Genomic DNA, 72,089 nt, shown 5'->3' on the forward strand with positions numbered 1-72,089 from the left:
GCCGAAGAGGCACATCTTGGCAGAAATAGAGTTTGGTGTCACCTGAGTTTGGTGTGAAGAGCACAGTCAGACAATGCCTCTAGATATTAGCTGACTATCCTGGGGGACTTAGGAAGGTTCAGTAAAAGGTCAGCATCTCTAGAAAGAATCTGAGAAAAAAAAAAAAGATGCTCCTGGAAGGTCCTCATTCACCAGGGGTCAGCTCGGGGATTCTCACTGGAGTCCATCAGTAAGAGGTGCCTCAATTGAGAAGTTCTTCTCTTAAGATTTAAGTCAGATCCTCTAAATATTTTACAGTTGCTTCACTGACAACCTGGCAGGCAAATATTCATTGAGAATAAACTGGGAAACAGGAAGATATTGTCAGTAAATCAGTCACACAATCCATGACCAGCTGATCAGAGGCACTTGAGTGCTGTTTGTAGTTATAGACTTGATTTCTCTACCTCGGGGGTCATAAGAGGGGCTCTTTGAGTTCCTAATCCAATAAATTGGTTCATTGGTTTCTCTACAGAAACTTTTTCTCCAGGCCTCCTCAGCTCATAGGAATACACTTTGTTTTGTGGAGTGAGAAAAATGGAGAAACAATCTATTTTACTCCAGAATCCAATTACCTGCAGTAACAGCCAGAATCACTGCATAGATTACCCTGGCTTCCTCCTCAGGTGGCCCAGCCACACCTCCCTGCACTGGACTTGACATCACTTATTTAATTCCTGTTGCGGTGTAGTCATACCCTCCAGATATAAAGGAAAGGGTTGTGTCTTCTCATTCTCCACTCTGCCCCTGAAACCAGCTTTGGACCAATATGTAACAAATACTCAGTTGCTTTTGATATATTAGGAAGACATAAATGGTGATTGAATGAGTGGATGAATGATCCAAAATTTATTCAGAGCTGGAACCTGGATGCAGAGTCCTTGGAATGCTCAACATAGAGGACAATCTTTTTGTGCCTTTAAGAACTAAGACCATCATCTCAGATCCTTTTTGTTTCTCTAATAAAATATTTCTTTTTGCAATTGGTCTTGGGCCCCAGGGTGTTAACAATTTTCACACATGAAAGAATTTTAAGCTTTTTTCCAAATTTTAATCTCATGGCCACCTAACACAAATTGCTTACAAGCACCAGAAATTCAGGAATTCAGTGCCCCTCATTTGCTGTAACTGACACATTTTGCATTTGCCCAAGTCCTCACTTGCCCTCAGAGGAGAAAGAAAGATTTAATTGTCAAGGCAGAGCACATGGCTCTGCTGCCATAATCTGCTTCTGTCCCTTTTCCTTTTTCCTAAATCACTTATTGAAATTTGCTTTATTAGTTATTGGCTCAGTTGCTCATTTAATTCACCTTCACCTGGAAAAACTGGACCCAGCTCTTCACCCAGAGGCCTGAGTAGTCAATTTATCACTGGCTTGCTTCTTCTCCTTACATGTTATTTATGCTCCAACCCCAGTCTCCAGCATGTCCTGAAAAAGAGTGCCTCATAGAAATGCACCTCAGCTGGGCAATAGAAGTCTGTGCAGCTGGAAGAAAAGGTTTCTTTTCAGCCAGGCAGTCAGTTGGTGGTCAGGGAAGAACCAGACGAAGTGCAGGGGTGTCTCTGACTTCCATTCCTATGTATTTCCATAACCAAACACTGATACTAAGATAACATCTGAGGAAGTCTGTATTTCCCCCAGACATATACCTGGAGGCCATACATTCACTGAGCATTCAGATTCTTACATATTTTTTTGTGATACAATGACCTGTAGATCCTTCAGGTCTACAGTCATGAAGACAAGATTGGGTCATTTTTACTACCTAATGAATTATTTAACAAAAGCTAAATGCTTTTCCACTTACTGAAAACTTCCCTTGGCAGTAGAAATGGACAAAGTTGGTAACCCTGCCTTCACCAACACACATAAATTTTTTTTGTAAGTAGTATGATGCTTTATTATTTCAAAGAATCAGGTTACTGAGAAGTGCTGATTATGACTGAAGAAAATTTTGTAGAAATCAAAGGTATGACACAGGGCCACGCTTTCCTCTTACATGCAGAGTAAAATTAACCCCACCCAACATCACAAACAACAAACTTGACATTGAGAGATTTGATTTTCATTTTATTTAATAGTAGTGGTGCTGAGAATCTTGTTTTGTGACTATTGGCCATTGTATATTTTCTCTGGTGAAAATTCGACTCAAGTGCTCTATCCCTTTATAAATCAGATTATTCATTTTGTCCTTGTGTAGAGTTGTAGACCTTTTGTATACTCTAGACATTAACCTTTGATTTTCCATAGGATTCGCAAAATATTTTCTCCATTTGATAGGTCATTTTTCAATCTGCTCTGCTTTTTGATGAAGACAATTTTTCATTTTGACAAAATCCAGATTGCCTAATTTTTGCCTGTATTCTTAATGTCATATTCATAAAATCATTGCCAACTTAGTGTTATAATGCTTCTCTTTATACTTTTTCTATGCACTTTAAACTTTTAGCTCTAACCTCTATAATTTAACCTAATCTCACCTAATTTTTGTATATAGTAGAAGCTGACAATCCACATCAATTGTTTGCATGTGGATATTCTTTTTCAACATCATTGTTCAACAGTTTATCTTTTCTCCATTGAACAGTGGAGGCCTTTTCATTGACACAATTTGATCCTGCCTTTGATGAACAGAAGTTTTTGTGCCAGTGTCACACTGGTTTGATTCCCTTAGATCTGCAGTAAGTTTTGAGCTTAGGAATCATGAGACCTCCTATTGCGTTTTTTGTTAAACACCATTTCAGCAATTTGGGTTTCATTGAATTTCCTTATGAAATGTAGGATGGATTTTTTAATTTCTGCCAGGAAGACCTTGAGGATTTGATAGTGATTGTGTCAAATAGGTAGATGGTTTGGGGTCTTCCAATAAATTAATATGCATATTTTTCCATTTATTTGTGTCTAATTTCTTTGAAAGATGTTTGGTGGTTTTCAGTATATACAATTACTCTTTTGTGTTTTAATCTATTCATGGTATAAAAATGGAATATTTTTCTTAATTTTTTTGAAATACTTTATTGTTGCAAGAAACAAAAGGGTCTTGTCCCTTAAGTGTCCCAAGAGTTAAGAAAAAAATTGGTTTTTTTTCTATTTTTGTTTTCCTTTTAAAAATTGTTTATTTTTTAAAATTTATTTAATTATTTTTCAAGTACAGTTTTCTGTCTGTTACTCCCATCCTATCCCACCCCCCGTGCCCCCCCCTCCCTCCCATTTCCACCCTTCTCAGTTGTTGTCCATGTATTCTTTATATGTGCTCCTCTAAATCCCGCCCCTATTTCCCCTGAAATTCCCTCCCCTCTTCCCTCTGGTCACTGTCAGCCTGTTCTCTATTTCAGTGTCTTTGGTTATATTTTGCTTGCTTGTTTGTTTCATTGTTTAGCTTCCTGTTAAAGGTGAGATCATATAGTATTTGTCCTTCAACACCTGGCTTATTTCACTCAGCATAATGCTTTCCAGTTCCATCCATGTTGTTGCAAAAGGTAGGAGCTCCTTCTTTTTTTCTGCGGCATAGAATTCCATTGTGTATATGTACAATAGTTTTTTGATCCATTCATTCACTGACAGGCACCTAGGTTGCTTCCAACTCTTGGCTATCGTAAATTGTGCTGCTATGAACACTGGGGTGCATATATTCTTTGGGATTGGTGTTTTGGGGTTCTTAGGATACAATCCTAGCAGTAGAATTGCTGGGTCAAAAGGCAGGTCCAATTTTAGTTTTCTGAGAAAATTTCATACTGTTTTCCATAATGGTTGTACCAGTCTGCAATCCCACCAACAGTGGACCAGAGTCCCCTTTTCCCCACACCCTCTCTAACATTTATTGTTTATTGCTTTGTTTATGATAGCCATTCTCACCGGTGTAAAGTGGTATCTCATTGTGGTTTTAATTTGCATCTCTCTGATAGCAAGCGATATCGAGCATTTTTTCAAGTGTCTCTGGATCCTCTGTATGTCCTCCATGGAGAAGTGTCTGTTCAAGTCCTTTCCCCGTTTTTTAATTGGGTTAGTTGTCTTCTTAGAGTGAAGTCGAGTGAAGTCATGTGAGTTCTTTGTATATTTTGGAGATTAAACCTTTGTCTGAGGTATCATTGGCAAATATGTTTTCCCATACAGTTGGTTGTCTTTTTATTTTAATGCTGTTTTCTTTAGCCGCGCAGAAGCTTTTGATTTTGATGAGATCCCATTTGTTTATTTTTTCCTTTATATTTCTAGCTCTAGGAGACATATCAGTAAAAATGTTGCTGCGTAAAATATCTGATATTTTCCTGCCAATGTTCTCCTCTAGGACTTTAATGGTGTCACAGCTTATATTTAAGTCTTTTATCCACCTTGAATTTATTTTGGTGTATGGTGTAAGTTGGTGCTCAAGTTTCATTTTTTTGCAGGTAGCTGTCCAGTTCTCCCAACACCATTTGTTGAAGAGGCTATCTTTACCCTATTTTATGTTACTGCCCCCTTTGTCGAATATTAATTGACTATAGAGAGTTGGAAAATTTTAAGTGTTTATTTTATCTCCTGCAACTTTGCCTTATTTATTAGTTCTAATTATGTGTGTATACTTGTGTGTGTCAGAAACTTTACAGTTTTCTATATATAAGATTATATTATCTTTTCAAAAAGAATGCTTATTTTCTTTTCACCAATTTGAATACAACGTGTTTCACCTTCTTGCAAAAATGTTGTGGTCAAAACTTCCAGTACTCTGTTTATATGTAATTATAGCATTTATTTTTTGTTCACAAATTACTAAATTTCATTGTGTCTCCATGGAATATTGTGTTAACTCTGGGATTTTATGTATGGCTTTTATTATAGTGCATAGGTTTCTTTTATCCCTACAGTCAATGATTTTTGTTAAAACCATACCCATTTCCCTATAGGGATGAATTTCATCATGACATTGAATCAGTAGGCCAGGAAATAAAATCTTGTTCAGACTTAAAAGTGCTTGACACAGAAATCCTTCAGGTCTACAGTCATGAAGACAGGATTGGGTCATTTTTACTACCTAATGAATTATTTAACAAAAGCTAAATGCTTTTCCACTTACTGCAAACTTCCCTTGGCAGTAGAGATGGACAAAGGTGGTAAGCCTGCCTTCACCAACACACATACATTTTTTTATGTAGTATGATGCTTTTTGAAGTCAGAATGTTCTGGAAAAAGATCAAGAAAAGCTCATGAGAAAACAATTGTACGTGATGATGAGGTTATAAGACACATGGGCTGGGAAGGGGATCTGTGTGCTGCTACAACACAGACGTGTGCAAGAACAGTTAAGGAATCACCCGAAGGTTATATGGGGTCAGAGTGGAGCTTCAGCTCCCTCCTTACATATTGTCACCTGAATATACACAACTGTTCTTCTGCAAATGTCAGAGCCTTAGTCTGATGACCTTTATATAGCTCACTGTGGACTGTGGGTGGCTGAGATCTCTGAGGAAGCAGCATGGCTCCACGCCCCAAGCCCATTCTCAATGAATCACATTCTCTGTTTCTTCACAGGGCATGTGAGAAAGCCCACCCTCCAAGCCAGCAACACCACAGTCACAAAAAATAAAGATGCTGTGGTCTTGACCTGCTGCTCAAATGGGCTCACTATCCAGTGGTTGTTCAATGGCACAGAATTGCAGCCCACAGAGCAAATGAAGCCTTCCAAGGACCACTGAAGACTCACCATAGACCAAGCCAAGGGGCAAAATGCTGGGGATTACCAGTTTGAAACCTCCAACTCCATTAGTTCTGTTGCAACTGTGGCCCTTGAGCTGAATGTGAAATTTGAGTGACTGTCCTTCCCCCCTCTATGCTGTTATATACTAAATGAAAGGTTTTCTTTTCTTTTTTATTGTTTTAAAGATTTTGTTTATTTATTTTTAAAGGGGAAGGTAAGGAGAAAAGAAGAGAAATATCAATGTGTGGTTGCCTCTTGTGTGTCCCCTGCTATGAACTGGCCTGCAACCCAGGCATGTGCCCAGACTGGAAATTGAACCTCGATCCTTTGGTTCATAGTAATATGTCTTTGTGGGAAAAAAGATCCTTAAAATATAACAAGTGTGTTTGATACTGAAACCAAATATTTGAGTTGGTGAATTGGAAAACCAACTCAAATTGGTTGAATATTGTGGCCTTGAGTTGGGGAATTAGTTACGCAGGGTGTGCTCTTCTATGCCAGAGGTTAAAAAAAAAAAGCATTGGAAAGTGCCAGAGAAGAGGGTTGTGGAGGGGGCAGCTGTGTAGGAATATGGAGAAGAGAGAATGCATTCCTAAACACAGGTAACCATAGAAACATGCTCCAGCTTATTCTCAAGGGCATAGTAGCCCAACGTGCAGGGCTTGATTGCCCCAGGGAAATGAGACATGGGATGCAGGGAAAGGGATAAGAGGTGATCCAAGGGTTGGAAAAGAACTAGCAGCCACTGAGAGATGAAATTTCTAGAAAGGCAGGAAGGAGAGGACATGTGGTCTTTGCAGTCTGGCTGATTGCTGGGAAGGAGGTAGGAAATGATATTAAAGACTAAAGAAGTGAGGAGAACAGAGGCAGATCAAAGAAGGGCAATGTGGTAAGAAAGGTGGGCAAGCTGATGTGTGGGTGTGCACCGGCTTCAGTCCAGGGATGTCAGTTTTCATAGTGTAAGCTAACGTTGAGAACTTTAGTTGAGAACTTTAGCTGAGAACATTGAGAGTGTCTGTATTAGACCAGGGCCATATTGTTGGTTCTCTTCTCCCAAGGCAGATCTGGGTCAGACAGATTGTGCTTTGCCCAGAAGCTCCATGGAAATGCAAAATGTGGCTTCCTCAGTACCCCAAGTCTTGTTATCCTCAGTCTGCAACAGGTAGTCAGTGCCCACGTAATCTCAATGAGTGGGGGCAGAGGACCAGCTTGCCAGTGGTTGTTGGGGTCTCTCTTGGAAGCGGGTAAAGGCAGGGTGTCTTTGGTACTTGCTGTGGTGTTATGTTTTTTATACAAATTGCATCAAATATGTATATGATTGGAAGTCTTTCTATCTGTAATCATAAATGCTTTTCTACTTATTTGTTCTTAATTTTTAATTGAGTTCCAGATAATTTAGTAGTTTCAGTGCATATATCTTCCACATACTTGGATCATTTTTCTCTAAGAATTGCATTCTTGCTGGTGCTGTTTGAAATGAAAATGTTTCTTAAGTCTATTTGGGGTTTGATCATTATTGTTACAAAGAAATGGGAATGATGCTGACTATTGATTTTGTCATTTCCAACTTGACTGAATTTATTAGTTTTCACAGTATTTTGTGTGTGTGGTGGGCAGACTCTCTAGCCTTTTTTACTTAAGGGGTTAAGTCATCTGTTGAAGATATTAATTTTCTTCTTTTCTTCCAATTTGAATACCAAATATGTCATCTTCTTGACAAGTTGTTCTATCCAGGAATTCCAGTACTACATTGAATAGGTGGGAAAAAAGTTACTCTTACCTTGTACTATATTTTATTAACATTTTGTTTTCTCTCCATGGAATATTGTGTTAACTATGTGTGGCCTTTACAGACTCAAGTAGTTTCCTTCTATTCCTGCAGTCCCTGTCTTTTGTTAAGACCATAAAAATGTCTCTCTAGGGAGTTATTTCAGCATGTTATTCAACTCACAGACCAGAAAGTAAGCCTTCTTCAAGCTGTTAAAATATTTACACAAAACACCTTCAAATATGAGGTCACAACAACCAGGTTGGGCTATCTTTATAGAATAATGAAATATTTAAAACCAGGTAAATGTCTTCCCACTAACTATAAAATTCCTCTGGCCCCAGAGTTGTACAGGGGATATAAGCCTACCTTCCCCAACATACACAAACACTTATATAAAGAGTGGGTCATGATTTTATGAAGTGAAATAAGTTGTAAGATTAAGAAAGTTCATGAAAGAGGAAATTTTCACCTAATGATTAGGTTATAGGACACAGGAGCTGAGAAGGGGTCCTCTGTGCTGATAGCACTGAGATGCTCATGAGAATATTTCAGGGTTCACTCTGGGTTAATCTGGGGTCAGGGAAGATGTCCATTCCTGTCTTTACACATTGTCACCTCAACAAAGGCAATTATTTTTCTGCAGAGGTCAAGACCATCCTCAGGTGACCTTTACAAACTTAAATATGGACAGTGACTGGCTGATATTTCTGGAGGTAAATAGTGGCCCCAGGTCACAAGCCCACTCTCTCTTTGTCACCTCCTCTGTTTCCCACAGATCTTGTAAGAGTGCTAACTTCCCAGTCAACAGCACCAGTCACACAGCATAAGGACACTGTAGTGTTGGCTGCTATACAAGTGTGGCCTCCACTCAGTGGTTGCACAACAGGGAGAGCCTGAAGCTGTTTTAGAAGATGAAACTCTCCTGTGGCTACAGAAGGTTCACCATGGACTTTGTCAGGACAAAGAATGTAGGAATGATCGGTCTGATGACATAAAAACCATAGTTTCTTTGAAAGTAAGACCCCCAATATGGGTGTAAAATACAAGTGACCATTTTATCCTCACCTGTTACTAAACTCTGAATCAATCTTTATCATTTTTCACATAGATATGCTGTGAAAGTGGAAAATTGCGAGAGGAATTGCATTGAGTCATCAATGCTCAATAATAAAAGTTGACATTGTCATTGTTGTTGACTTAAGGTTGCCTGTTATACCAGATCCCAGCATTGCTTGGTCTCAGGTGCACCATCTCTACAATGAAGTTGACAAACTGCTTCTCAAGTACAGGCAATTGTCATGTGCTTACCAGTGGAAGGAAGTGATAGATTTGTGAAAATTCAATGTCTGTCCTTTTTCCAGAGATCATGTGGAGGACACCTGGACACTGTTGTGGACAACAAAAAACAGCTGAAAGACACCTATGTGGTCAGTAACTCTAATCTCTTTGTCTTGTTTGACTTCTTCCAAAAATTTGCATGTCTTCTTGTATGTCTTAGTTTCATGGAAGTAGGCTTATTTGCATAAGTTTAGCATGACTCTGTCAGTTTTATTAATATAATGTAATTAGAAATATTGGTAATACAAACATGGTTTTGGATCAAATGTCCTTGTTCAGACTGGTGCCCACAGAATTAGAAATAATCGTAGTCTTTTTTTTTTTAAGATTTTATTTATTTATTTATTTTTAGAGGGGAAGGAGAGAGGGAGAGAAACATCAATGTATGGTTGCCTTTTGTGCGTCCCCTGCTGGTAGTTAGCCTGCAAGGAACTGGCCTGCAACCCAGGCATGTGCCCTGACTGGGAATCGAACCGCGATTGTCTGGTTCACAGGCCTGTGCTCAATCCACTGAGCTACGCCAGCAGGGCAGAAATAATCAATCTTTATGAAGCTAAGTTTGACCTGACGGTTATTTTTGTGTTTCTTGGTGAAGAAGGAATCGCCAAAATCTAGAAAGACTGTTGGCAAAGTGTGAAGGTGAAGCCTACTAACTTCAAGAGGCTGTTAAAACTTCCACCTTAGCTTTTTTTTTTTAAGTGCATCACAGCAGACCGTGTGGTGAATGACAGTTTCTGTTCACTTCAGTAACTAAACAGGGCAATACAAATTACAACAGCCATGTCATAGGATATAGAATGCCCTTGTTTGGTTGATATGATATTTGAGTAAAAAAATGAAAGGCAACTGCAGAGAAAGATAAAAGCACAGCCTCCTGGGAGTTGCAATCCTGGCTCAGTTCAAGGACTCCCAGCAAGTTTGCACCTGTGCCTATGTTGCTAGGAACCAACAACTCTTTTATCCCACATTTTTTATTGTTGTTCTAGTACAGTTTCTCCATCCCCCTGCATGTCTCCCCCGAAGTCAAGCCATCCTCACTTCCCACCCTGATCCTACCTGTCCCTTTGGTTTTGTCTGTGTATCCTTTATACTTGTTCCTGAAAACTCTTCCCAGTTTTCCCTCTATTATTGCAGGAACTGATGGAGATGCAAACTGAGTGTTCACTGAAGAAGATTTAGTTTTGATTTCTTCCACTGCGAAGAGGGCATTTTTGTTATGACATAGAGGACTTAAAATTTCCAGAATCAGAAACCTTTAGATAAGCTCTTTCTGAGTAGAGCCTTCTGACGTCTGTTTTTCAGATAATTCTTTTAGAAATGTGATTTCAATTTTTGATTGAAAAATCAAATCAAAAGAATCAAATCTGATTCTTTATCTGGGTTTTAGAAACATATACAAGTCTTTCTGAACACTTTTTGCCAGTGTTAAGCAGCAAAGAATATCTGTCTCAAATACCTGGACCCATTATTTTAAATTTTCATTTTCCTGATGTATCCCTGCCCCATGTCTGAGGAAGAGCAGAAACCTACCTTGGTTGGAGGCCTTTTCATGCAAAAAGTAAGGACCTCTGGTCAGGATTGTATTCAAAGTTTTGTTTTTCTTTTGTGTAAAGTCAATTAGCAAACAAAGATGTCCATGGATCCATCTGCTTTAAAATGTCTCCAGCCTTTCAATCAGGGGTCTTGAGTTCTGTCTCATTGCCCTAATGCATGGTCTTTAATAAAGTATTATTTTTATTTTTAAACCTGTTTGATGAATCTTTTACTTTAATATAACTTCCCAGTAAGTAATCATGTCATCTCACTTAAAATGTTCATCCTAACATATTTTTAAACTTCTAATTGTTCCTTATTTTGTAATAATAAAAAAGGTTTATTTTGGCTTCCTCTCTTCAAAGTTGATATTCACAACAGGAGATAACCTCACTTCCCAGATCCTTGTGAGGCCTCACATGCCCTCAATGCAGTCTTGCCTCAGAATCCTTGAAGACGTGCCAGCATGAAAGGGCAAAATTCCACAGTGCCCTTACCATCAACAGTGTTCTCATTCCACATACATTTCCCCTGCACCTTCAGAAAACAAGATCACAGAGATTTTTAAAGGCATTCTACCATTAACCTCAACTACTCTAGTGAACATGCAGGTCTCTGTGACGTCAGCCACCCACAGGTATGTACTGAATGAGCCTCTTTCAAGCCCCCTTTGACAAACAGCTCAGAGATGACATCACTGTCCTCATTCTTTCTTTTCTTTGTTGTTTTTACAAATTCCACATGCCTGTTCTTAAAGAACCTACAACCAGAATTGGGAAATGTAAAATAAATCTTTTTTCTGATTTAGTTTTCTTTCTTGCTCTTGGTGGCCTCTGGTATATTTGATCAACCATTGAGGACCTGTCCAGAAGTGAATTCTGTGTAAGCAGAGGTGAAGACAGAGCAAAGTCATGGAAGAAAGGATTCTGCTCAGAAATGCATGAAAAGTTGTGAAGCCTAGGATATGTTAAGGTTTTAGACATATTCACCTTGCAAGAGGACCCTAACGGTGACATACAGAGAGTTAGTTTCAGAGGCTCAGAAAGAAACTGAATAATATGAGTGAGGGTGTGACCTATCTGTTGAGGGAGGAGCCACTGGAGCTCCTGCAGTGAATTGGAGGTGCATTTCTCTAAGACTAGAATGGCATGAGAGTAAGACACAGAGTTGGCAAAAAGGATAATATTTTGAAGACTCAGATTAGTTTCCTGACAATGAGATAAGTGCGAGCACCAGATGTACAAGCTGGCAGGGGCCCTGATACAGGGTGTATGGGACAGAAAATGAAGAGTGAACAAAGATAGAATTAAGGTTGGTACTTTCCTCAAGTTGGCGTATTGGGTAATGGGGAACAATCTCTCAATAGGTACAGTATTGTTTGCGATTAAAATCAGTACTGGGTAGCCATGTTGTCTACACAACATTGTGACTACAGTAAATGACACTGAATTGTTCACTTTATAATGGTTAAATTTATTGTGTAAATTTTCCCTCATAAAATAATTATGCTGTATTAAAGAAGCTGGATATAAAAGAAAACATACTACATGGTTTTATTTATATAAAACTTCCAAAAATTCAAACTTATTTATTGAGAAAGAAAGAAAATATGTAATTACCTGCCAACTCTGGGGATTGGGTGGGGAACAGAGGAAGAGATTACAAAGGCATGTGAGAAACTTTTGGATGAAATCATTGCAGAACAGGTCCAAGGTGGGGTATGATATACTATTACCAAAAGGACCCCCCAGATTAGCTATGCCCACTGCCAAAGGAACAACCTCTCTCAATGCCAGAGATTTGTGAAAAGAAAAGAAAATGTTTACTTGAAGCTATACAGATTTAAAGCAGTGACCCAATGTCTTCATTAAAATATTAAAGTTCTTTAGGATACCCACAGATGCACACAGTCCTTCTCTATTCCTCTGCCCTAACCAGGGGTACTGTATCTCAGGAAAATAAATAGAAGTCTGTTATTCAGGTTCCTGGCACCACTGGCTGTGTTGCCCACAGGATCTCTAGTTAATACAAAGTCATGTGGCACCTTCTCATGGACCACTAGCAAGAGTTTTTTCACCCCTTTTCTTCTAGGTGAGGTCTCTCCTGCTTCCTAAGCGATGTGGTGAAAGGGAGCACCCCAAAGGTATGTGGTCCTCGCTCTCACCAAAGCTGTGGGGGTACCCATCCTGGCTAAAGCTGAGTGGTTCTCTCTCATCAAAGCTGTGGGGGTCCCCACTTTGACAAAACCATGATGTTTCCCCCTCACATGGCTGCCTATTCTGGGTTTAAATCCCTGAGCCAACCTTCTTCTGTACCTCCATTTCTGAGTCCTCCTACAATCAAGTACACCTGCCAGCATTCCTGTATAATACAGGAATGTATTATAATTTAGAAACTGGAAGAAAGATGAGGCTATTGTTTCTGCTGCTGTGGTGACTGATGGGCGGTCTGTGGCAGACACAGCTTTATGTGAAGAAGCACATGATTTTTTAACCTCTGATTGTGGATATGGCAGTGCCATCTTGAGACCAGACCTCCAGGGGTAATTTCCTAACTTCTATTTCTATAGCTATTCAGTGGTTTTACAAGTGCTGATTCTTTGTGTTACAGACTTTTCTGCACACAGGTCCATAGCAGGTTTATTTTTAGGCCCAAATTGTAAACAACACAACTGTCCATGAACAGTGAATAGATAATCAATATTAATGCAGCCCTGGAATAAGATATAAATAGAGAATAAAAAGAGAAAACTATGTCAAAATAGCCAAATCTGGTCTCAGATTAAATAATTTATGATAAAAAAATTTGAAAATTCCAGGAAGTGCCAATGAATTTATAATGAAAAAAAATACTAAAGAGAGTTCCCCTTAATACCAAAAAAAGAAGGTGAAGTGGTAAAGAAAAAGGAGATTATAAGAGGGCATGAGAATACTTTAATAGTAAGGGACATAGTTCTTATTTTTATTCTACAATTTCTTTGGTGCATGCACCTGAAAACACTTCATAAATTTCATACTTTCAATATGTTAAGCTCATTATATTCAACTATAAGTCAAAACTATATTATAATTATATATAGATCTATGAAATATTGTGTAAAGCAAAAGTTTAATACAAAACCAGAAAAAAGATACCCAACTGTAACATGACATTTTCTTGCCCATGTTTCTACTTGTCCACAGTGGGTGGCAGAATTACTCTGTAGAAGGAGCCTTTCTGGGGCACTGCTGACTCCACCTCAGCAGCACCCATAGTGCAGCAGGGGATCAACCTCAACAGCATCACTAATTCCAGTCTTTCTAACTCTTCAAGGTAATGCAATTAACTCTGTCTACTCTTCCATGTAGCCAAGCATCAACCCTATAAAGGTGAATTCTCTGAAAGCTTTTTTTTTTTGCATACTCTCTTCTTTATGGAGTAAATGTCCACTAACTTTCCAGGTTTCAGTCAATTGGATACTTTCTCAGAAGTGCTCTCCATGTTCCCCAGACCAGACAAGACTCAATTACACACTATTGAGGAACCAGAAGTTTTCTTTTGATATCAGGTATTGTGATCCCTCCTACTTTGTTCTTCTTTCTCAAAATTGCAGCTGCTATTCGGGGTCTTTTATGGTTCCATATAAATTTTTGAAGTGTTTGTTCTATGTCTGTGAAATATGCCATTGGTACTTTAATAGGTATTGCATTGAATCTGTAAATTGCTTTGGGTAGTATGGACATTTTGATGATGTTAATTCTTCCAATCCATGAACACAGTATATGTTTCCATTTATTTGCGTCTTCCTTGATTTCTTTCTTCAGTGTTGTGTAGTTTTCTACATACAGGTCTTTTACCTCCTTGGTTAGGAGGTAACCTAACCAAGGTTTTTATTTTTGTTCATGGATGGAACTGGAAAGAATTATGCTGAGCGAAATAAGCCAGGCGGTGAAAGACAAATACCATATGATACAACCGTTAACAGGAATCTAAACAACAAAACAAACAAGCAAGCAAAATATGACCAATGACACTCAAATACGGAACAGGCTGACAGGGTCCAGAGGGGAGGGGGGAAAGAATCATAGGGGAAAAAAGGATGGACTCACATGAACAAGTATAAAGGACACATGGACAATAACTAAGGGTGGGGGGGGCAGAAATGGGAGGGAGGTGGGGAGCACGGGGCGGGGGTCGGGCAGGGCTGGTAATATAAGACAGAAAGCTGTAGTTGAACAAGAATTAAATAAAAAATTTAAAAAAGAAGTTTTCTTTTGAGGTCCTTCACTGGATTATAATTAAGTTCCTAGAGCCGTGATTTACCTGACAGCCGATCTGTGTTACAAGGCACAGTCAATGAGCACAGGGCCTAAACTTGTCTTATTCTGTTTGGAGTTTCCAGGACCCAGCCAAGAGCCTGACACATGACAGATGCTCTGTAAGCACGTGTTAAATCAATAAGGGAAATTGACTAGTGGAAGCCTGTCAATCTGTGTGATACTTTCAGTGAAATTATGTTCTTATAGACACACAGGCACTGGTGTCAGCATGGCAGGAGGATGACACCTGCTTGGGGACATGCTAGGGTCAAGGTTGTATTGCTCATAGTCAGGTGAAATAAGAGGAACTTCCTAACAGTGAGGGGTTGAACTGCATTTATTCCTCCAAAGCCACAGCCTTCCTCAGTTTTACCTTGTGAGTTATTTCTCATCACCCCAGGCCTGTGTTTTTTCTGTTCTCACAGATGCCTGACCTGACAGAAACCCTGGATCCTTAACCCCTGGAAGAGTTGTTGCCAGGGCAAGAAAAATACACTCTGACTTTGTAGGCATCAGGGAAGACTTTTTTTTAGATTTTATTTATTTATCTTTCGAGGGGAAGGGAAGGAGAGAAGGAGAGAAATATCAATGTACGGTTGCCTCTCGTGTGTCCCCTACTGGGAACTGGCCTGCAACCCAGACATGTGCCCTGACTGGGAATCGAACCGCGATCATGTGGTTCGCAGGCCTGCACTCAATCCACTGAGCTACACCAGCCAGGGACAGGGAAGACTTTTCATTCCCAAATTCTCGGTCTTTGGGACACCTGCTTGTTGGCTCTGAAGACAGCTCTCTAGTTCATGATGTCCTGGGGAATAAGAGAAACTTCCTGTGCAGAATGGGGCAGGAGAACCCAGAATCTGTGGTTGCTTCCATCTCATATGTGCTGCGGGTTCTAATAAAACCTCTCTTCTAATAAAAAGAAAACTCAGGAGTCCTGGTTGAGTATTAGGAGATGCACTCCTAAAAGAACACCAGGAGATGCTCCTGTTCCTGTGCTCTGTGGGCAGACAGGAACACAGAAATGACTTATATACAACATTTCAATGTAGTGATCATGGACACACAAGTCATATTTTGGATCCACCCACCAAGCCAGCACCCTTTTCCAAAAACCTAAGGAGAACCTTCACCAGGCCCTTCTTTTGGATACTTGATAGCAGAGAGCTCTGTATTGCTTAGCTCATGTCCCTGGTGGGACAGTTCTCTGGACACTGGACTAATAATATTCAGGACAATGCCTGCCTTTTCACTAGGCTTACCTAGTGTACTGGTGAGAAACACTGGAGCATCTGACCATCTGACATCGGCTGCAGACATGCTTTTGTTATCTAGGGCACAACAATGAGACACACAGGAAATAGACACAGGAACCTGGTTTTGGCTAAGATGCAGAAGTAGCCTGACTTTCATCCCCTGCTTTACCAGGCTTTTCTCAGGCCCTCCCTCTTGACTGTTCTTTTCCACCTGCTACTTCCAGAGACTATTAACAGAAAATGGCTATGCAGTAACCCTGACAAGCTCAAGGGGCCATATGGCAGGACTTACAATACACACAAAACTCTGATTAGAAATTTCTACCTTTGTACATTTGTCACATCTCAGGCCTATATTTTCTCTATGAAAGGTCAGTCATTAACTTAAGTGAGCCCTGATCCCTTTTTGTGTATCTTGGAGAGCATGTGTGCATGTGATTGCATGTGTGTGTGTGTGGTGTTGAGAGGCTTCAGGAGTTCACAAGGAACCAAATTATAGGAGGACAGTATTGGCTAGAAGGGCCAAGGGAGGCAAAAAATACAGTAGAGAGTGGAAGGGTCATGTACATACTACCTGCCCCAGCCCACATGACAAGAATAACCTTGCCCCCAAATAAAGCTCAGCACACAGGTAGGACACACAGCATATTGCACCATTTTGGACAGAGGTGCCTGTGAGCCTTACAGAACCTCAAGCTTTTCTCAAAAAGGCAGCCACAGAGAAGACAACATACACCATGGGGTCCGCTTCAGTCTCTACTCACAGAGGACATGTCCACTAGCAAGGGCTCCTGCTGTTTGGTGAGTAGGAGACAATTCCTTTGGGTAGACTAAGGATCTGGCATGAAGACTGACTGGAGACTGCTGAAAAGACTAGTGCTCTGAGAAAAGAAGGAAGGCTTCTGTTCTGACCTGAGGGTGAAGGACAAAGAGCAGAGTAGGATGGGGAAGGGGGCTCAGCAAGAGGAAAATCTCGTAATCTGGAAGTGGTGGGAGGCAGGAAAACCTGAATTGCTGTTCATTTCCTGTTATTCATCACTGAGTATTGAATTATGAAAACTAATAATAATAATAATAATAATAGTAATAGTAATTTATGTCAGAAAACACCAGAAAAATTTAACCAGGGATAATAATATTGTCATTACTACAAACCCCAGAAATTGGCAAATAAACCCCAGGAGGTACAGTACTCATTCATTTATCAACATGTATTTCCAGGGTGCTGCAATCACTGACGGTACAAGATCAGACAAGCCCTGCTCTCAGAAAGCCCATGCTCTGTGTAGGACAGAGGGACAAGAAAAGGTGTAGATGTGAGGTCAGGTACCCAGAAGTGCCGTGAAAAAAAAAACAAACAAAGCAGAACAGATCAGAAGGTGAATTCAGAATCTTTAAAGAAGGTGGTCAGCAGACATGTCTTTCAAAATTGCCCCTGAGTGTCAGCATTGGTCTAAGCACAGTGAGGAGGTGACCAAGACAAACAACTGGAGAATAGTATTTGAAACCAAAAAAAATAACAGCTTCAGAGGTGCTAAAGTAATGTGGGCCAAGCTGTTGACCTTGACCATGGGAAACACACACCCACCTGCAGACCAAGGCTGAGAGATAAAGAGACCCACTCAGGATTTCAGGCCTCATCTTTCCGTCCCAATACATAGATGCAAATATTGATCCACTTTTTTCTTATTTTTTTAGTTTCACTCTTGACCTTCTGGAGCCCACCCACCACAGCCAAAATCAGTATTGCATCAACCTTTGCTTTGGAAGGAAAAGATGTGCTTCTGCGCATCCGCAGTAATCCTCCTGAGGCTGTAAGTTTCATGTGGTATGAAGGGAATAGCATGGACAAAAATAACATAATTGCATTTTTTATGATGACATCAGGTTTCATTTTAAGTGGTCCTGAAAATGATAGACTAGAGATAGTAACTGATGATGGATCCTTGCTTTTGAAAATGTCACCATGAATGACACAGGAATATACACCATAGTGATCCACTTTCCAGATTCGGAAACAGACATAGGATCTGGGCTGCTTTGTGTGTATGGTGACTGTTCTCTGATGACTGGCGGCTGGGTCAGGTGACTCCTACTTCACACACAGGGCTGACAACCCTGGACACTACCTCCATTCCCCTCTGCATTTTGTTTGAGGTTCAGTTTTGACATTTAATGCAGGATTCACAGAGTGTAGACAAGCTTCTTAAGATCTCAGTTCCCTTCCCACCTTGCAGGCCTGCCGACAGTCACTGCAGACAGAAGGGTAAGTCTGGTAAGAGTAACTCAGCAGAAGGAGACCAGTCTCAGTTCAGGACCCTGAGCATGTTCCTATGAACTCGACCTGAGGCTGATCCTGCTATACTAGGTCAGAGCATGGTCTGAGAGGTCTCCTGATATTCATACAGAGCTCAGTTCAGAACCCCCTCCAAAGAACCCTGTGCCAGGATTCTTGACTCCAGGGATGCTAGGCAGCCTGTGCCAGCTTGGGATGGGTTCCTCAAAAGGGCTGAGTGTGTAATGGTTTAGTGGGAGCCTGAGTCACAAGGCTCCTGAGGCAGTGACCCTTCCAGGCTCAGACCCAAGAGTCACTTCTTGGTAGAAATGCAGTTTGGTATCACCTGAGTCTTTGTGTGGACAGCATAGTTAGACAATGTCTGTGGATATAGCTGACTGCCCTGGGGAACTCAAGAGGTTGAGAAAAAGGTCATCATCTCCAGAAAGAAACTGAGAATAAAAGATGCTCCTGGAAGGTCCTCATTCACCAGGGATCAGTCCAGACCAATAAGAGATCTTGGAGTAAATCAATAAAAGATCCTTTGTGTGAGCAGTTCTTCTATTTCAGGATTTAAGTCATATGCAGACAATATTTTACAGTTAACACACTGGCAACCTTCTTCATTGAGAATAAACTGAGGAACAGGAGATACAGTTACTACAACAGTCACACAGGATATGAGCAGCTCATCAGAATCACTCTTGAGCTGTCTGTAGCCATAGAGGTGAATCTTTCTACCTTGGGGACCATAGAAGCGGTTCTTTGGATTCTGAATTAAAAAAAAAAAAAACTGGTTCAGAGACTTTTTTTATTAAGTGTCCTCAGCTCATAGGAATACTTTTTGATCCGTGGAGTGAAAAAATGGAGACATAGTTTATTTTTACTCTAGAACCAAACTACCTGCAATAACAATCAATCACTGCATAGATTACCCAGGCATCCCCCTCAGGTGGTCTATTCACACCTCCCCACACTGGATTTGACATCACTTATTTGTTTCCTGTTTTGGTGCAGTCTCTCCCCGCAATTATAAATGAAAGGGCTTTGTCTTCTCACTCCCCACTCTGCCCCTGAAACCAGCTCAGAGATCAGTAAGTAACAAACACTGAGTTGCTGTTGATGAATTGGGAAGAAATAAATGGGGAATGAATGAAATGAACAAATTATGTAAAATCACTTTGGAGTCTGGAACCTGGATACAGAATCCTTTAAATTCTGGTACAGGTTTTCTGTGCCCCAGGAACTAAGACCATCATCTCAGATCCCTTTCTTCTTTTTCTAAGAAAATAGTCTTTCCTGCAATTAGTTTTAGGCCCTAGGGTATTGATCATCATTTTCACACACAGAATAATTTTAAGTTTTTCCACATTTCTATCTCATGGCTACCTAACACAAATTGTGCAAGCAACAGAATTCAGGAAGGCAGTGCTCCCCTTTTGCTGTAAGTCACTCATTTTCCATTTGCACAAGTGCTCACCTGCCCTCAGGGGAGAGAGATTTAATGGTCAAGGGAAGGGCGCATGATTCTGCTTCCATTATCAGCTTCTGCCTGTCTTCTTTTTTCTTTGCTAAGTCACTTCTTGGACCCTGCTCTAGCATTCATTGCCTCACTGGCTCATTTCAGTTACACTACCTGAGAAGAACTGACCCATCTTTTGGGCCAGAGGCCCGAGTAGTCAACTTACTGCTTGCTTGCTTCTGGACTTTATTTGTCGTTTCACTCAAACCCCAGTCTCTAGCATGTCCTGAGAAATTGTGCCCCATAGAAACACAACTCAGTTTGGTGACAGAAGTGTGTGTAGCTGCTGCAAGGAAAGGCTTCTGGTCAACCAGGAAATCAGGTGGTCTGGGCAATATTGTGTTCACTCTGGGCTGTTATCTATGGCCTTTATTACATGAATAGTTTTCTTCTATTGCTACATTCAATGTCTTTTGTTAAAACTTTAACTACTCCCCTTTGGAGATTAATTATAGCATGATATTGAATCAGTTGACAAGGACATAATGTTTTCTTCAGAGTGAGAATCCTTTTAGATAGAAATCTTCAAGTTGTAAGCCATGAGCATTGAACTGGGCCATCCTTAATGCCTAATAATTTTTTTAAACAAAAACTGAACGCTTTTCCACTTGCTATAAACTTTCCTTGGCCCCAGATATGGACAAAGGTGGTAAGCTTGCCTTTCCCAAAGAATATACATGGTTTCTTTAAAAAGTTCTATGACCAAATCAATAAAGCTCATGAGAGAACTGTACCTTATGATATAGTTCACTGTGGACCGTGAGTAATGGAAATCTCTGAGAAAGCAGCATGGCTCCATGTCTCAAGCACATTATAAAAGATTCACATTATCTGTTTTCCCACAGAGTATCTGAGAGGGGCTGTTTTCCTAGGTAGAAGCTCTGCAGTCAGAGAGAATGAAGATTATGTGGTCTTGACCTGCTACACAACTGGACTCTCCATCCAGTGTCTGTTCAATGACAAGAATTTGAAGTTCACAAAGAGAATGAATCTGACTTCAAATGGCAGAAGACTCACCACAGACCCAGTAAAAAGGGAAGATGCTGGAGTGTATGAGTGTAAAGCATCAAACCTTGTTATGAGGTTTGAAAGTTGGCCCCTTGAACTGCATGTGCTATATTAGTGACCCTTATTTCTTACTCTGTGGTATTGAATTCTAAATTAAGTTTCTTTGCATTAATATAATATGTTTGTCTGCAGGTGAATAGTTCTTAAAAGATTTACTTTAAGTCAATAAACACTCAAAAATGTGGCGGGGCTCTAAAAAATCCCTTCTACAGCTAGATTTCCATATTGAGAGTTTTGGTAAACAATGTTTCATAGCCAAGAGGAGTCAGAAGAGGTGCCAAGGAACATCTGGGAAGTGGCTTCCCACACACTCTGCCACTTGCAGCTGCACACTTCTTGGCTGTCTCACAGCCAAGAGAACATCTGGTGTCTGTGCATCTCATAGTCCCAGAAAACTAAGTCCACATCTACTATATAGCAGGTTTTAAAGGGGCAGGCAGCATATGTCACAGAAATAGGGGGATAACTTTCTGTAGAACAATAGTTTGTATCTGTGACTACTGAGGGAAGACATTTGATCTGGCAGAAATGTGAGTAGCCTGTTGTTGGTGTCACTGTCATCACTGATGTCATTGTCTGAGAGCATCAACATTTGCAGTCACCCACTTCTACCCTTCAGAGTACCCATGTCTTCTAAGACATTTAGAAAAGCTGACATTTGCTCCTCTATAGTGGAGAAGCCTCTGGTGGGCACCATTAAATACAACATTAACTCCAAGTCTGTAGGTATTTTATGACTGAGTTTTTCATGGAAGTCACTTGGGAATGAACACATACACTTGCCCTGCTAGGGAGGACCAGCTTCATAGGCTCACAATCTGCATAGTCACTTGGAAGAACCTACTGTAGGTTGAATGCTCCAATTTCACCATCTTAAAATTCTTAATGTCTTTTGAACAAAGAGCCTTGCATTGTCATTTGATACTTACTTTTCCTCGTTCTGCCTCCAGGAGTGACTCTAGGTTAAAAAAAAAATGGTTTGACCCTATTGGGACCAACACCAGGCAACCTGGAGGGGCTGTAAAAAGATATGGAGAGCATTGAGCTTTTTTCCTACTTTTTAAAAAGTCATAACTTTTGTCTAATAAGCAGGACCAATTTCCCACACATATGTTGCTCACAGAAGGAGGATTCTCCATCTCTGATGTACATCAGAGATTTAAATTGAAGGAACTCACAAAGTTATTTGGGTCAAATATGAATATCATTAAATCTACACAATAAGATCTACACTAAATTTTTATCTTTAGAAAATAATGAAGAGACAAAAATAGAAATAAGTGTGTATGTGCAAATGAATGTGAAAGGAAGCAACTGACTCTTCATCTTCTAAGAGCAAAAACCTTGAGTTAGGTCATGTATAAAGTGAAAAATCAGTAAGCAACTTCAATCATGTTGTTCAGAGATAACTTCGGTTATGTCTGGGGGAATATGCCATTGTTTGGAGCAAATATCATTAGCATGGCCGAAAAAGCCAGAACCTTCCTGTGATCACTCTGAGAAGCACACACAGAGATCCAGGGAATTTTAAGGCCATGTGTAGTGTTGTCACAAGTACAGAAAGAATGTCCAGCTGAGGAGAACCAGGGACTGGCTTTGCTCACAGTGTGAATGTAAGAAACAGAATGTTCCCAACGTAATTGGAGCATAATTTTATGTTTCTGTCATAATTGGAGTTAAAATCTCTTGGGGTTACAATTGATCACATCAAAAAATGTGTTCTCTGAGTGTAAGAAACTGATTAGGATTTGTATAAGAAACCCCAAATTTTTGGATCTTTGCCCAAATGATCAAAGATGGGCACTGACAAGATTTCTCTGGGGTTTTTCTTTGTGTGTTGAGTCATGAACCTTAAGTCATGAACCAGAATCATCATAACATTATAAAAGGTGTGTTTTTAAGGAAAAAAATGAATCGTTTAACTTAATATTTTTACTTATATTTGGAAGCAGAGTGAAAATGGACTTCCAGAATTGTCTCCAAGAGCAGACTAGAGATGTGCCTCACTAAGAAACTTGTTTCTACTTTCCATAATAGGCATGCTGCATTGCTCTCTATCCACAGACCCTCTGCAGCCTTCTTAGCCCTGAGTATAGCAAGAACCATAATGCGTATCTAACAAACACCCTTTCCTCTTCCAGAACTCTTACACTGAAATTCTTCAAAGGCTAGAACTTGGATGTAGACTCTTTGATATTCTAATCACACCAAAAGGATCCCAGTACCTCCAGGGGCTGAGCCCTATGTCTCAGATGCTTTGCTTACCCTGGACAAATACTCTCTTCTACATTGGTCTTAGGAACTAAAATACTGGTAATAACCTTTACATACAAATTTTTAATTTTCTCAAATGCTATTTCATTATCACCACACATAAATGCTCCACAAAGGCCAGAATTTAGGCACTTCCTACAGTCTACTTGCCATCCCACACTCCTGCATTTGCACAAGTTCTCACCTGCCCTCAGCAGAGGGAGAATAAATAAAATGACCAAGGGCAGAGCACATTATTCTGCTGCCACAAATACCTCCTGCCTGTTTCCCCGACATTTTTAGCTCATTTTTGGACTCTGTGCTATTAGTTATTGGCTCACTGGTTCATGTCAGTCACACTCAGCTTGAATATCCTAACACATCTCTTGGCCCAGGGGCCTGAGTAGTCAGCTGTTGAACAGCCTTTTCCTGGTTTCCATGTATTATTTGGTTCAGATTTAAGTCTGTAGGATAACCTGAGAAATGATGCCTCACAAAAACACACCTCTGTTGGATGAGGGAGGTGTATGCAGCCTGATGGAATAACACCTTGTTCACCAGGCCAGTCAGCTGGTCAGTGAAGAATTAGAAGTTTGGGGTGGTCTCTAACTTCCAGTCCACTGTATTTCCATGATCAAACCCCAATAGTCAACAGACACCTGAGAAAATTTGTGTTATTTTTGGGATAGAAAACAAGAGGAATTAAATATCTCATCACTGGGATCCCAATGTATTTGTCACATCATAAAAAGCCCTGCCTTATTTCTTTAAGAAACAAGTTGGCTGAGGGGTGAAATTCACGAACTCTAAGTGAAGAAACCTTTGGAGGACTCAGAGGTACCACACAGGGTAACATTCTCCCTGTACCTGCATAGAAGCGATACCCCAACCCAACATCAGAAGCAACCACTTTGACCCTGAATTTTGTGATTTGCAATCTCCAAATTATACTGAATATTATGAGGCTTCTTTATCTGTTTATTGGCCATTTGCATATCTTCCTTGATAAAATGTTTATTCAAAAACTTTGTTCATTTTAAATAAGCATATTTTTCACATGGGAGAAAATAGCTGAGCATCTAGTGGAGGGTGAGAGGTTTGAGTACTGACAGTGAAGAGAAATTGTAGCATTGAAACACCATGAATGCAGAAGGTGAGCTGAGTTAGTTTAGAGATTTGTGTCAGGAAGAAAGTTGGAGTGAAGAGTAGTCAGACTAGAACAAAGGTTGAGATGAAACCTATGGACAGTAAAGGATGAAGGCCAGTCTTGGGGGTAAAAACCCAATTAAGGTCCAGGGTTCCCAGTCTCCAGTTCTGACACATAAGAATGTGTGAAGCTGGCTCTCAAAGTGTGGTCTGGGGAAACAGATTTCATGGGGCCTGAGAGTGCTATAAAATGTCAAATTAAATTTCTGTACAAAATGTGTGTCAGTTGAGTCAACAAATTAGCCAGTTTAGAAAATTTTTGTGTCAGTGAATAAATAAATATGACTAGAAATCTGGTGACAGGTAAGGGAGAGACTAAAAAAGTGTGTGTATGAGAGAGCAGGGTTAAGGTCTAGAATGAAATTGCAGTGAGTGGAATCTTTTATTTCTTTGCTGACTCCTCAAAGTGAGCTTTCTCTGATTCTACAGGTAAGAGTTGTGTAACAGATCACTGTACTGGATTGGTTGATATCAATGTTCTCAGCCACTTGTCCTTGTCTAACTCAGGTTGTATCATTCCAAGCTGTGATAGACGCTGCTCTCCCCACCTGACCTTATGTTGGTGGGTGTGATAGCACCCAGTCATGATGAGTAGTTCAAGCCACCTGGTCACATTTCAACCCCCAGTCAGACTCCCCATGTTTCCTGGGGCATAGAGTCCATCTGCAACTGTGGTTCCATTTCTGTAAAAGGCACGGTCTTGCTCCAAACTGAGGACATCAGCATGTAATTGTCTAAGCAGTTCTCACCACAGGCTTCACAAATTACTTTTTATCCTTTTATCATTGATGAGATAAAGGTACAAGTACATCAACTTGTTCTTCATTCTGGAGGTTATGACCAGCATGGCTCAGACTATTGGAGCCATAAAAGCCTCATAGAGGAGGCAAATCCTTGAATGGTCACAGACGTGTATGTCCCCACAACTTATGCTTTGCTGAAATTGCTTATCACTAGAGCTGACTTTGTCACCAGTGGCACTGTTATCACTGATGTCATAGACATAGTGAATTGACATGAGCATGCATTTGCTATCAATCGTTGGAGCATGTGAGTTCTACTAAGCCATCTAGATAATGTGATATTGTGTTTATCTTTAGTGGTCAAGTGTGAGATTTTTTTAAAAGTGAGCCCCTCAGCCTGGATGTGAAATATGGCCTGGCCTTCATCCTCTATTTTATTAAATTCTAAATAAAATCTTTTGAACTTTCAAAATGAACTTGTTGATAAAGTAGAAAGCTTTTAGAAAACTTTCATTTAGTCAATAAATTTTCAAACATGTGAGATATTCTATTGTGGAATTGAACAACTCTAGTAAATAAGCTGATCCCTTCCACATCAGCCATGTGCAGGCCTATAAATAAAAGACCCTATTTTGCCCCCTCCATGATGTGGAGTTCAGGCCAGACATCAGTGTTTTGATTCTTTGTTGTTTCTACAATTCCACATTCCTGTTCGAATTTGAAGTGAAACCCTGGTAAGGGGAACTATAATTGTTCTCTGGTTCTTTTTGTTCCTGCCTATTTTGGCCTCTGTATTATTTAGCTGTAAGGGTTGAAAATTTAGCCAGATTTGATAAGTAGAGGTATTCATAGAGGGGAAGGGGCTGTTGAAGGATGGGTTGTGTACACAGTCAGGATGAGAATGGAAAGCCCCGGGGAATTTGAGGCTAAGCATTATATGGGTTCAAGCAGTATATGGATAGAGTGCAATAAAGAAGGGCTTCAGGTGGTCTGAGGATAAGGCTAAGAAGTGAGTGAGGGGCTGACATACACTGTAGCCTTGGGGTTGCAGATGGTCACATTTAAAAATGCCCTCTTTGGGCACTACACAGTGATTAAAATGCCGTGAAAATGCTGAGAAAACCAAATGCCGTGACTTTTTGTGCAAATGCCATTTGAAGGACACTGACATGTTTTTGTGTTAGCTTTGTTTTTTTTAATACAAGAAGCATAGAACTTAAAAACTATAACTATCAGTTTGTGAAACAGTATCAACACCAGTTTATAAATGATCTGCAATTTTAGTATAATATTAATTATTTAAATTGATTTATTCTACTCATATATTTGGAAGCACGATGAAGTTGAAACCTCCTGAATGATCTACAAAACTGTACTGAAGATTTGCCTCACAAATGAAACATCTGCTACTTCCTATGAAATGCACACAGTGCACTGATCTCCAGGCGCAGCCCCTCTGCAGCCTCTGGAGCAACAGTTGAGGACCCAGCAGCAACTTGGCCCTGAGAGCTGGGAGAGGCACAGCGTACATCTCACAAAACCACTTCCATCTTCTAGAATTCTCACATTTAATTTGTTTACAGAAATTTTGGGAATTTCTATCTTCAACATCTGAGTTATCTGTGTGTTTTCAAACAGGTTTAATAGCAAATGAGTTAAGCCATCTAGGGGGTATCTATTTTAGTCATTGTTAAGGCACTTCTAATGTATCATGTGCACAACTGAGGTCTTCATTCTCTAAAACTATCGACCTGATTCTCTCAGACCTTCTCCCCTTTCAGTCAAGGTCAACTCCATTCTTTCTATGCTCAGCTCTAGAATCTTGGCATTATTGGTGATGCCTCTCTTGCTCACAGTAATATCTACCCAACAGCACACCTGAACTCTGCTTCCAATGTGTAGATAAAGTCTCAACACTAAGGTGCAAGCTGACATTGCTTCTACATTAGGTAATGTAACAGTCGCTTCACTCTAAGTGAGGTGGAAGGGTAAAGCTTCCTAACCTCCAGAAGCTTTTGACCTCCCATCTTATGTTCTATAGAAAAACCTGCATCAGAACATACTATGTGGTGAATGTCAGTTCCTCTTCACTTCAGTACCAAATCAGGACAAAACAAATTTCAGAAACCCTGTTGAAGGGTCAAGATCACTCGTGTTTATTGGACGTGACATTTGAACAACAAAAAAAGGTGACTGCATAGAGAGATTAATGCACACCCTCTAGGGAGATGGAATCTTGGCTCTGTTCAAGGACTCTCAGCTGTTTTGCCCCTGTGCCTACATCACTAAGAACTGGTACCTCTTTATAAAATTCAGAAACTGTCAGAGATAAAAACTGAGACTTGGCTGAAAGAGATTTAACTGTGGGTCCCTCCCCTCTGAAGAAAGCATTTTTGTTATGATCTGGAGGGTGAATGTTCCCTCAGAATCAGGAACCCTTACACGGGTTCTTTCTGATTCTAGGCCACTGACATCTACTGTTTATACTATTCCATTAAAAATTTAATTGCAATCTGAAAATTGCCGACCCTTTATCTGTTCTTTTGAAATATACAGGGGCTTTTTGAAAGCTTCTTGCCAGTGTTTAAAAAAAATCTGTCTCAAAATCCTGGTTCCACTGCTTAGAACGTTCATCTTCCTACTGTTCAGTAGAGACATACCTTTGTTGGGGACCTTAACAGCCAAAACATAAAAGAACTTCCCATCAGAATATTATGAAAAGTTTGCTTTTCTCTTGTGTAAACTCAATTAGCAAACATACATTCCCATGGTCCCTTCTCTTCTAAAATCTCTCCAGCCTTTGTCTCAGATGTGTTGTGTTCTGCTTTCCTGGCCTATTTCATGGTCTTTAATACAGTCTTTCTCTTCTTTTTAACCTTATTGAATGTATGTTTTACTTTAATATAACCTCTCTGTAACTAGCTAATCATGTGGTCTTACTCAAAGTCTCTATCCTTAACATATTTTTAAATATTCTAAATTTTCCATATTTTGCTAATTTAAAAAAACTTTCCAACAGTCTTGCCTCTCTTTTACTTGATGTTCACAGCAGGAGATGACCTGATTTCCCAGACCCTCCTGGGTCCCCAGGTTGGCTCAAAGCAGCCTTTGCTCAGAATCCTAGAAGACATAGTAGCATGAAAGGGTGCCTTTCCACAGCCCTTTGACTGACCATCAGCAGTGTACTCATTCCAAAAATGTACTAATACATTTTCCCTGCATCATCAAGAACAAGATCACAGAGATTATAAAAAATATTCTGTCATTTAACTTCACTAACTCTAGAAACATGTAGGTCTCTGTGACGTCAGCCACCCACAGGCATGTACTGAATGAGCCTGGCCACTTTGGCGTGGCCACTTTGAAGTGCAGCTCAGGGCAGACATCGCTATCCTTATTCTTTGTTTTCTTTGTTCTTTTTGCAATTTCCACATGCCTGTTTTTAAAGAGCATGCATCATGAATTGGGAAATGGAAAATAAATCTTTGCTCTGGTTCTATTAATTTTCTTCTCCCTGTGACCTCTGGTGTGTTGGACTGAGATCCTTGGGGACCTGTCCCAAGGTGGATTGTGTGTAAGCAGAAGTGAACACAGAGTGAATTTATGGAGAAATGGAGTTTGTCCAGAGTCACATGAGAAATTGTGAAGCCTGTGCCTTCACAAGGGAGGTGAGAGAATGTTATGATGTTATGTTTCAAGGGGCCCTAATGGTGCCAATAAACATGTGGAAGGGTTTGTTTTGGAGGTTCAGGATGAAGCTGAATAGTATGAGTGAGGGTCTGACCTACCTGTTGAGGGAGGAGCCACTGGAGCTTCTGCAGAGAAGTGAGGGTGCCATTCTTCCAAACTAGGATGAGCATGAATATAAGACACAGAGTTGGGAAAAATAACATTTTGAAGACTCAGATTAATTTCCAGACACTGGGACAAGTGGGAGCACTTGTCTCATCACCCAGGGCCTCTATTTTCCCTGTTCTCACAGATACCTGAACTGGGAGAAACCCTGGATTCTCTATATCTGGAAGAGCTACTGCCAGGGGAGGAGAGAACATACACTGACCTTATAAGAATCAGAGAAGACTTTTCATTCCCAGAATTCCTGCTCTATGGGACACCTGCCTGATCTTTCTGAAGACATCTGTCTATATCATGATGTCCTGGGAAACAAGGGGAACTTCCTGTGCAGTATGGGACAGGAGAACCCTGAATCTGTGCTTGCTTCTATCTCAGAGGGGCTGGGGGTTCTACAAGAACTTCTCTTCTCCTAACAAAACAACACAAAAGGTCCCTGGTTGAGTATTCATATGGAGATGCTCCAGCTCCTAGGCCCTGTGGGAAGACAGAGACACAGAAATGACTCATATGCAACATTCCAATGTAGTGATGGCAGACACGCAGGGCATTTTTGTGATCAACCCACCAGGTCAGGACCTTCTCCAAAAGTCTTAGGAGAACCTTCACCATGACATGCCTTAGAACATTTGAAAACAGCTCTGCCTGAAGCAGCACATCCCCCTGGTGAGACAGTTATTCTCACACTAGGCCCACAGTACTCTAATGCCTGCCTTTTCACTGGGCTCAGCCTTCACTATCAGGGTGCCTGTAGAGCCCCTGACATTGGTTGCAGTTCTACTTCTGTCCTCTAGGGCAAAACATTGAGACGCACAGGAAATAGAGACAGGAACCTGGTTTTCATAAACAAGATGTAAAAGGAGCTTGATGTTCATGTCCTGCTTCAGTGGGCTTTTCTTGAGGCCTCCCTCTTGACTGCTCTGTCCCACCTGCAACTTCTAGAGACTGTTAACAAAAAGGGGCTGTGCAGCAACCCTGAGAGGCTTAGGGAGTCACATGACAGGCCTGACAAGCCTCTCAGGATATTCCTATCAGAAATTTGTAGCTGGGCAGATGGATGGCAGGTTGCCACATCCAAGGCTTATATTTTCTCTAAGAAAGTTCCGTCTTCCGCATAAGTGAGCCCTGAACCTTTTTTTTTTTTCATCATGGATAGGATAACTTTGACAGATCATGATGATTTCTTTTTTCTGAACCAATCAAATGCACAGAATCTGGAGCAAGTGTATGATAACACAGAACCCTTTATGTTGTCTGGTCTTCAGAACACCTTCTCTCTATCTTGTAAACTTCAGTGATCCTGTACCCATTGATGGAAAAAGTATGCTTGCCCGTTTTGCCTTTTTTCCAATTCTGGAGTTTTCCCTGCTGTTTTATCTCTCATCTTCTAATGGAATCTATGCAATATTTCCACTTTGTACTTTGATTATCATGTACAAAACAAGGTGCAAAACTGCTTTTCTTCACAGAATTTGACTCCTTTCTCCCAAGCATATGAGGTCAATTTTTCTCCGATAAACTAATTACATCACTTTCAGGTTTAGAAGTTTCTAACTTTGACAGGGCCTGTGAGCGCCTCCTCCCTCAGGGATTTCTGTGCTGCTCTCTACCCTATGCCTGGTGTCATCCATGGGCATGTTTGTCAAGCACAAGAAAGTCTCTCAGGCAGAAATCAGACATTGTTCCACAACCAGCAGCACAAAGACAGGTCCAATAAACAGACATGTAGAGATATGAAACTCCTTGGAGGACCCAGACACACAGGCACCTGAAATTTCCCCAAAGTCCTTTCTTCCTGGGACACACAGGACACTTCACACTTTACACCCCAAAACTGCAGGTTCTACTGAGACTTCTGGCTTTGAATCTTTTCCTGGAAGCAAAACCCAGTCTGGTGACAACCTGACATAGAAGAAGGGTCCTCTATGCAAGTATCACAATGCTTGGCCCCTTTCAGTGCCAAATTCATCTCTGTGACCTTGCTGGGAGGGAATAAAACATTATCAGAGCATTTGAAAACATGAAGAAGACTGGATTCCCACCTGAGTTTCTGTGTCACGGACAGAAATGATCCCCATATTTTGAGGACAGCCAGGACTCTCTGTGCTCTGCTGAGAGACTACAAATGAAGACACAGCACAAGTCAATGCTGGCATGAGTGGGTCCTCCTCTCAGGGGCAAATGTGCCCCCATTAGCCTTGCTATTTCAAGGGCACCCTACAGGGCAAGAAGATCTATTTCTCTTGAGAGCTTGTGAGATGCACAGTCTCTGACCCACTACAGCAACCCCTTCAGAATCTGAAATTTAACAGAATCTAGAGAATTTTCCTGTGGACAGGAGACCAGAAGTGGTTCAACCTTCACATCAAGACATCTCATTTTGAATTGGCACCCACATTAACTAGACAGCTGCTGAAGATGCATTTTTTTAGCATCACCTGGGTGTTGTGACATTCACTAAATTTCACAGGTGATCTGAAGCACAGCTGGGTTGATATGCTTGTGACAGGATTTTCCTGACTTACTTTCAGAACACATGCTCTGAAGGGAAAAGTTAAATGTGATAGAGAGAGGGCTGTGGGAAAGGCTAATGTGCCTCTGACAGGAAGTTATTAGGGATCTCCAAAATTCAAACAACCCTGTCTAGTGCTTTCCAAACACAGCCTGAGAGTAGGAGTTTGTGCATGTGTTTAGATGCATGTGTGCAGTGTTGAGAAACCTCAGGAGTTCCCAGGGAACCAAAACGTAGAAGAGAAATACTGGTAAGTAGGGACTAGGGTGGCAGAATGAGGGCAGGGAGTGGGAGGGTATGGACACCGACTCCACCCCCAGTCCACATGAGAAGAATAGTAAACATGCCCCAGAATAAAGCCCAGTGCACAGGCAGAACACACAGCAGATTGCGCCATTCTGGACAGAGGTACCTGTGAGCCTTACAGAATCTCAGGCTTTTCCCAAAGAGGCAGCCACAGAGCAGACAACATACACCATGGGATCCCTGTCAATCTCTACCCATAGAGGACCTGTCCACTGGCAAGTGATCCTGGTGGTTGGTAAGTAGGAGACAATTCCTTTGGGCAGACTAATGATCTGGCACAGAGACTCGCTGGGATCTTCTAAAGAGACCAGTGCTTTGAGAAAAGAGGGAAGGCTTCTGTTTTGACCTGAGGGTGAATGGGAAAGAAACAGAGTAGGATCAGAAAGTGGGTCAGAAAAAGGAAAATCTCACAAACTGGAAGTGGTGAGAGGCAGGAAAACCTCAACTGGTGCTCTTTTCCTGTTATTCATCATTGAGTATGAATGATAAATTCTGATAAAAATAATAATGAGTTATGTCATCATTTCCTAGAAACACTAGAAAAAATAAAAACTTAACCAGGATGCTAGGCATTGTCTTTACCACCAACGTAAGAAATGCTCAAATATACCCTACATGGTGCAACCCTGGGAATACTCATTCATTCCGCTCCATGTACTTGCAGCCTGACAAGTCCCTAAAGGTACAAGATCCAACAAGGCCCTGCTTTATTTGAGCCCATGTTTGGGAGGAGAGAGAGAAAAGAAAAGATCTAGGTGTGATGTGAGGTATGCACAACATACCTCACATGAGGAAGAAGTCAAGACAGAATCTTTAGAGAAGGTTTTCAGCAAAGGCATCTTCCAAAAGATGCCCCTGTGTGTAAGAAGAAGTCTGACCAGGAAGAGGGAATGAGCAAGGAAACACCTACAGAAGACTGTATGAAACAAAAAAAGTAACAGTTTCAGAGGTGCTAAAAAATGGGGCCCATGCTGTGGACCTTGACAATGGGAGACACACCCTCAACTGTATACCAAGGCTGAGAAATAAAGAGACCTTCTTAGGATTCAGAACCTCATCTTTCCATCACAATATATACCTACAAACATATATCTTTTTTTCTTCTTTCCCAGTCTCACTCTTCAACTTCTGGTGCCAGCCCACCACAGCTCAACTCACTGTTGTGTCCACCTATAATTCTGAAGGGGAGGCTGCGCTTCTACCTCTCCACAATACATCTAATGATGCTATAGCCTTCGTATGGTACAGGGGGAAAAACACCGACAGAAATTGTATGATTGCATTTCTTATAACAAACTTAACAGATGATATAAAAGGCCCTGCATACAGCGGTCGAGAGAGAATAACCTCTGATGGATCTTTGCTGATAGACAATGCCACAATGCATGACACAGGAATGTACACCATAGTTATCTACATTACTAATGTAATAAAAAAATTTGGATTGGTGCGGCTCATCGTATATGGTGAGTGATTGTTCTCTGATCACTAGGTTTTGGGTGGGGTGGAGTCTACTTCACACACAGGACAGACATTCCTGAATTCTGCTTCCATTTATCTCCATATTTTGTTTTGAATTGGATTTTGTGTAGACAAATTTCCTAAGCTATCAGTTCCCTTTCCAAGTTGCACCCCTGTGGACAGTCACTGTAGACAGAAGGATGATTGTGATGGAAGTTGCTCTTCAGAGGGAAAGCCATCTCAGTTCATCCCTCAGTTCATAAGCACTTGCCTATGAACTTGACCTTGAGAAAGACTTTGATGTTCTAGGTCAAATCATGTTCTAGGAGGCCCACTAGAATTCTAACAGAGCTCAGCTCAGAAATTCCTCCCCAGAACATTTTTCCAGGTATCTTGAATCCAGGGACAGTGGTAGGCCTGTGCCAAGTTGTGTTTGAGCTCTTAGAAAAGGCTGAATGTGAAAGAGTTTAATGGGATCCCAAGACACAAAGATCCTGAGCTGGTCACAAGTCAGGATTCAGGCCCAAGAACTGCGTTTTGGCAAAAATGGAGTTCGGTATCACCTGAGTCTGTATGTGGAGAGCACAGTTAGATCCTCCTGGAAGCTCCTTATTCACCAGGGATCAGCCTAGGGGATTCTCACTTCGTGTCTATCATTAAGAGATGGCCCTTATTTGAACAGCTCTTCTCTCCCTGGTTAAGCTCTGATGCTGTAAATATTGTACAGTTTGTACACTCACAACTTAGCAGCCAAATATTCCTTAGGAATAAACTGAGGCACCCAGAGATACAGTCACTACAGCAGAGTCAAACGGACCATGAGAAATTGATCAGAGCCTCTCAAGGTCTGTCTGTGGCCTTACATTTAATTCCTCTACTTTAGAGACCCTATGAGGGTGCCTTTGGAATTTTTAATCAATGAACTGGTGCAGATTCTTTTGTCTTAGACATGCTTATCTCACAGGAATAACTTTTAGCTTGTGTAGTGAAAAAGGGAGAAATAATGTATTTTTACTCTAGAACAAATTACCTGCAGCAACAATCAGAATCACTGCACAACCTTCCCCTCATGTGGCCTATCCACACCTCTGGGCACTGGACTTTACATCACTTACTTATTTGCTTCTTGTTTTTGGTAGAGTCACTCCAAGCAGATATAAAGAAAAGACTATGCCTATCACTCCCACTCTATGCCTGAAGCAAACTCAGGGAGCATTATATAACAAACATTCTATTGTTTTGATGAATCAGGAAGAAAAAAATGGTGAATGAATGAATGAATGAACAATCCAAAATCACTTCTGAGCCTGGATTCTAGATTCAGAATCCTATCAATTTTTGCCAGGCAAGATAGGATTTCTTTGCCTGCAGAAACCAAGAACATCATCTCAAATCAGTTTCTTTTATCTAGTAAAAGTCCTCCTGCAATTGTTCTTTGGGCTGAGCTGTTAATAATAATTTTCACACACATAAAAATTCTAAGTTTTTTCCCCAAATTTCTATGTCATAGCCACTTAACATAAATTGCCCACATGGTCCAGAATTTCAGCAAGTCCATGACACCATTTGCTATAAGACACGTGTTTTACATTTGTACCAGTCCTTACCTGACCTCAGGGGAAAATTGTTTTAATGGTAAAGGGCAGAGCACTTGGTTCTGCTGCCTTAATCAACTTCTGCCTCTCCTTTTTCCTCTTCCCTAAATCACTTCTTGGATTTTTCTCTATCATTTTTGGATCACTGACCTATTTTTCTCAGTGACTAATTTGGGTCTCACTCTACTTGAAAGCCACTTTTTGGCCCAGAGGCCTGAGCAGTTAATTTACCACTGGCTTTCACCTGTACTCTGTGTGCTATTTCTGCATAAACCTCATACTCTACGATGTCCTGGAAAATGGTGGCTTATAGGAACACGAAGAAGGTGGGTGATAGACGTCTGTGCAGCTGCAAGGAAACACTTCTTGTCAACCAGGCAGTCAGGTGGTCAGTGAAGAACCAAAATTACAGGGGCATATATGACTCCCAATCGTGTCTTTCCATATCAGAACATGGATACTTAAATGACACCTGAGAAAGTATGTACTTTTTCCCAGACATATAACTAGCAGCCATACATTCTCTGAGCACCCAGACTCCAATGCATTTTCTAGTGATGCACAGACTTTCTGGGTTCTTTCAAAGACTCAGGTTTACTTAGATGTGAGAGGTGCCAACTCTGGTTGAAGAAGCTTTTGGAGAAAGGGAAGGTACTACACAGGGCAAGTTCTGTTCTCTTAGCTGCAGAGCAAAGTTAATCTCACCCGACATCACAAGAAACTAAGTCAACCTAGAGAGTTTTGACTTTCATTACTGTAAATAATAGTGGCATTGAACATTTTCTGTGACTTTTGGCCTGTTGCATATATTCTCTTGAGAAATGTCTATTGAAGGTTTTGTTCATTTTTAAGTCAGTTTGTATGTGGTTTTGTTGTGGCTGTTGACTTGTAGAAAATTTTTGTGTATTCCAAATATTAACCATTCACTTTCCATAAGATTTGCAAAGCATTCTCTCACATTTCAAAGGTCACCTTTCAACTTGTGTTTTTTGATGAAGAGGAAATTTCCATTTTGACAAAATCCAAATTGTCTATTTTTTTACCTTTGTTCTTGGTGGTATATTAATAAAATAATTGTCAAACCAATGTCATAAGGCTTTTCCATATATTTTTTTCTAAGCATTTTATGATTAAGGGTCTAACCTTTAGAATTTGATATGTTTGATTGAATTTTTGTGTGTGGGATCATACAATGACCAATATCACTTGTCTGCATGCAAATGTTGGTGTGCAACACTGTTGAAAAGACTATCATTTCTCTAGTGAATAGTCTTTACTGCCTAATAAATTATTTAACAAAAGCTAAATGCTTTTCTGGTTACTGTAAACTTTCTTGGCTCCAGAGATGGACAAAGGGGTAAGCATGCTTTTCACAACATTGATAAAAGTTTACATTAGGAGTGGGATCTAGTGTTTTGTGGAAAAAAAAGTTTTAGTAAAAGGTCAGTAAATGCTCTAGAAAGAAAAATTCTATCTGATGATGAGGTTATAGGACACATGGGCTGGGAAGGGGTTTCTTGAGCTGCTAACACAGATGACTGAGGGAATATGAATTGAATCACCCTGGGATTGTACATGGTCAGAGTGGATCTGCAGCTGTCTCATTACATAGTTTCACCTGAATTTAGACAATTATCCTTCTGCAAATTCAAGAACATACTCTGGTAAGCCTTACATAGCTCACTGTGGGTTGTGAGTGGCTGAGGTCTGAGTAAGTAGGATGGTTCCATATCTCACACCCATTCTTAATCGGTCACATTCCCTGTTTCTCCACAGAGCCTGAATTAGTGGTCTCCCTCAATGTCAGTAACAGCACAGTCACAGAGAATAAGGATTCTGTGGTCTTTACCTGCAACACAAACGCACTCTTCATTCACTGGTTTTTCAATGGCATGAATCTGCAGCTCAATGAGCGTATGAATGTGTCAAAAGTCTACCAAAGCCTCACCATAGACCCTGTGAAGAGGGAAGATGCTGGGATTTACAAGTGTGAAGTTTCCAACATCAACCGGTCTACTGCAAGTTTGCCTGTTGTGCTGCATGTGAAATTGAGTGACAGTCATTCCTGACATACATTATTAAATTCTAAATAAAATATTTACAGCATTAAAATAAAATTTTTCAAGGTGAATGGTTCTCAAAAGATTTGCATTAAATCAATAAACACTAAAAATGTAAGCAGACATTGTCCTTATTGTTGAATTAAGGTCATATTTCATACAACACTCATCTCAAGTTGGTCTCATTCATACCATGTCCACAGTGGAGGTGACATTGCATCCTTCAGAGGATGAGCAGTGGTCCTGTGATGATTAGTGGGATCAGGTGAGGAGCTCATAGAATCTGAGCTCTGTCCTTCTTCATGTAAACATGCAGAGGGTACCTGAACACTGTTGTGGACAAGGAGAATGAACAAGAGGACAATCTTGTGAGTAGCAACACTGATCTTTGTCTTTCTCTTTCTTTCAAAAGATTTCTAAAGCCTTGAGTTTCTCATGTTTATACCAATACAATTATTTCCATAAGTTCAATACACTTTTTGTTGGTACTATCTAATTAGAAGCTTTGGTAATAAAATCAACACTTTAGCTCATATGTCCTCATTCAGACAAATGACCATGGAATTAGAAATGACTTCATGCCTTCTCAAGCTAAGTTTGACCTCCTTGGTCTTTGGTATCTCTTGGAGAGAAGGACACCACCCAGAGCTTAAGAGAATGCGGGTGAATTCTCAGGGTGAAGCTTTCTAACCTCAGGTGACTGTTAAAACTTCTGTTTTATGTTTTGTAGAAAATAGCTTCTTCGGAGATAAATAGGTGATGAACGTCAGTTCCTCTTAACTTAGGAAACTAACCAGGCTAAATCAGGTGTCTCCAGCTAAGTCCTCCATAATTCCATCTACTCCATTCTAGGTCTCTCTCAAATGTTACAGAGACTTGGATGTTTTCTCTGACCATCTTACATAAGAAAGTAACCCTCCCCCAACCCAGCCACTCTCTCTACTGCATCCAAATTTGTTCTTCTTTAGAGGGCTTACTACCATCAGGAAAGATTTGGGAGGTTTTTCTTGGATTTAGTCATCCAACTGCTTTACCCTCTAAGCTCTCATTTCTACTCTGATTTCTTTCCATGTCCCTTCATCAGGTGAGTTGTTGTCCCCTCAAACTCTTCACAGTGTGGACTCAACCTCCCTGGAGTTTGTCTTATTATGGCATGTGGTCAGCAAAGCCACTCAAGCTCTTTTTTAAAAAAAAAATTATTTATTTATCTTTAGAGGGGGAGGGAAGGAGAGAGGAAGAGAAACATCAATGTATGGTTGCTTCTCATGCATCCCCTGCTGGGAACTGGCTCCTGCCGGGAACTGGCCTGCAACCCAGGCATGTGCCCTGACTGGGAATCGAACCACGATCATCCAGTTCACAGGCCCATGCTCAATCCACTGAGCTACACCAGCCAGGGCTCAAGCTCTTAACTTTACAATTTTAGCCTTTGAAATGAACTTTCACCCACATTTACCCCTACTCTAATATCAATACAAATTCTGGTGCCTAGGCAGGTGACTATTCTACTGCAAGGAGATTATCTTCCAAATTGCACTACATTTGGTGGTCTTCCTTCAACCACCCTAGCTATCCTCTAGGGCCCAGAGCACAGATCCTCAGCATCACAGATATTTCTACACAGAAACAGATCATAGACTGCTGTGGTTTTAAAGATATTTCTTTAATTTTTATGTTCTTATTTATTCTTCTACCTACTGCATTGGATGCTATGTAAATAGACTATTGAAGAAGTTATTTTTGAATTACAAATATTTTAAACATGTAAAGATATTTTTATTAATTACTATGGAGAAAGGCAAGCAATTCATCAATTATAGATATTTAGTTTTTATAAACCACTTTTCCACACTTGGTTCATGAAGCTTCTCCTTCTTAAAGAAGTATTTAATATTTTTAGCATGTGAACAATAAAGCCTATTTTAGGGTAGCCACAACCATTCTCATTAGAAACATACAAGTACTCCAATCTTATAGGTGCACAGCAATATTATGTATGTCATTGACTCATCCTTTAGCTATATAATTACCAGATTTAGCAAGAATCACATCATTTTATTCATTGAAAAATAGTGCCCATTAATTAACTAGAAATTGGGTTAGTTTTTGTTATATTTTAATTTGTATGAGCCAATTAAACAGAGTAATTATTATAAAACAATTCTACTTATTGCCAGATGGCATGGACATACAGATATATATACAGAGAGAAACCACCAACAACCCGATTGTTTAATTTTAAAACTAATTAACATTCTGAGAATATTAGGAAGGTCTCAGTGCTTTTCAATGTTTCAGAAAAAAAAAACAAGAAAAAGCTAAACTATAGAGATAAGAAATTCAATGAAATAGTGAGCAAATTGTGAACGCCATTAAGAATCAATTCAGGAATATGTGGCTAAGCTTGTATCACATATGAATAAGTGATGATTATTGGCCTAATCTGTGTCTGGATGACTTGGCATAGTTTTGTCTGCAGGACTTGAGAACAGAGTTCTCTGGCAGCCCTGAGTCAACTTACCAAGTAGCATGAGTTTGAGGCCATGAAAAGATAGGATGAAACTGTACAGCTGTAGGATCAAATTGTTCTTGAAAATCAAACTGACATTTTTTATTGTCTCTTTTTAAAGATTTTATTTATTTACCTTTAGAGGCGAAGGGAAGGAGGGAGGGAGAGAAATATCAATGCATGGTTTCCTCTCATGCGTCCCCTGCTGGGAACTGGCCTGCAACCCAGGCTTGTGCCCTGACTAGGCATTGAACCATGATCCTTTGGTTCACAAGCCCATGCTCAATCTGCTGAGCTATGCCAGCCAGGCCCAAGAGACTTTAAATTGCTATTTGAAGTGCTCAGGGGAAAAGAATGGAGACCAGTCAGTAACTGAATAAGTGTCTGGGGCAATTTGTTGGAGAGCAAGAACCCTGCATGAACTTGCAGGGCTTTACATCACTGAATGTGGCTCTCTTAGAGCAACCTTTTGTTTGGAGAAGATTGTGATGAATTTTGGGCATAGCCACTTATACTGTTGGCAGTTTAATGAAGTTAAAAAAAAAAAAACCTAGGTGGACTTGGAAACATTGAACGTTTAAGAAAGTATTTTGTGCAAGCATTGAAACTAAGAAACAGTAATATGAGAGCTTTGTTTGGACTTCACATATAGGCAAGCCATATTGCTTCTAATTTGAAAGCAAGTGGAAAAACTAAGAGTACAACATAAAATATGCTCATTGGACACCTAGTCAAGTAAGCAGAACTTACCATTTTGCAAGTAAGAAGGAAAGCAAATACTCTCTTAAGGCAGTAAAAGACACGCTGGAAACACAGCAGATTACCCAGTCATTCGAAACCTCTTTCACATTATATTCACAACTGCCCAATTAAACTCATTAGCCTGTGACTTATTTAGTAAATGCCTAGCACTCTTTATATACTAATTTTCTGTTTAGGTAGTTTTAAAGATGTTGTTCATGTAAACTGAGAACTGTCTTGTATTGCTAAGCAGAAAGACAGGGAAAGTCCATGAAAGGTTTCAGGGGGGTCTCATTGACTGTACATCATTCTTCTCAAATTACACACATGTAACTGCTTTTAAACTATAGTCTGATGCAGAGGACACTTTCTTAAATAAACCATAATAATATATTTAAAATAAATAAATAAATAGAACTTACCAATGTTACAGGTATAAAAATGCAAAAATCATTAATATATCTGTTGCAATAAGTTAATTTTTTTATTTGTAACACTAAACTTTTCATTAATTTTTAGAGTAGAATTTTAAAGTTTGTATTTGCCAGGGAAAAATAATTTTTAAAAAGATGGAAGGGCAGGTGCTTCTCACATAAGTGAATCTTTTAGCCAATCTTTTTAAAAAGCTTCCTTTTTGGCTTCTGGCCAGGAAGGATGTATAGATAGATTCACATTGTCTCCTCTCACATACATTAAAAGGATAACAAGCAATCTATAAACAAAAAACAACCAGAACTGCCAGAAAATCAAACTCTATGCAAGTCCAACAAGCAAGTAAAACAGAAAACCATGCAAACCTAGGGAGAATGTAGGTGTGATATGATGGTGAAGCTTACTAACACTGAGTGGCTGTTCAAATTTCCATCTTATCCCAAAGCAAGCAGAAGGAAGGAAATAATCAAGATCAGAGCAGAATTAAATGGCATAGAAACTGAAAGACCAATCCAAAGGATCAATAAACCCAGGAGCTGGTTCTTTCAAAATACAAACAATTTCAACCAGCCATTAACCAGGCTCATCAACAAAATAGACATATGACACAAATAAATAAAACCAGAAATGAAACTGGAGAAATTACAACCAATACAGGAATACAGAGGATCATATGAAAATACTATGGACAAAAGCTTTCTCACTAAGATCAGGGGCCAGGGAGTATGTTTTAACCATTTGCATCCAACAGAGTCTTGGAATTCTAGCCACAGTGTTCTTACAAGAAGAAGAATTTAGAAGCATCTAAACTGAAAAGGAATAAGTAAATCTGTCACTGTTTGCAGATGGCCTGATAGTTTACACAGAAAACCCTATGAACTCCACCAATAAACTACTGGAGCTAATAAATGAATTTGTCAAAATATCAGGGTGCAAAGTGAACATTCAGAAATCAAAGGCATTTTTGAACACCAACAATAAAATATCAGAAATAGAAATTAGGAAAAATATTTCATTTACTATAGCAACAGGAAAAATAAAATACTAAGGAGTAAATTTAACCACAGAAGTACAAACCTGTGTTCAGAGATCTATAACAACACCAAAGAAAGAAATTAAGGAAGACAAAACTCAAAGCATATACCATATTCATGGACTGGAAGAATTATCATCATTAAATGTTTATACTACCAAAGGTAATCTTTAGATTCAATGCAATCCATATAAAAACACCAATGACATATTTTACAGATATAGAATAAACATTTCAAAAATTTGCATGGAATCATAAATAGCCCTGAATGGCTTCAGCAATTTTGAGAAGAAAGAACAAAGTAGGAGGGATCACAATAATGAAATCAAACTATACTACAAGGCCACTGTAATAAAAAAAAAGTCTGGTACTAGCATAAGAAAATACACTGAGAAAGATGGAAAAGAATAGAGAGGCCAGACATAAATCCATGTCTTCATGGTCGATTAATATTTGACACAGGGAGCAGAAACAGAAACTGAAATAAAAATAACCTATTCCGTAAATGTTGGGAGATGTGAATAAGTACATGCAAAAAAGAAAGAAAGAAAGAAACAAACAAACAAAGAAAAGCAACCAAACCACCAAAATCACACCACACAATAAAATAAAGTCAAAAGGGATAAAAGTCTTAAATGTAAGTCATGACACCATAAAAGTCCTAGAGGATAACCTAGGCATGAAAATTTCAGATATCCTAGCCAGCAATAGTTTCACTGATGCATCCCCTAGGCAAGGGATTGAAAGGAAAGAATAAACAAATGGGACTACATCAAACTATGAAGCTTCTGCATGTCTAAAGAAAACAACAATAAAATGTAAAGGGAACAAACTTTAAGGAAAACCATATTTGCCAATGAAACCTCAGAAAATGACTTAATCTCCAGAATATATAAAGAACTCACACAATTCCACACCAAGAAGACAAGCAATCCAATTAGAAAATGGGCAAAGGATTTGAACAGACACTTCTCAAAAAAAAAAACATACAAAGGGACCACCAACATATAGGAGAAGGCTCAGCATGACTAGATATTACAGGGGTATTGAAATTAAGAACTGATAGTAACCAGAGGAAAGAAGGGAGGGCATACTTGGGGGGAAAGGGGAAAGGGTTTTTAGGAACATCTATAAAGGCCACATGGACAAAACCTAAGACAGGTACAATCAAGGGTGGGAAGTGTGGATGGCTGGGGTAGAGGGAGTGATGGGGGGGAATGGAGACAACTGTACTGAAAAACAATAAAAAAGTTTTTAAAAATCACAATGAGATATCAGTTCACAGCAGTCAGAATGCCCATCATTAATAAATCAACAAACCAAATATCCTGGTGAGGTTGTAGAGAAAAGAGTTTTCTAATAGAATGTTGGAGGGAATTCACACTAATGTGGTCATTGTTGAAAATGGTATGGAATTTCCTCAGAAATGTAAAAATGAAACAGCCTTCTGTGGTAGGATACCCATGAAATTCAGTGGTGCGGGGGGACAGGGCTGGGAATATAAGACAGAAAACTGTACTTGAACAAGAATTAAATAAAAAAAAGGCAGGGATTGAAGGAGAAAATAAAAGTGATCATTTGAAAAAATAAAAATAAAATTAAAAGTTAAAAATAAATTTTAAAAAAATGAAACAGCTTTTTAATCCAGCGATCCCACTACTGGGACTATAGCTTAAGAATGCTGAAGAACCAATTCCAAAGAACCTATGCACCCCAATGCTCATAGCAGTGTTGTTTACAATAGCCAAGTGTTGAAAATAGCCTAAGTGCCCATCAGTAACTGAGTGAGTGCATGGCACATTTATACAATGGTTACTGTCTGGCAGAAAAAAAGGAGCTCCTACTTTTTGTGACAGCCTGGATGGAGCTGGATGGAGAGCATTATGCTAAGTGAGATAAGCCAGGTGATGAAAGACAAATACTGTATGATCCCACTTCTAAGTGTAACCTAATCACCAAAATAAATGAAGAAGGAAAATAGAACTGACCATTGTAACTAAAGTAGGAAAGATAGTGACCACAGGGGAGTGAGAAGGGGGAAAACTGGGGAAAGCAGAGAGAAGGACAAGTAAAGGAACACAAACAGAAAATTCATGGGCATGAAGCATGGTGGGAAATTACTGTGGAAGTTGGGGAGGCTGGGTTTGGGGTGAGCAATGGGGAAAATGACAGTACAACTACAACTGAACAATATTACATAAAAAATAAAAAATAAAATGAAAAAACTCTCATGTTATATTCTATAAAAAAAACTTTCATCACAGCAACCTATGTGGTGAATGTCAGTTTTTCTTCACTTCAGTACCTAATCAGAACAAAATAAATTACAGCAGCCATCTTGTAGAATTGAGAATACTCTTGTTCATTTTATATGTTGTATGAGAAAAAAATAATAAAAGATGAGAGCAGAGATATGGAAAACACAGCATCCTGGGAGATGAAACCCTGGCTCTGTTCAAAGACTCTTGCTGTTTTGCCCCTGTGCCTACATTGTTAGGAACTCACACCTCTTTATAAATTGAAGGAGATGCAAACTGGCTCTCTTGGCTGAAAGAGATTTAGTTGTGGGTCCCTCCACTGTGAAGAAGGCATTTGTGTTACCACCTGGAGGACTTAAACTTCCCTCAGCAACCTCTAGACAGTTTCTTCCTGACTACAGACCTCCAAAATCTATTTTTTAGACCATTCTGTTGAAAATAAAATTGTAACTTGTCATGACTGATTCTTTATCTATTCTTTTGAAACATACCTAAGTGTTTTTGAAAGCTTCTTGCCAGTGTTAAGAACCAAAGAATATCTTCTCAAATACCAGGTCCATTACACTAAATTTTATTCATCTTGGTGTGCCAGTCTCTGAGGAAAAGTAGGAACCTGCCACACTTGAGTAACTTTACAACCAAGACATAAAATGACACCCTCTTCAGATTTCATGAAAAGTTTTGCATTTCTTTGTCTAAAGCATGGATTCCCATGTTTTCTTTTGTTCTAAAATCTCTCCAGCCTTTGAATTTGTGTCCTTCAGTTCTGTCTCACTACCCTATTGCATGAACTTTAATCAAGTCTTACTTTTATTTCTAAATTTGTTTGATAAATGTGTTTCTTTAAGTAGCTAACCATGTCATCTTACTCAAAGGGTCAATTGTTAACATATTTTTAAATCTTCCATTTTTTGCTTACCTACTTAATTTTTTAAAAAGTATATTTGTCTTTCCTCTCTTCTTCCTGGATGTTCAAAGCTGGTGATGACCTGGCTTCACAGTTCTTTTTAGGTACACAGGTGGCCTCAAAAGAAGCATTGGACTGAATCCATGAATGTGTTCTGGCAAGAAAGGACATATTGCAATGCCCTGAATGTCAACAGTGTACTTATTCCACATGCATTGTCACTGTACCTTCAAGTCACAAAAAGTACATCCTATCATAAAACTCAAATACCTAGTAAACATGCAGGTGTCTGCTATGTCAGCCATGCACAGGCCCGCATTGAATGAGCCTCTTTGAAGCCCAATTTGACCTGCAGTTCAGAGCAGACATCACTGTCCTCATTCCTTGTTTTCTTTGTTCATTTTACAAATTCCGCATGTCTGTTCTTAAAGAGCCTGCACCCAGGACTAGGAAATCAGAAATAAATATCTTCTATGGTTCTATTCATTTTCTGCTCCCTGTGGCTCTGGTGTGTTGGACTGAGATCTTTGGGACCAATCCAGAGGTGGATTGTGTGTAAGCAGAGGTGAAAGCAAAGAGAAGTCATGGAGAAATAGGGTCTGCCCAGTGTCAGATGAGAAACTGTGAAGCTTGGGAGGTGTGAGGGTGTTAGGCTTTGTGTACTGCAAAGGGGCTTAAGGTTCCATGCAGAAGGGTTTGTTTGGAGAATCAGAATGAAGCTAAATAATATAACTGAGGTTCTGACCTACCTGCTGCATGAAGTGCAGCTAGAGCATGTTGGGTGAAGTGAGGGTGCCATTCATCTGCATTAGGATGGGCATAAGGGTAAGATACAGGGAGTGAGGGAAGGATAATGTTTTGAAGACTCAGTATTGTTTTCTGACACTGGAACTAGTGGGAACACCTGATATACAAGTTTACAAGGGTCATATGACATCATATATGGGACAGAAAACAAGGAGGAGGATCATACAGATTAAAGATTGCTACTTACCACAAATTAGGGTGTAGGAAAATGGAGAGCAATCATTCAATGTCTATACTGTTTAATAAGAGTGATTAAAATGTTTTAGTACCAGGTAGACATGTTAGTTGCACATCATTGTGATTAAACTAACTACCACTGCCTTTTCCACTTTTTACTACATACATTTTACATCATATAATAATTATACTGAATTTAAAAGCCAGGATAAAAAGAGAACATACTACATAATTTTATTAATGCAAAAGTTCTGAAAATGCAAATCTACCCAGAAAGAAAGAACATGAGTAATAGCCTAAAAATTCTGGAGTTTGGCAGGAGCAGAGGAAGGAATTACAAAGGCAAATTAAAACGTTTGGGTTAAATGGAAACACATGGAATTTGTATGGATGCCAACACTGAGTAGGTGGTATACTTTGCAGATAGGTGGGTAATTGCCTGTCACTTGTACATCAGTCAAGATGTGATCCATGCTTAACATTATGAATTGCTTGTGTTGTTAGGAGGAGAGTGAATTGTTTCTCTATTAGTGCTGTTTCTAAGTGGGCAGACCTGGAAATTACCCAGAGGAGTACAATAATAAGCACTTTGGTAATTTTTTACTACTGACTGTGTACTGTACACCTGAGGCATATTAGCTCACTCAGTGACAAAACCCGAGTCAGTAAAATTCGTTTAGTTCAATGAACTTTCCTACCTTTTGGCCTTTACACACATTGTGTCCTTTGCCTGGATCTCTCATTCCTGCCACCTCATGAACTGTAGGTTTGCCTGGGCTCATTCTCTATTAGATGATTCTCTTTTACAAACATTTTAACTGGTCTTTTGCCTAGGTCAGAATTTATCTTGTGTGAGAATGTAATTGTCCATATTTTACCCTGTTAAGCATTATTACCTTTGTAATTTTTGTACTCCTTTATTAAAGAGCACCAACCCTCTGCTCACCATCTCCGTGACACTCTTCTAATAAGTACAAAGAAAATAGAGACAATCTAAGACCTCGTAGACCAGACTTGGCAGTGAGGAAGTCACACAATAATCCAAACAACAGTGACAACAATATCATATGAAAGTATGTTAGAATGAAGTAAGGCATACTTGGAGTGGTTTTCTTTGTTCAATTCCAATATGTTGGCTCAGCACAGAGGATGTGAAGTTCCTGGAGCAGAGAGATCAGAAGATGAGAGCAAATGCAGTCAGAAATAAAGAATCCATCAGCCAGAAGCTTGACTTTACTCTGAGTGAAGTGAGGAACCACTAGAAGGTTGAAAGAAAAAAGACATGTGAATAATCTGTGTTTATTGAAAGTAACCAACATTTTGCCACCCTGCCAATTTGGTTTTAGTATATTGATTTTAAGCTATTTATTATGAAATAAAACACAAAAAAACACTTTTGATGAACAATCAAAATGCCTCATGAATACCTATGCACAATATTTCTTATTGACCATCTCTATACTTCTGACAAGGATTCAGCCAGGAAATGTGCTTCAGGGGAATTCACTTTAGACTAATTGACTATGGGTGGTACGTGAGAGGACTTTGAGAAAGCACATGTTGTCTAGATACCCACCCTGTCCCACTGATTCTGAGTTGCTCCCAAATTTTTCTTGCCATTTGCACCTGCTCTTCTCAATTACCCATAAAGGACTTTCTAACTTCTAAAATACAAGACCCCATTTTACCTTTTTTCTCCTTTTTCAATAATTTTTGTACCCAATGTTGCCTTACAGTCATAGCAATGTTTACACTTACCTGAATTATCCATGATCATATGTTGAAACCTTTATTTCTTTCTGCTAATCTGTGTTTGTTGTTTTGATGGCTAGGCAAGCCTAAAATATTTAGAAGGTGGGATGGACAATTTTATTATATTTTAGCCTTTAAATTAGCCAGTATTAGTAAAGCTGCTGGGTTGCAAGCGGGGAGTTCAGTAATACAACAAGTGCATCATCCAGGTGACAGGGAAGAATGGTTGCACCGGTGTGAAAAGGAGTTACAGTTTCTGGATTTGTTCTGAGCACCTAGAGTCAAACAGTTTTCTGAGGAGCTTAATGTATTTTATAAGAAGCAGAGAGGTGTTGTGAAAATACAAAGGAGTTCAGAAAAGTACTGGAAAATCACATTGAGGTCAATTATTTGGTTGGGATTAAAAATCTTGAGGCATTCTGAAATGCCTTGTAAATATGAGTTGTCAATGAAATACTTAGACATCACCAATCATGTCCAGTTTGTCTCTTTCATCCACTCCTGTGTCCCCAGTGCCTCAGACACTGCCTGGTAGATTTACAGTATGAGTTACACATTTACAGAATCTCCAAATGAGTAAGCGGTGAACAATCAAATTGCCTCATGAACACCTATGCACAATATTTCTTATTGACCAAGAATATACAATAATACCACACAGTTACCATGAATACTGGGGGCTCTTATAAACTCATCAGTAGTTAGAAGTCACATCAGGACCTTTTGTGGACATTTATGCTCTATACATTTTTGTAACTAAATTAAGTTAAACATAAAAGTACCTGAATGATATAGAAACTGAGAAGGCACCCCCTCTGAGATACTTTCTGATTCCAATTTCTCAACCATAGAGATGAGACTGGAGTCTTTCAGACAGCAGCAAGCTCAGAAAATGATAATTAAAGCTAGGGGCATGTGCAAGTATGGTATAATATGCACACATCAATAAACATAATACAACACAAAGAAAAGGAAAGAAAAAAATCTCAGGATCTTATCCCTAGGTGTGGAAAAACACTTCATAAGGTGCAGCACTCACTTATAATAAAAACACTCAGCAAAGTGGGAGCAGAGGGGAGGACACCTCAACTTGATAAAGGCCATGTTTGAGAAAGAACAGCCATCATCATAACCAAAGGGCAAAAATAAAGGCTTTCCCTCTAAGATCAGGAACAAGACAAGGATATCTGCTTTCACCAATTCTATTCTAAGTAGTGTTGGAAGTCCCAGCCACAGTGATCACACAAGAAAAATTAATTAAAAGCATTCAAATAGGAAAGGAGAAAGTAAAACCATCAGTGTTCCCACAGGACATGCTCATGTAAATATAAAACCCTATATATTCTACAAAAAAACCCTACCTGATATAATAAGTGAATTTGGCAAAAAAAAAAGCAGTATTCGAAGTCAATATTTAGAAAGCAAAGGCATTTTTAACACCATGAAAGGAATGTCAGAAACATAAAAGAGAAAAAACTCCCATTTACTACAGTAACAAAAATAAAATATCTAGGAATAAACCTTACCAAGGGGGTAAAAGACCTATATTCAGAGAACTACACAACATTGAAGAAAGAAATTAAGAAAGAAACACATAAATAGAAGCATGTACCATGTTCATGGATTGAAAGAACTAACATCATATAAATGTCCATAATATCCAAAGTAATTTATAGATTCAACACAAACACTATTAAAATACCAATGACATATTTTACAGGTATACAACAAACATTTCAAAACTATATATGAAAGCATAAACTACTCCAAATAGCCTCAGCAATGTAAAGAAACAGGGTAAATTAGGAGGGATCACAACACCTGGTACCACAGCATATTACAAGGCCACTGTAATAAAAAGTCTGGGACTGGTCTAAAAACAGGCGCATAGACCAATGGAACACAGCAGAGAGCCCAGAAATAAACCCAAGGCTCTATGGTCAATTAATATTTGACAAAGTGGACGACTTCTGCCAAGATGGAGGCATAGGTGGAAACACTGTGCCTCCTCTCACAACCAAGTTTAAAGTCAACAAAATTTCAGTAACAAAAACGCAGTCAAAACACAGAAAATTGAACTATATGGAAGTCCGACAACAACAAACCATTCAACCAGACCGGTAAGAGGGGTGGAGCCAGCAGCAGAGCTGGGTCGGGCAGGAAAGATCTCCCAACCTAGGCCTGAAGGCAGCCGTGGGCAGATCCCAGGTGTGGAGTAGCAACAGGTGCACCCAGTGAGGGAGCAAGGCGGCAAGCTGACTGCAGTCACACGTTCTCGCATGCAGATAAACCAGCAAAGGGGCAAGCAGTGAGACAGACCCAGAAGGCCCCAGAGGTGGGAAGCAGCAGAGGGGACTGCCATTGCCCCTCTCTGACCCTGCCCCCATATACAGCGCAGGAACTGAGTTACCCCACCCTAGTGAACACCTGGGGCTCCGCTCCTCATATGTAACAGGTGCAAACAGACCAAAATATGGCTCAAGAACTCAAAGCCCTGGAGCTGATAACTGTAAGTGACCAAGAAATAGGCAACCTATCAGATGCACAGTTCAAAATACTGATGATCAGGATGCTCACAGAACTGGTCGATTTTAGTCACAAATTAGAGGAACAAATGAAGGCTAAACTAATTCAAATGAAGGGAAATGCACAGGAAACCAATAGTAATGGAAAGTAAACTGGGACTCAAATCAAGGAAGTGGAACAGAAAGTAGAAAAAAAAGACTTAACAGAAAAGAATGAAGAAACAAGAATTCAAAAAAATGAGGAGAGGCTTAGGAACCTCCAGAACATCTTTAAATGCTCCAACATCCAAATTATAGGGGTACCAGAAGGGGGAAAGAAACAGCCACGAGTGGAAAACTTATTTGAACAAATCATAAAGGAGAACTTCCCCAGTCTGGCAAAGGACATAGACTTCCAGGAAATCCAGGAAGCTCAGACAGTCCCAAAGAAGTTGGACCCAAGAGGGAATACACCAAGGCACATCATAATGACATTAGCCAAGATTAAAATGAAGGAGAGAATCTTAGAAGCAGCAAGAGATAAGGGGACGGTCACCTACAAAGGAGTTCCAATCAGACTGTCAGCAGATTTCTCAAGAGACCTTACAGGCAAGAAGGGGCTGGAAAGAAATATTCCAAGTCATGAAATTCAAAGACCTACAACCATCATTGCTCTATCCAACAAAGCTTTCATTTAGAATGGAAGGACAGATAAAGTGCTTCTCAGATAAGGTCAAGTTCAAGGAGTTCATCATCACCAAGCCCTTATTATATGAAATGTTAAAGGGACTTATCTAAGAAAAAGAAGATAAAAAATATGAACACTGAAAGGGCAGCAAACTCAGTTATTAACAACCACACCTAAAACAAAAGCAAACCAAGAGGACAGCTAGATCAGGAGTGGAACCATAGCAATGGAGATCACATGGAAGGTTAGCAACAGGGGAGTGGGAGGAGAAGAAAGAGAGAGAAGGTAAAGAGAATGAGTAGCATAGACGGTAGGAAGAAAATACATGGGGGGAGGGCAAGAATAGTAGGGGAAATATAGAATCTAAAGAACTTGAGACACATGGACATAAACTAAAGGGGGGAATGGTGGGGGAGGGGGTGTGCAGGGTGAAGGGGAATGAAGGGAGAATTAGAACAAGTATAATGGCATAATCAATAAAATATATTTAAAATATTTCACAAAGTGGGAAGAAGCATAAATTGAAGTAAAAATACCGTCTTCAACAAATGGTGTTGGGAGATCTGGACAGCTACATGCAAAAAATATGAAACCCATTCACCAATTTACAACATACACAAAAATATATTCCATGTACATAAAAGACTTACAAAAGTCACAACACTATAAAAGTCCTAGAGGAGAAAATAGGCAGGAACGTATCAAATACTCCTCACGGCTACATTTTCATCGATATTCAATGTTAAATTTATAAATTGATAGATTGGTGATCAACATTACAAGTTTTAATGTGTTTGCCCATCTGCTAATATTAGCCATAATGATGATTATATTTGGGGTTTTTTTGGCTTTTCTCAGTGCACATATAGCACAACTGTCAATAATTTCTAATGTGTGTAAGAACTTTTATATTATCAGAAATGCTCTTTTCATGTTTTTTCTTTGAGGCAGGATAGTAAGAATATATTATTTTTGAGGCAGGGTAATCTAGGAACATTCATTGGCAAGTAAAATTGGGAAATTGAGAAAGATGGCTGAACAAACTGGGAGAGCACTTTACAACCAGATACCAAGGCCACCAGGATGGGAAGACCTGGGTGGCTGGCAATGAACAAAGCATGTACTAGACCTCGGTTTCAGGGTGGCCTTTCCAACCCTGGCATATAGCTGGTCATGTAATTTAGACCTTCTGTCCTAGTGCTGTCCAATTAGTGGAGATCACAGCCCTGCAGTGGCACATCTGAAAAAGCTGAGGTATATTGTATTGAGATCCTCTGTGATACCTTGCCTAAAATTTTTACCTTTGGAAAGGAATAAAACTCTTCAAGAAAAAGTACCCAGGGGACACCCTTTGGGCACCACGTCAAATAATTTCTTAATTACCTTTCTTCTTCCAATTGCTGAGGGGTCTTAAACAAGTCTTGCAAGCAGAGGACCAATGGGCAGTGGCAGCTCCCCATAGGAAACCCCCCAAAAAACCTTTCCACAAGTCCCCTTTTCTATGATTCAGCAGTAAGCTGAGTGCAGCCCTTCCTAGTCTCACATCTTTCCTATCTGTAGTGTTGTAAGAGAGCCACAGCAGCCCCACCCATTCAGTCTCTCTTCTGCTACTCCTTTTATTCTAGGCCTAACCTTGTTTCACTGCCCCACACTGCTTTAATAAACAATTCCTCAAAATCACCTGAGTTTATGAAGGAAAAATCTTCCTGCAAAAAAAAAATCAAGAATCCAGGCACCACTGGCTACCTTTCATCAAACCTGCCCTGGGCCAGGCCCCATTTTTGGTAACAGTTTGAAATTGAAAAGTAATGCAACTGCAAAAAGAAGTGGCCTGTGTTTTAATAGGAACAAATGTGTGGTTTCTTCTAATAAGCTGTTTATTTCCAACAGAGAATACAGACAAACTAAGACCAAGGAAATTCGTAGTAGGTTACTAGAATAAAAATATGGAGAGAAGGGTTTTATAAATAAATGCTAGAACAAACCAAGGAAATTCGTAGTAGGTTACTAGAATAAAAATATGGAGAGAAGGGTTTTATAAATAAATGCTAGAACAAAATTCTGTGAATGTCCTTACACCCAAACTCAGCAAGGACTACTAACTATATTAACAAAATGAGAGCTGATGTGCCTATAAAACACAGCCCTCCATATCTGATCCTGAAGCAGAAGAGAGGAACTTATGAAACTCTTACGGTTCTCCCCACCTGTCCAACTTTTAGACAGTAATTGTAATTTACATTGTGTTCTCACAGCCTGGCCCCAAATAAAACTTATGGTGACAGCTTCCAAGTGTACAACTAGAAAACAACAGATTAAAAATGTACACATAATAATAATAGGTACATCATAGCGAATAAGATTCCACCTCATGGTTAGACTGTTAAAAGTGGTTTGGTGTATAGTGTGCCCTCAAACTGTAAGTAAATATAAATCAGGATGCAAAACTCAGAGAAATGAGACAGCAACACTTAGACCATGATAGCTTAGAGATTTGAATTGATCCAGAGTGTTTTTCTAATAAAGGCCTGTGGGTCAACTGCCCCCCATTTACCTGCTTTTCTCTTTTCAGAAGCTTTGACTTCCATCAAAGATTAAGGTCTTGCTGTATCACCAATAGGTTATCATTCATCAAGATAATTGCTGCCACTAAGTCTTCCTAAGATGCCCTTCCTAGCACTTGACACAATATTGTTTAACAGAAACACCAGTCGCAAAAGCATTGTTTCAGCTGATTCATAACCAAAGCAGTGTGAGAAAAAAGGGGGCCGCATACTAAACCTGAAAGCTCAGGGAAGGCTCTTTGTTACAACTTGGTCTTTTGGTGAACTGCCCTCACTCCGCAACTATCCAGAGGCCTGCCAAGGGTTGTGTCATCACAACAAAAGACACTCTTATCACCCTCATCACTTAGAAAATTTCAAACGTTTTAGATGCTCTTTCTAAAATCCAAGCAAGAAGATCAAGCATTTTTTCTGATGTCACATGACAGAGTTGAGGCTTCGTGGGTGGGGTTACTCCCAGAATTGCACAGCCTGCAAGTAGACTCAGGCATCGCATATATTTTGGGGGGCACTAGGCATGCATGCTTAACTTTATTTTTTACTTATTTTATTGTGGTTTAAATATAATTGTCTCCGCCCATCCACAACCCCAGCCATCCCCAATTTCCACCTTGTATGCTATCCCCCTTTGATTTTGTCCAAGTGCTCTTTATAGATGTTCCTAAAATCCCTTCCTTCATTACCCTGTAATATTATCCCCTCCTGCTCCTTCTCTGGCAACAGTCAGTTTGTTCTTAATTTCAAAATCTCTTGTTATATTTTTCTTGCTTGTTCATTTTGTTGATTATGTTCCCCTTACAGGTAGAATCGTATGGTATTTGTCTTTTATAGCACCACAATTTGTAATATGCTTAATATTTTAGGTGTCCTTTCATATTAGAGGAATTGACAGTTTAAACAGAACCTCTGTCCCACATCTACTGATTGACAATCCAGATGTCAATTACATTCAACTGCTGAGGTGCCCTCGTGTGTCATTTGGAAACTGGAAGGGAGATGGAGTCGTTATTTCTGCTACTGTGTTGACTGATGGGTGGGCTGTGGCAGACACAGTTTTTTTTTTTTTTTTTGTGAAAAAGCAGGTATTTTTGTACCTCTGGGTGGGGTGTGAACTTGGGACCTTGAGACAAGACTCCCTGTGCCAACTCCCTTCCTTCCATTCCTCTAGCTCATTATGGTTTTAAAAGCACTGCTCCAGGTGTTAAAGGTTGCTCTACATTCATGTTCATGGCAGGTTTAATTTACTAGTCCCAAATTGGAGACAACACAAATGTCCATTAAAGGGTAAATAGATCAAATTAATGCCTCCCAGAAATGGGATATAACTGGAGAATAAATAGAAAGAACTACATGAAAATAATTGTGTTGCACCAAGAAGACACCTCAGCCTAAATTTGTATACTTTATGAGAAAAATTTGAAAATTCCAGAAAATGCAAAATAACTTATAATAAGAAAACAGCCTTTGAGAGTTTACTTAATACTAAAAAAGATGGACCAGAGGTGAAGAAAAAGGAGATTGAAAGGGGACATGAGAAGACTCTACTAGTAAGGGACATGGCCTTTATTTTCTTTGTATAGCATGGCTAGGGCATGCATCTGAAAACTTTTCACAAATTGCATAATTTCAATAAGTTAAGGTTATGATATTCAACTACAAGTCAATAAATATATTAAAATTATCAACATGTAAATTAAATATCACCTAAAGTATCAGTTGAATGGAGAGTACAAGACCGAACAAAGAAATACCTAATAGTAATGTGATATATCCCTGCCCATTTTTCTGCATGTCCAGCAGGGGGCAGCAGAATTACTCTGCAGGCAGGAGCCTTTCTGGGCATGGTCTCCCCACATCACCAGCACCCACAACCCAGCTGGACCAACCTCACCACTATTAAAATCATTCCACAGTCTCCCTGACTCTTCAAGCTCCCCTGAGGGACTGCACCCACTCCTGCAACCAGCCTAAAGTCAGCCCACCAAAAGTTAGTCCTGGGCAGGCAAGTTTTTTAACTGTCTGTGTTTCAAGTAGAAAATGGCCACCAATTCTTTAGGTCTTAACCAAGAGTCCTTCTCAGAAGTACTTTCTGTTATTTCCAGACCAGCTGAGACTCAAGTACATGTTGTAAGCATTCCAGAAGTTTTCCTTCATAATTCTTCACGTGTTTATGGTTAATTCCTTACAGCAATGATTTATCTGAGAGCCTGTCACTGTTACAAGGTGTTGTATTTGAATGGCGAGAAACCAAATGTCCAGGCACTTAGAGCTCATGATGTTATTTATTGGCCAAAAGCTTTACCTGTGCAGGGGCGAACTTCCCCAACTGTGACCGGAGTCACCTAGCTCCTCAGAGCTGCAATATGGAAGTCGCACCTGGCTTACAGACTACAGGGGTTTTATAGAGCGCAGCAAGCAAGCAGTATCCAGAAGCAGATGCGGCTGTTAGCAATTGGTGCACTTGAACACAGCTTTTTCTTTTGATTGGCGGGGTTACTCGTTGGCGGGCAGATTCTGGCGGTCTGCCTTGCTCCACATATTTACCTTATATGGCTATTTACTTGGCTAACCACTTACCCTATCTTCCTGGAACATTCTGGGGGCGGGGAGTACAGCCTTAAGCAATAACATCCTGCTTTACACCTTGTTGCATTTTCCATTTTGCCGTAACCTTACAAAGGAAGAGTCAAAGAGCATAGAGCCCACACATGTCTTGTTGTCCTTGGAGTTTCCAGGGCCAAGCCAACAGCATGCCACGTCACAGATGCTCTATAAACACTCATAAAATCAATAAGAAAAATTATAAAAAGGAAACCCATCACTTTGTGTGACACTTGTACTCACATTATGTTTATTAAAAACCCAAATACTTGGTGTCAGCATGAGAGGAGTCCACCACTTCTTTGGGGACGTCCTGGGGTCAAGCTTTTACTTCTTATACATTCAGGAGGAATGAAAGGGTTCTCCTAACAGTAACAGGTTGGAACACATATTATTCCTCCAAAATCAAAGCCTTCCACAGGAACACCTTGTGGGTTACATCTCAACACCAAGGGCCTGTGTTTCTGTCAAGTCGGGCATCTGTGATCACAGATGCCCGACTTGACAGAAATTCAGGATCCTCAACCTCTGGAAGAGTTATTGCCAGGGGAGGAGAGAACATGCACTGACCTTATAAGAATCAGGGAAGACTTTTCATTCCCCAAATTCCTGTTCCTGGGGCACCTGCCTGTTGTTCCTGAAGACATCTGACCTGGTCAGGATGTCCTGGGGACCAAGAGAAACTTCCTGTGAAGAATAGGAAAGGAGAACCCAGAATCTGTGGTTGCTTCCATCTCAGAGGGGCTGAGGGTACTACAAGAACCTCTCTTCTCCTATCAAAACAACACACAGCACCCTGGCTGAGTATTCACATGGAGATGCTCCAGTTTCTAGGCCCTGTGGGAAGATGAAGACAAAGAAATGACTCGTATTCAATATCTCAGTGTAGTGGTGGAGGACACACAGGGCATTTTGGGAATCAAACCTCCAGTGTACCACACTCTCGAAGTCTTAGGAGAACCTTCACCAGGACCTTCCTTAACATTTGAAAACAGAGAGCTCTGTCTGAAACAGCACATTCCCCTGGTGGGACAGTTCTGCTGACACTGGACTCGCAGTGCTCTCAATCATACCTGCCTTTTCACTGGGCTCACCCTGCATCGATCAGGGTCCCTGGAAAGCCCCAGACATTGGTCGCAGTTCTACCTTTGGCCTTTAGGGGATAACATTGAGACACACGAAATAAACACAGGATCCTGGCTTTGGTTAAGATGTAGGAGGAGCTTGATTTTCATCCCCTGCTTCAATGGGCTTTTTTTTGGGGGGGGGGTCCTTTTTCTTGACTGCTGTGTCCCACCTGCTACTTCTGGAGACTATTAACAAAATGGGGCTGTGTGGCAACCCTGAGAAGCTTAGGGGACCACATGGCAGGCCTGACAAGCCTCTCAGGATATTCTGATCAGAAATTTCTACCTGGGCAGGTGATAGCAGGTTGCCACATCCCAGGCCTATATTCTCTATAAGAAAGTTCCATCTTCTGCTTGAGTAAGCCCTGATCCCTTTTTTTTCCTGCATCTTGGAGAGGATAACTTGGACAGATCATGATGATTTCTTTTTCCTGAACCAATCAAAAGCACAGAATATGGAGTAAGTGTATAACACAGAACACTTATGCTGTCTGCTCTTCAGAACACCTTCTCTCTATCTTGTAAATTTGAGTAATCCTGTATGCCGCTGCCCGCAGCAGCAAGGGTAGATCGCGAAGTGAGGCAGTGGACTAAAGAATGGAGAGGACCAAAAGCTCTGCTGGCTTATGGAAACTTTATTCAAGGAACTGCTGGCTTATATGCAGAACTACAGTGGCCTGAGAACAATGCTGTTTTACAAAAGTTTGTACATTCCCGAAGGCTATCAAGAGGGCAAGATGTTCTCACATCCTGAGAACATGAGCCCAAAGATAGCAGTGTCCTCACGACTATCACTTCCTTGGAACATGACGCACATGCCAAGACCTTGTTCTTTCCTTCAAGGCTGAGAAGGAGAAGGTCCAGAAGATGTCAAGATACCCGCCGGCTCCCGGGACCAGAAACCAAGTCCCGCCACCGTTTTCACAGTGGGGGCTCTGTCCTTGGTTCCCTGTGGCCTGGTGGGCTCCCACACCTGTACCCATCAATGTAAAAAGTATGTTTGTTCCTTTTGCCTTTTTCTGACTCTGGAGATTTCCCTGCTATTTTGTATCTCACCTTCTAATGGATTCTATGCAACATTTTTACCTGTACTTTGACTATCATGTACAAAGCAAGCAGAAAAATGGCATTTCTTCAAAAGATTTGAGTCCTTTCTCCCAGGCATGTGAGATCAGTTTTGCTCAGATAAACTCATTGCATTGCTTTCAGGCNACACAGAACACTTATGTTGTCTGCTCTTCAGAACACCTTCTCTCTATCTTGTAAATTTGAGTAATCCTGTACCCATCAATGTAAAAAGTATGTTTGTTCCTTTTGCCTTTTTTCTGACTCTGGAGATTTCCCTGCTATTTTGTATCTCACCTTCTAATGGATTCTATGCAACATTTTTACCTGTACTTTGACTATCATGTACAAAGCAAGCAGAAAAATGGCATTTCTTCAAAAGATTTGAGTCCTTTCTCCCAGGCATGTGAGATCAGTTTTGCTCAGATAAACTCATTGCATTGCTTTCAGGCTTGAAACTTTCTTACTTTGACAGGGCCTGGGAGCACCTTCTCCCTCAGGGATTTCTGTGCTGCTCTGTACCCTATGCCTGGCATCATTCATGGGCAAGTGTGGTGACCACAAGGAAGCCTCTTAGGAAGAAATCAGAGGTTTTCCCACAGTCAGAAGCACAAAGACAGGTCCAATAACAGACATGGAGAGACATGAAACTCCTTGGAGACCTGGAAACCCATAGGTACCTGAACTTTCCCCAAAATTCTTTCTTCCTGGGACACACAGAACACCTCACACTTTACACCCCCAAAATGCAGGTCATACTGAGACTTCTGGCTTTGAATCTTTGTCCCTGGAAGCAAAATCCAGTCTGGTGACAACCTGACATAAAAGAAGGGTCCTCTATGCAAGTATCACCATGCTTGACCCCGGTCACTGCCATTCAGCTCTGTCACCTTCCTGCTGGGAGGAAATAAAAGCTTCTCAGAGCATTTGAGAACATGAAGAAGACTGGATTCTCAACTGAGTTTCTGTGTCACAAACAGAAATGATCCCCATATTTTGAGGACAGCCAGGACTCCCTGTGCTCTGCTGAGAGGCCACAAACCAAGACTCAGCACAAGTCAATACTGGCATGAGTGGGCCCCCCTCTCAGGGGTAAATGTGCTCTCATAGCTTTGCTATTGCAAGTGTACCCTACAAGGCAGATAGATCTATTTCTCCTGAGAGTTTGTGAGGTGCACAGTCTCTGGATCACTTCACCCCCTCAGAATCAATAATTGAAAGGATCTGGAGACTTTCTCCGTAGACAGGAAAACAGAAGTGAATTAACCTTCACATCAAGATATCTCTTTTTGAATGGACACCGACATTAGCTGGACAGCTGCAGGGACTGTATTTTTTAAGATGTCACCTGGGCACCGTGATATTCACTAAGATTTACAGGCAATCTAAAGAACAGCTGGGTTGATATCCTCGTGACAGTTTTTCTGACTTAGCTTCAGAACATCTGCTCTGAAGGTAAATGTCAAATGTGATAGAGAAAGGGCTGTGGGAAAGGCTAATGTGAAGCTGACAGGAAGTTCTTGGGAATGTCTGAATCCCGGAAACCAACGCTATTGCTGTCAAAACAGCATGAAAGTGGGTGTTTGCGTGTGTGTTTACATGCCTGTGTGCATGTGTGTGGTGTTGAGAAACCTCAGGAGTTCCAGGGAACCAAAATGCAGGGGAGCAGTACTGGTAAGTAGAGACTGGGGTGGCAGAAGGAGGAAAGGGAGTGGGAGTGGGAGTGTATTGCGCAGAGACCCAGCCACCAGCCCACATGACAAGAATAGTAAACATGGCCCAGAATAAAGCTCAGCACACAGGTAAGACACACAGCAGATTGCACCATTGTGGACAGAGGTGTCTGTGAGTCTTATAGAACCTCCAGTTTTTCCCAAAGAGGCAGGCAGCAGACACCATGGGATCCCTGTCATTCTCTACCCACAGAGGACTTGTCCACTGGAAAGGGCTCCTGCTGGTTGGTGAGTAGGAGACAATTCCTTGGGGTAGACTGAGGGTCTGACAGAGAGACTGGCTGGGATCTGCTGAAGGGACCAGTGCTCTGAGAAAAGAGGGAAGGTTTCCATTTGGAACTGAGGGTGAAGGACAAGGAGCAGAATAGGATCAAGAAGGGGGGTCAGCAAGAGGAAAATCTACAAATCTGGAATAGTGAGAGACAGGAAAATCTCAATTGCTGCTTATTTCTTGTTATTCATCATTGAATATTGAATAACAAAACTGATAATGATAACAATGATTTATGTCAGGAAACACTAGAAAAAAAAAAACTTAACCTGGGGTGCAAGGCATTGTCTTTGCCACCAACCTGAGAAATACTCAAATATATCCTAAATGGTTCAACCCTGGGATTGCTCATTCATTCCACTCCATGTACTTGTATCCCGTCAAGTTCCTGGAGGTAGAAGATCCAACAAGGCCCTGCTTTTTTTAAGCCCATATTCAGGAGAAGAGGAGGAAAAGGAAAGATCTAGATGATAGGTGAGGTATACACAAGACCCATGGGAAAAAGGAAGTGAAGAGAGAGGATCTTTAGAGAAGGTGGTCAACAAAGTGTCCTCCAAAAAAAGCCCCTGAGTATAAAAAGGGGTCTGAGAATAATGAGGGGGTGAGCAAGAAAACACATGAAGAAGGCTGTTTGAAATACAAAAAGTAAGTGTTTTAGAGGTGCAGAAGTAATAGGGGTGTGCGGTGGATCTTGACCATGGGAGACACAATCACTTGTAGAGCAAGGCTGAGAAATAAAGAGACCTGCTCAGGATTCGGGGCCTTGTCTTTCCAACACAATATATACATACAAACATAGATCTTATTTTTTCTTGTTTCCTAGCCTCACTCTTCATGTTCTGGTGCCATCCCGCCACAGCGGAACTCGCTATTGTGTCAACATCTATTATTGAAGGGGAGGATGCACGTCTATCTCTCTACAATACACCTCCTGATGCTAGAGCCTTTGTATGGTACAGGGGACAAAAGAGGGACAGCAATCATATGATCGCATTTTTTATAACACAATTAAGCAATGATATAAAAGGTCCTGCATACAGTGGTGGAGAGACAATAACCTCAGATGGATCTTTGCTGATAGAAAATGCCAACATGAATGATGCAGGAATGTACACCATAGAAGTCTACGTTACTAATGCAACAAAAGTAATTGGATTTGGTTGGCTTAATGTATATGGTGAGTGATTGCTACCCTACCACTAGGTGCTGAGTGGGGTGGATTCTACTTCACACACAGGAGAGACACCCCTGAATGCTGCTTCCATTCCTTTCCATATTTTGTTTCACATTGGATTTCGTGTAGATGAATTTTCTGAGTTATTAGTTGCCTTTCCAACTTGCACCCTTGTGGACAGTCACTGCAGACAGCAGGATCATTGTGGTGGAGGTTACTCTACAGAGTGAGTTCCATCTCAGTTCAGCCTCCTGAGCATCTGCTTATGAACCTGACCTTAAGAATGACTTTAATGTACTAGGTCAAAGCATGGACTGTGAAGTCCCCAGAAATGCTTACAGATCTCAGCTCAGAAATTCCTCTTCAGAACCTTGTACCAGGGATCTTGAACCCAGGGGCAGTTGTGGGCCTGTGCCAAGTTGTGTTTGAACTCCCAGAACAATCTGAGTGAGAAACAGTTTAATGGAATCTCAAGACAAAAAGATCCTAAGCTAGTCACAAGTTAGGTTTCAGGCCTAAGATCCACATCTTGGCAAAAATGGAGTTTTGTATCACCTGTGTCTGTGTGTGTAGAACACAGGTAGTCAATGTTCTTGTGTATAACAGACTGTCCTGGGGGCCTTAGAAAGGTTCAGAAGAAAGTCAGCATCTCCAAAAATAAACTCAGAAAAAAAAGATGCTCCTGGAAGCTTCTTATTTACCAGGGATCAGTCCAGCGATTCTCTCTTGGAATCAATCAATGAGTGATGCCTCTTATATGAACAGCTCTTCTGTCCCTGGTTAAGGTCAGACGCTGTAAATATTGTACAGTTTGTACACTCACAACTTAGCCGTCAACTTTCCTTGAGAATAAACGGAGGCACCTGGAGATACAATCACTACAGCAGCGTCTAACAGAGCATGAGCAAATGATCAGAGTCTCTCAAGGTGTGTCTGTGGCCTTAGGTTTAATTTCTCTTCCTTAGAGACCATATGAGGGTGTCTTTGGATTTTTAAACCAACGAGTTGGTGCAGATTTTTTTGTATTAGGCATGCTTATCTCACATGAGTACCTTTTGGCCTGTGTAGTGACAAAAATGAGAAATAATGTATTTCTACGCCAGAACAAATTACCTGCAGTAACAATCAGAATCACTGCACAACCTTCCCCTCACATTGCCTATCTACACCTCAGGGCACTGGACTTCACCTCACTTACTTATTTGCTTCTTGGTTTTGGTAGAGTCACTCCAAGCAGATATAAAGAAAGGACTATGCCTTCTCACTCCCACTCTATGCCTGAAACAAACTCAGGGACCAACATGTAACAGACATTCAGTTGCTTTTCATGCATTAGAAAAAAGTAAACGATGATTGAATGAATGAGTGAATAAATTATCCAAAATCATTTCAGAGGCTGGAACCTGGATTCAGAGTCCATTAAATTCTTGCCAGGAGAGACAGATTTTCTGTGCCTCCAGGAACAAAGACCACCATCTCAGATCAGTTTCTTTACTGTAATAAAATCATCTTTCTGTAATTTCTCTTTGCCCAGGGCTGTTAATAATACTTTTCACATACAGAAGAATTCTAGCTTTTTCCCCCCAAATTTCTATCTCATAGCCACCTAACACTTATTGCTTACAAGGATCAGAATTTCAGCAAGTCCGTGACACCGCTTGCTGTAAAACATTTGTTTTGCATGTGCACCAGTGCTTACCTGCCCTCAGGGGAGAGAGAATGACTTTAATGGTCAAGGGCAGAGCACATGATTCTGCTGCCTTTAACAGTTTCTGCCTGTCCTTTTTCCTCTTCCCTAAATCACTTCTTTGATTTTGCTCTATCATTTTTGGCTCACTGACCCATTTCACTCACTGACTAATTTGGGTTTCACCCAACTCAAAAGAGCAGACCCACTTTTTGGCCCAGAGGCCTAAGTAGTCAATTTACTACTGGCTTTCCCTGGACTGTATATGTTAATCTGCACAAACCCCAGCCTCTGGGATGTCCTGAGAAGTGGTGCCTCATAAAAACACACTTCAGCTGGGTAATAGAAGTCTGTTCAGCTGCAAGAAAACACCTCCTGTCAACGAGGCAGTGAGGTGGTCAGTGATGAACCAGAATTACAGGGGTGTATCTGACTCACAATCTTATGTCTCTCTCTTCATAACCAAAGACTGATACTTAAATGACACCTGAGGAAGTCTGTACTTTCCCCCAGAAATATACCTAGCAGCCATACATTCTCTAAGCACCCAGATTCCAATGCATTTTCTAGTGATGTGCAGACCTCCTGGGTTCTTTCAAAGACTCAGGTTTACTTAGATGTGAGAGGTGCCAAATCTGGTTGAAGAAGCTTTTGGAGAAAGAGAAGGTACTACACAGGGCAAGTTTTATCCTCTTAGCTGCAGAGCAAAATTAATCTCACCCAACATCACAAGCAACCAAGTCAACCTGGAGAATTTTGACTTTCATTTTTGTAAATAATAGTGGTGTTGGGCATTTTTTCCGTGACTTTTGACCTGTTGCATATATTCTTTGGAGAAATGTTTATTCAAGTGTTTTGTTCATTTTTCAGTCAGTTTATATGTGGTTTTGTGGTGGCTATTGAATTGTAGAAGACTTCTTGTATTTTCTAGATATTAACGTTTTATTTTCTACATGATTTGCAAAGTACTTTCTCAAATTTCATAGGTCACCTTTCAACCTGCTGGGGGTTTTTTGATGAAGAAAACATTTTCATTTTGACAAAATCCAAATTGCCTGTTTTTACCTGTGTTCTTAGTGTCATATTCATAAAATCATCCCCAAACCTATGTAATAAAATTTCTCCCTATACTTTTCTAAGCATTTTATAGTTTGGGGTCTAACCTTTACAATTTGATCTATTGGACTGAATTTTGTGTGTGTGTCAGACAATGACCCATGTCACTTGTCTGCATGTGAATATTGCTATGCAACCTATTTATTGGGAAGATTGTCTTTTCTCTACTGAACACTCTTTACTGCCTGATAAATTATTTAACAAAAGTTAAATGCTTTTCTGCTTACGGTAAACTTCATTGTCTCCAGAGATGGACAAAGTGGTAAGCCTGCTTGCACTACATGGATTAAAGTTCACATAAGAAGTGGGATCTAATGCTTTCTGGAAGAAAAAAAAAGACTAAGGAAAAGATCAGTAAAAGCTCAAGACAGGAAAATTCTATCTGATGATGAGGTTGTAGGACCTATGGCCTGAGAGGGGGGCTTGTGAGCTGCTGACACAGATGACTGGAGGAATACGAATGGAATCACCCTGGGATTATATATGGTCAGAGTGGAGCTGCAGCTGTCTCTTTACATAATGTCACCTGAGCTTACACGTTCATTCTTCTGCAAATGCCAGGAATATACTCTAGTAAGCCTTACTTAGCTCACTGTGGGCTGTGAGTGGTTGAGATCTGAATAAGTATCATAGTTCTATGTGTGAAGCCCATTCTTAATCATTCACACTCCCTGTTCCTCCACAGAGCCTGAATTAGTGGTCTTCCTCGATGCCAATAGCACCACAGTCACAGAGAATAAGGATTCTGTGGTCTTGACCTGCAAAACAAACACCTTTTCCATTCAGTGGTTGTTCAATGACATGAATCTGCAACTCAACAAGCGCATGAAGGTGTCAAAGGTCCACCAAACCCTCACCATAAACCCTGTGAAGAGGGAAGATGCTGGGATTTATAAGTGTGAAGTTTCCAACCCCATCACTTCTACTATAAGTTTGCCTGTTGCACTGCATGTGGAATCCAGTGACAGTGATTCCTGAGAGAAATTATTAAATTCTAAATAAAATATTTTGAAACATTATAATGTATTTTTGAAGTTGAATAGTTCTGTAAAGATTTGCATTGAATCAATAAACACTAAAAAATGTAAGCAGACATTGTCCTTATTGTTGAATTAAGGTCATATTTCATGCAACTCTCACCTCAAGTTGGTCTCATTCATACCATGTTCACAGTGGAGGTGACATTGTGTCCTTCAAAGGATGGGCTGTGGTCCTGTGATAATCAGTGGGAGCAGGTGGTGAGCTCATAGAATCTGAGCTTTGTCCTTCTTCATATAAACATGCAGAGGGCACCTGGACATTGTTGTAGACAATGGGAATGGACAAGAGGACACTGTGAATAGCAACACTGATCTTTGTCTTTGCCTTTCTTTCAAAAGATTTCTAAACATTGATTATTTTTATTTACATGTCAATAAAGTTATTTCCACAAGTTCAATACATTTCTGTTTTCTTTGTTAGTAATAAATAATTGGAAGCTTTGGTAACAAAACCAACACTTTAGCCTCTATATCCTAGTTCAGACCAATGCCCATAGAATTAGAAATGACCTTACACCTTACAAAACTAAGTTTTACCTGTTTTGTCTCTCATATCTCTTGGAGAAGAGGACACCACCCAGAGCTAGAGAGAATGCAGGTGAATTCTCAGGGTGAAGCTTTTTAAACTCAAGTGACCATTAAAACTTTCATCTTATGTTTTATGGGGAAAAAACTTCATCAGAGAAAAATATGTGGTGAAGGTCAGTTCTTCTGCACTTAGGTAATCAATCAGTCCAAACCAGGTGTCACCAGCCAAGTCCTTTATAACCCCATCTGCTCCTTTCTAGGTCTCACTTAAATGTCACAGAGACATGGAAGTTTTCCCTGACCATATTGCATAGGAAAGTAACACCCCCCCAACCCATCCACTCTTTAGCTACTGCCTCCCACCTTGTTCTTCTTTACAGGGCTTATCTCCATCAGGAAAGCTTTGGAAGGTCGCTCTTGGACATAATCATTGAACTGCTTTACCCTCTGGGCTCTCATTTCTACTCTGATTTCTTTCCATGTCCCTCCCTCAGGAGACGCTTTGTCCCCTCAAACAATTCACAGTGTGGACTCAACCTCTCTGGAGTTTGTCTTATCATGGCAGGTGGTCGGCAAAGCCACTCAAGCTCTTGACTTTACAATCTGAGCCTTTCAAGTGCATTTTCACACACCCCACCCTTATCTCTACTCTTATATCAATCCAGACTCAAGTGCCTGGGCAGGTAATTATTCTATTAAAGGGAGATCCTCATCCCAATTCCACCACATTTGGCGGGCTTTCTTCAATCACCCTAGCTGTCCTCTAGGGCCCAGAGCACACAGACCCTGGGTAGGACTTCACAGGTACCTCTCCACAGAAACAAGCAATAGTCTGCTTTGGGTTTAAAGATATCCTCTTAATTGTCATGTTTTTATTTATTCTTCTATCCACTGCATTAGATGCTATGTAAATACACTGTTGAAGAAGTTATTTTTGAATAACAAATATTTTCAATGTATAATGATATTTCCATTAATTAGTGTGGAAAAGGGCAAACAATTCATCAATTATACGTATTTAAGATTTTTAAACCACATGTGCACACTTGGTTCATGAAACTTCTCCTTCTTATAGAAATATTTCACATTTTTACCGTGTGAACAATGAGTCCTGTCCCATGGCAGCCACAATCATTCTCATTAGAATCATACAAGTACTGCAATTGCATACATGTACATCAATATTACTTATGTCATCAACAAATCCTTTAGACATGTTATTGTTGTATGTAGGCAGGCCCAGGAGGAATGAACATCACCAGGAGAGAAAATGGCACCATGGGAAGCTCCTGCAGACCCTACCTACCCGGGAAGTTGAGGATCTATTGTTGGCTTATCAGGCAAAATAGAATGCAGCTTTCACCCAGGAACCAGCTCTAGACAATAAGACCCTAATACTTCACCTTAAGGTTTCTGCATTTAAAAACCCAGATCTAAGAACAACAGAGGAAGTCCCAACCTCCCTCTTTTGGCTCCACTTTGCCCCATGAGTCCCAAACCCCTTTGTTTGGCTCCACAACCTCCCTTGGTTGGCCCCGCTTTCCTCTTAATCTCCTTCAGTTGTCTCCACTTTCCTTCTTATTCCCTGCTAATGAACTCTGCTCTCCTTAGTTCACTGTGTCTGTCTGGGTTCTTCAGCAACTCTAACCTCACATATATTAATAGATTTAGCAAAAATAACATAGTTTTATTCATGGCTAATATTGCTCATTATTGAACAAGAAATTGGGTTAGTTTTTGTTATATTTTAATTTATGTGAGCCAATTAAGTTTAGGAGTTATTATAAACCAATTCTAATTATTTCCAGATTACATGCACATATAGATATCTATACAGAGGGACACGACCAATGACCTGATTTTTTAATTTTAAAACTAATTAACATTCTGAGAATATTAGGAAGATCTCAGGGCTTTCCAATGTCTCAGGAAAAATTCAAGAAAAAGGTAAAATATAGAGAAAAGAAATCTCATGAAATAGTGAGAAAATTGTGAACTTCATAGAGGGATCAACTAGAAATATGCTGCTAAGCTTGGAGATGTGTTTGGATCATATGTGAATAAGCAATGATTATAGGCCCAATCTGTGTCTGGATGACTTGGCATTGTTTTGTCTGCAGGAGTTGAGAATAGAGTTCTTTGACAGTTCCAAAGTCAACTAACCAAGTGGCATGAGTTTGAGGCCATGGAAAGATAACATAAAACTGTACAGCTGCAGGATCAAATTGCTCATAAAAGTCAAACTAACATGGCTGGAAAAAAAGACTTTAAATTGTTATTTTATTTTATTTTTTAAATATAATTTATTGATTATGCCATTACAGTTGTCCTATTCCCCCCTTCATTCCCCTCCACCCTGCGCACCCCTCCCCCACATTACCCTCTTTAGTCTATGTCCATGTGTCTCAAGTTCTTTAGATTCTATATTTCCCCTACTATTCTTGCCCTCCCCCCATGTATTTTCTTCCTACCGTCTATGCTACTCATTCTCTTTACCTTCTCTCTCTTTCTTCTCCTCCCACTCCCCTGTTGCTAACCTTCCATGTGATCTCCATTGCTATGGTTCCACTCCTGATCTAGCTGTCCTCTTGGTTTGCTTTTGTTTTAGGTGTGGTTGTTAATAACTGAGTTTGCTGCCCTTTCAGTGTTCATATTTTTTATCTTCTTTTTCTTAGATAAGTCCCTTTAACATTTCATATAATAAGGGCTTGGTGATGATGAACTCCTTGAACTTGACCTTATCTGAGAAGCACTTTATCTGTCCTTCCATTCTAAATGAAAGCTTTGCTGGATAGAGCAATGATGGTTGTAGGTCTTTGAATTTCATGACTTGGAATATTTCTTTCCAGCCCCTTCTTGCCTGTAAGGTCTCTTGAGAAATCTGCTGACAGTCTGATTGGAACTCCTTTGTAGGTGACCGTCCCCTTATCTCTTGCTGCTTCTAGGATTCTCTCCTTCATTTTAATCTTGGCTAATGTCATTATGATGTGCCTTGGTGTATTCCCTCTTGGGTCCAACTTCTTTGGGACTGTCTGAGCTTCCTGGATTTCCTGGAAGTCTATGTCCTTTGCCAGACTGGGGAAGTTCTCCTTTATGATTTGTTCAAATAAGTTTTCCACTCATGGCTGTTTCTTTCCCCCTTCTGGTACCCCTATAATTTGGATGTTGGAGCATTTAAAGATGTTCTGGAGGTTCCTAAGCCTCTCCTCATTTTTTTGAATTCTTGTTTCTTCATTCTTTTCTGTTAAGTCTTTTTTTTCTACTTTCTGTTCCACTTCCTTGATTTGAGTCCCAGTTTACTTTCCATTACTATTGGTTTCCTGTGCATTTCCCTTCATTTGAATTAGTTTGGCCTTCATTTGTTCCTCTAATTTGTGACTAAAATCGACCAGTTCTGTGAGCATCCTGATCACCAGTGTTTTGAACTGTGCATCTGAAAAATTGGCTACTTCTTGGTCGCTTAGAATTCTAGGCTCAGGGGCTTTGAGCTGTTCTTCAGCCATAGTTTGGTGTGTTTGCACCGGTCTGCCTGAATGGTTTGTTCTCGTCAGACTTTTGTACAGTTCAATTTTCTGTGTTTTGGCTGCATTTTGTTACTAAAATTTTGTTGTTTTTAAACTTAATTGTGTGAGGAGGCATAGTGTTTCCACCTATGCTTCCATCTTGGATGGAAGTCTAAATTGTTATTTTAGATGCTCTGGAAAAAATCGGAAACCAGTCAGCAATGGAATAATGGTCTGAGACAATCTGTTGGAGAGCAAGAAGCCTGGCATGAACTTGCAGGGCTTGATATCACTGAATGTGGTGCTGTTAAAGCAACCTTTTGTTTGATGAAGCTTATGATGAGTTTTTGTCACAGTTATACCATTAGCAGTGCAATAAAGTTAAATACGCCATAGGTGGACTTGGAAACATTGAAATTTTAAGAAAGTGTTTTAACTAACATTGAAACCGAACAATCGTAATCTGAGACCTTTGTTTGGATTTCACACATGGGGAAGCCATATGGCTTCTAATGCAAAAGCAAGTGTAGAAACAAAAACTACAACAGAAAAGATGCTGATTGGGCAGCCAGTCAAGCTAGCAGAGCTTACCATTTTGCAGGTAAGAAGGAAACCAAATACTCTCTTCAGGCAGTCAAAGACGTGTAGGAAACACAGCAGATTACCTAGTCTTATGGTTTCAAGTCCTCTTTCTCATTATATTTCACAACTGCACAATTGACTTTATTGGCCTGTGACTTATTTAGTAAATACTTAGCACTCTTTATATAATATTTTCCTGTTTAGGCATTGGTAAAGATTCTGTTCATATAAACTGAGAACTGTCTTATATTGCTAAGCAGAAAGACAGGGAAAGTCCATGAATGAAAGGTTTCAGGGGGTACTTATTGATTGTACATCATTGTTCTCAAATCACACACATGTAACTGCTTTTCGACTATAGCCTGATGCAGAGAATACCTCTTTAAATAGACCATAAGAATATATATTTCTAAAATAAATATATAAATATATAAAATTTTTGCCAGGACACAAGTATAAACGTGCAAAAACTATTAACACAACTGTTAATAAGTAGAATCTATTCATTCATAATACTAAATTTACAAGAATCTACAAATGAACAAGTACTGAGCAATCAAATGTCTCCTGGACACCCACACACATCTCTTATTGACTATGACAATACTGCAATACATGGTACCACAAAGTTACCATGACTGCAGAGGCCCTTATAAATTCATCTGTTGTTGTAGTCACATCAGGACCTCTCTGGAGCATTTGCACTGTAGGCAATTTAGGAACTAAATTCATTTAAATGTAGGAGTATTTGAATGATACTGAAACTGAGTAAGTGGCCCTCTGGGAGATTTCCTGGACACAATGTCTCAACAACAGAAATGAGACTCGAGTCTTTCAGGCAGCGACATGCTCAGAAAGACTAATTGAAATTAGGGACATATGAAAACACAACTGATCTGATTAAGCAATGAATAATGATAGCATAAACACTAAACTGAGACACGAGCCAGGGCCACAGAATTCCCAGTTCTTCTTGAACAGCTGTGGATAAGATCACAACACATGTATTGAGTTACTTTCCAGGAATTATAGTCCCCATGATAGGGAAGCGATGAACACCAAAGCACAGAACATTTTTATTAGCAGGTTCAAATGTAACTTTTAAAATTTCTGTAATAAGAAGTCAAAAGTTGCTACACTTAGATTGACAAAAGAATGTCAGTATTTTATCTTGTTTGATACTAATTTAGGTGGATAGTGACTTTAATTAATGCCTAAGGGTACTGGGATTGAACTTTCAATTACATTCGTTAAGGCAGCTGGAGGGTAGTGGCTGGACGGTGAATGGAAGAATAGTTGCCACCCCAGATGTGCCTTTTAGAATATGGATTCTGCTCTTGTTATTGGGAATCAGAAGGCTCAAAAAAAGTGAGAACTTCCCTCTAAACTGCCTAGGAAATATTTAGAAAGAGGAACAGCTGAAGGAGAAACAGCTGAAGGAGGAACATTCACATAAAAATGCCAAGCCAGTATCTATTTACTATTCATTTGTTTTAGAATCTTCATGGTATAGTGTGTGTGTGTGTGTGTGTGTGTGTGTGTGTGTGTGTGTGTGTGTCCTGAAACTTCAAATCCCAATGCTTTTGGTTCTTTATCTTCAGAACAGCATATATCTTAACTAACCAACACTTTTTTGGATCTTTGTTTTTACTTCAGAATATTCATTAGTAAAATAGACTCTGTACATTGTCTCCTGTTAATCTGCCTCTATTGATTTGAGTATTAGGTGAATAGTTAGAGGAATTGAAAGGTGAGAGAAAAAAAACATCTTTTGCTCCCACAGCTGGCTGTAATGATCTCTATTTGAATAATAAATGAAACCTGATTGGTGTGGCTCAGTTTGTTGTCCCACAGTGTAAAAAAGTCTCTGGTTTGTTTAGAGGTCAGGGCACATGCCTGTGTTTCAGGCTTAGTCCTGTGTCAGGGTCCACAGGAGACACAACTGGTTGATGATTCTCTTTTACATCAATGTCTCTCTCCCTCTCTTTGCCCATTGCTTCTCATTCTAGAAAAAAGTAGGAAGAAAGGAAGGAAGGAAGGAAGGAAGGAAGGAAGGAAGGAAGGAAGGAAGGAAGGAAGGAAGGAAGGGGGAGAGAGAAAGAAAGAAAGAAAGAAAGAAAGAAAGAAAGAAAGAAAGAAAGAAAGAAAGAAAGAAAGAAAGAAAGAAAGAGTTTCATAAAAGAACAAAAGGTAAAAGGAAAAAACCTGGCAGGTGTAAGTAAAAATGTGGAAACTTGTCAGGAAAACAGGTTGCAAGAGATACATTGAAAAGTAAGAGAAGAATGTAGTCTGCAAAACATGAGGTGGATAGACCTGTTTTCTGCTCTTAAATTAACATCACCAATACAGTCCCATACCCGGGTACAGTACTTTGTGTTATCTGAAAGCAGGGAGATATTTGGACTCTAGTAACCAATAACCCCCATAGAATGATGCCACGGAAGAAATAATTTAGATTTCAAAGATAATAAAAATAGTAAGGTGGATGTGTGAAACCAAGCCTCCAAGGCTAAAATCTCTCAGCCCCAGT

At 40.1% G+C, this 72,089-nt stretch overlaps 1 protein-coding gene and 1 pseudogene across 1 annotated transcript; both read left to right on the forward strand.

The window, feature by feature from the left end:
• Positions 1-31,727: 31,727 nt before the first annotated feature.
• On the forward strand, positions 31,728-36,868 carry LOC118974782 (carcinoembryonic antigen-related cell adhesion molecule 21-like). The gene is made up of 3 exons (XM_037028393.1): positions 31,728-31,879; positions 32,757-33,110; positions 36,477-36,868. Exons 1-3 carry the CDS (start codon positions 31,816-31,818, stop codon positions 36,767-36,769), a joined length of 711 nt encoding a protein of 236 aa, XP_036884288.1. The 5' UTR covers positions 31,728-31,815; the 3' UTR covers positions 36,770-36,868.
• A 2,725-nt stretch (positions 36,869-39,593) lies between these two features.
• LOC118974778 (ER membrane protein complex subunit 2-like) lies at positions 39,594-40,142 on the forward strand (annotated as a pseudogene).
• The last annotated feature ends 31,947 nt before the right edge of the window (positions 40,143-72,089 follow it).

Source organism: Sturnira hondurensis, unplaced genomic scaffold (assembly GCF_014824575.4).
Source record: "Sturnira hondurensis isolate 20B ecotype Veracruz unplaced genomic scaffold, ASM1482457v3 Scaffold0019854, whole genome shotgun sequence".
NCBI lineage: Eukaryota > Metazoa > Chordata > Mammalia > Chiroptera > Phyllostomidae > Sturnira > Sturnira hondurensis.

Excerpts from the sequence above, each read along its gene's own strand:
- LOC118974782 (XM_037028393.1), top strand. The coding sequence starts at position 31,816 with ATGGGATCCCTGTCAATCTCTACCCATAGAGGACCTGTCCACTGGCAA. Across the intron at positions 31,880-32,756 it reads GCAAGTGATCCTGGTGGTTG|TCTCACTCTTCAACTTCTGG; the intron begins GTAAGTAGGAGA and ends CTTCTTTCCCAG. Across the intron at positions 33,111-36,476 it reads GGTGCGGCTCATCGTATATG|AGCCTGAATTAGTGGTCTCC; the intron begins GTGAGTGATTGT and ends GTTTCTCCACAG.